The sequence below is a fragment of the Hippichthys cyanospilos genome, chromosome 7 (assembly GCF_059441005.1).
Source record: "Hippichthys cyanospilos isolate Australia breed blue-spotted pipefish chromosome 7, RoL_Hcya_1.0, whole genome shotgun sequence".
In the NCBI taxonomy this organism is placed as follows: Eukaryota; Metazoa; Chordata; class Actinopteri; order Syngnathiformes; family Syngnathidae; genus Hippichthys; species Hippichthys cyanospilos.
The window spans coordinates 7,357,731-7,429,819 of NC_142375.1; the positions used below are offsets into that span (position 1 = coordinate 7,357,731).

At 42.5% G+C, this 72,089-nt stretch overlaps 2 protein-coding genes across 3 annotated transcripts; both read right to left on the bottom strand.

Moving 5' to 3' along the window:
* Positions 1-37,387: 37,387 nt before the first annotated feature.
* LOC148420872 (uncharacterized) lies at positions 37,388-54,836 on the bottom strand. Of its 2 annotated transcripts, XM_088419290.1 has the most exons (21): positions 53,440-54,836; positions 53,200-53,362; positions 52,891-53,083; positions 52,700-52,792; positions 52,466-52,549; positions 51,618-51,671; positions 51,317-51,400; positions 50,474-50,527; positions 50,210-50,293; positions 49,373-49,426; positions 49,110-49,193; positions 48,274-48,327; positions 48,020-48,103; positions 47,270-47,317; positions 47,053-47,190; positions 46,055-46,108; positions 41,498-41,606; positions 39,295-41,295; positions 38,947-39,099; positions 38,789-38,842; positions 37,388-38,303 (listed from the first exon to the last, which is right to left on the bottom strand). In XM_088419290.1, exons 1-21 carry the CDS (start codon positions 53,543-53,545, stop codon positions 38,047-38,049), a joined length of 4,005 nt encoding a protein of 1,334 aa, XP_088275416.1. In that variant the 5' UTR covers positions 53,546-54,836; the 3' UTR covers positions 37,388-38,046. The 2 variants fall into 2 exon arrangements, with proteins under 2 accessions (XP_088275416.1, XP_088275417.1); XM_088419291.1 differs by lacking the exons at positions 47,053-47,190; positions 47,270-47,317.
* Positions 54,837-69,009: 14,173 nt separating this feature from the next.
* LOC148420873 (uncharacterized) lies at positions 69,010-71,411 on the bottom strand. The gene has a single exon (XM_088418515.1). The coding sequence runs from the start codon at positions 71,200-71,202 to the stop codon at positions 69,976-69,978; it is 1,227 nt and encodes a 408-aa protein (XP_088274641.1). The 5' UTR covers positions 71,203-71,411; the 3' UTR covers positions 69,010-69,975.
* Between the last annotated feature and the right edge of the window lie 678 nt (positions 71,412-72,089).

Here is a 72,089-nt window from a genome sequence, read left to right on the forward strand (position 1 = left end):
TCCACTTGCTCAATGCGATGTATGAAGTGAACCATCTGCGTTTGACTCCTCATCCCGACCAAGCTGCCTGTTACATTGCGACAAGTCCGAAAAACAACTAGTGCCTATCAAGCCCACTAAAGCACATATCCCATAGCAGCTTGACCACTCAGCTGCCTGTCAATTCTACTAAACACAGAGGCAGCCAAATGTTGATTCCACCACCTGCAGCCTTTCAATTTCACCAACCCACATTTAGGATCAAATAAGGCAGAAGAGGCAGAAGAGCGAGTTTGTACAAAAGGCTTTGGAGCTCCTCAGCATCCTTCCAGTTATGTATGCATTATAAAAAGTGGTATGTATAAATAAAGACGACACAAAGAGCACATCATTTTCTACCTGTAAAAAGGATGATATCGAATTTGGCCGAGGTAGTTAAAACCACTGTTTCTGCAATGTGCACTTTTTTCCACTGCACTGGGCTCCTTTCCAAAATGTCAGGAACATCAAGCGGTCACAAAAATAATTTCACTTACTGTAAGTTGCCACACTTTAAAGGGACCCGAAAAACATACTTTTAAGGCACACCTTTGCCTCATTGCGCTCAAGGCTACAGCCGACTTGCTAGTTGGAAAGAATCCTAAAACCTTCATGAAGAAAAAAACTCTGGCAAATCACAGGATGACTCAAGTAATTATCCATCTTATCCCTGATCTGAATCTACTTTCTCACATTTACTGAAGTAAAAGAGGTGATCTTTGTCCACCTATGATGCTGCCAGCACTGATAACTTGTAGCATAAATGCTGAGGTTGATGTGTATCTGACATCCTTGAACATTAAAAAAAAAAAAAAACACATTATTAAGAAAACATTCGCCCGTAAGCTTTTCTCTTCAGCAGCCAAGGATCAAACCAGAAGTGAAGCATTGCATCTGCTGAACCTGTGAATATTTTAAAGCCTCCTTAGTTTTAATTCATGAGTCTTTCAAACAGCAGATTTTCTGACTGAGTGAGCGGCTAATATCAGGATGGCGAGAGCGCAGTTTGATCACATCTGATTTATAAGAGAAGCCTATTTGATCGGTGGCCCAAAGTGTACCTCGACCATGGTCTTAATGAAGCCGCACTCCAGGAAACAAGAAAAAACAAAATCAAATCATGTCAAATAGTCACAACCTGTTTTTATGTCATGGTAAAATGGCATTCACATTTCCATCGCTCTGTTTTTAGACATAAATCATATTTATGTTAGTGCCTGAACAGACACTGACAGGCTTTACTGGACCAGTTATTACTCACACTTAAGATGGTTTAAGGCTAAGTGACAGCCAAATAAACCATGAAGTTGCATCTTATTAGAAGAAAATGTACCACTACCAAGCTATCACGTATTTGAAGAGAGAGCAGCATGTTTAATATTTATACATCAATGAGCTACATGAACCACAACATTGAGTTTTTACCCCGTAAACCATTTTGTTTGATATAAAGGGAATGGAAATCCTGACAATGAGTTGCAATCATATAGCTTGCTTTCTTTTAAACTACTTTTTGGGGGTTTTATACTGGTACTTAAGACTCAAATTAACTTCTTAATGCATAATGAGACGTGATAATTTAGTCACACAATCGAAAATGAAGATCTTTGTTTTTCAAAGTTATATTGTTTCTGCTGAATGAGAGTTTGAAGACAGAATCATATAATTCTATTATTTAATAACTAGGGTTCACTTTGCTGGGAGAATATTTGTTTATGGAGATGGACTGATATGCTGAGACATGACAAGTTTTGTCAGTTTAATTAAGCAACTTTCCAAGAATCATTTGCACCGCCAAATGCAATACCATCAAATATAGGAGTGTCTGATGTGGTGAATGAGGAGTATTATGAAGTGTCTTTCATTTATGTATTATATGATTGAGCTGGGGGGAAAAGTTGACCAAGTCGAGTAAATCTACTTTGAAACTAGGTCGACTGAAAATCCACATCGAAGCTCTGCCGGAACCATGTTTTTACAACACTGTTCTCTATTCAGACCTTTCTTGCAGATGCGCGCATTGTTGCAATGGCAGCCACAGAGATATAAATAATATTTAATCATTGCAAAGTGGACTTTGCATACCACGGCTGTACTTCAACCATTGCCACACTTAAAAGAAAGCACCTGTATCCAAAGGCCGTGACAACTCTATTTGTTGTTTGTGTGTGTGCGCGTGTGTGTGTTTTAATCCAAGCACAAGTTTAAAGAAAATAGAAAAAAATCTCTAAAATGCTTTGCTTAGTTAAAATAATCTATTATAAAATCCATGCATCAATTATCTGATGTGCATGGAAAATTAAACAAAGAAGGAAAAGTTCAGCTGCTATTGCTTTTTAGGCTTGGATTTAATTTCAACGAATTGGTTTTGGTGACAGGTACATGGAACTCAGTGGCTTGTGTTAATGGAGTAGTACTAAAATATGTGCTAGTTGTATGCCCATACAATAGTTAGTGTTAAGTGTTTTGTGAGAAAGCTTTGCTTCTGAGTAATTCTCTGCTGCTTTCTGTGAACTTTCATTAGCAAGCAGTTATGTGGCATGCCTTTTTTTTCCTTGAATACATAGTGTAGCATTTTAGCATTAAATTGTTTTTAAACCCTCACCTATCACACAGAGGTGAACTGTGTAGATGCATTTTTACCTGAGTGCTGAAAGGCTACTCATAGCTGCAAAATGTCACTAATGGTGTATGCTTGCTGAGAAAATATCATGCAATGAAAGGTAGAAATGTGTTCATGACATTAAATTTCAATCATCATCAATTAGTCTGTACTAAAGCAGAAAATCACTGAAAAGTGGTGTGTGTTTTGTCACAAATCTCACAGAAGGAAATACAAAAGGGGAAAAAAAAATGTATGTGCATGACAACAAAACTAAAGTGCCACCTTATGTTTTGAAATACTGTGAATGGACACAAACTACAACTACAGTACATAAGGATCTGAGCAGGAAAACTGTCCAAAGTGGGGATGTTGGAACAACAGTCAATCTACATTCTACCAACTAGTTTAGAAATCACAGGACGTGCCATAAAATAACCAAATGATTCCAGTGGTTTCAAGGTACTAGTGACGTGTAATTGTGAAGAAATAAGGATTGGCATCTTTTTTTGGTATTAAACTGGTGTGTTTAATACAGTGTTGAACATTTTGAGCCATCTTTTATTTGACAAAGCATGAAAAGAGTGTGTGAATGTAGTGCAACTTATAGCTAACAAACAAGCTGATCAAGTAGCAATAACTAATCACCATCTTCCTCGGTGGTGAGACAAACGGCAGGAACAACGTTTTGTCTAATTGCTTTCTCCTTGTCTTCCATAAAGCCAAGCATATGCGTCTCATGTCTTCCTACGCCGAGGATAATTTGTTTAGTGTAGCATCTTGGGGTGTCTGTCTGTCTGAGCTGTGTATCATTCTCATTAATGTAATAATTTACAGTGTCCCTTTAAAGTTGACGGAGAATTTTCTTCTGGGTCCCACACCAAGCGCTCAAACTACAACTGGCGGATTCATGAAATTTTTCGAGGAAGCGGGCTTGAATAACGCGACATTGCTGAGTGCACACAGAAAGTGCACTTAATGTGGGAGTGACACTGAGAATGACATTGAGGAAGACTTTTTAATGAAAGAAAGGATGCGTACCAAACATTACGTCTTGGTACTTATATTAGTAACCCCTGAAAAAGCCAATGTGCCTGCCTGCGTAATAATTATTTTGAAGTTGGTCTTATCGCATTTCCGACATGTTTTATTGTCATTGTCTTTGAGCTAGACACCTAAGATGTGGGTTTTTTTTCCTGTTTTCAGTGGAAAATTTCCTCACCTGAAAATTTGGTGCATCCTGAATAAAGAGAAGTAGTAATTTGGTACTTAGTGAGCTGAGGTTTTGTATGGCATCAAAAACGATGGTTCTCCTCCAAGTCTATTAGGCCTTGGTCCAATTTCAAGTTCCACAACATTACTTCAAGTTCCACATTACATCTTTTTTTTTCTTGCTTTCCCAGAATACAACAACCATATGTCAACGATGACCTGATCTTCTCACGGATTACAGGCAGCCCTTGTTACCACCATAGTCCTTAGCCTATTGTGGCTAACTTCCTGGTGCAGCTGCCACCTGCCCAGTCACACAGTGTGTTGGATCAGTCTTACCGTGGTGGCGGTTGTATACGCATGTACTGTATCTCCGTACGGGCCTGTCCCGCTGTCTCCAAAAATTAAGTGCCGATGTGTGTCACATACTCCAAAGCAGTCGACAAGCCGTCACTCACACAGAGATGGACAAGGCAAGAAATAGGTATAGACATCACTCAAACACACGAGGATTCCTTTCACACTTAGTCCGAGGAAAGATCACCACAAATAAGCATCGTATGTCCAGCTGTCAGCAAATCCCCTTCCGTCTTTGCAATGTCTATATCATCTGCTGTCCATTCTTAAGGAAGTAAGAAAACGGTAAAAACTCACACGTCTAAGTTTCCTGAAAATGGCAACACTTTTATAATGTGGACAAAAAATTTGATAATGTATTTGTTGTTTAATGATCATGTGTCTGTCTACATCAATTTCTATTCACTGACTAATTTATTGCTGAGAGTATTCTCTGTTGAAGAAATGGAGGCAAACAAAATAGAGTATTTTACTTGGCTGCAACTCCTTGGGGTAGAGTTGGCCCCACGTTAGATTGTAGTCTAAATCGCAAGATTACATTTGACAGAAAAACCGCTACAAAAACAAAATATTCAAAAATAAATGTTCTGTTAGCGTCATGAAAATCATTTGACAAATGAGCTAGTGGGACTAGTGTTGGTGAGCTCGGGCTACTGCTGCGCAACTTATAAAGTAACATCAGTTGACGTAAAGATGATTTTGCACTATGACGATTGACATTGCAAGCCGTGGATCACATTTGTCTTGGCATCTATCTTTCAATCGGAGCAAATCTTCGTTCGTCACAAATAGGTTTACATTGAGAGGAAGTCACTAGGTTTAATGTTGGATAGGTCCTTGTTTGTAAGAGACTTTTCTGGAATTTTGTGTATCAAAAGTAGACGTATCGATACTTAATGTCTGTGTCATGACTACTAGACTGTTTGTACTGATACTGGTCTAACATTTTGAACATTCCTAATAAAAATATATGTTGCATTGATTTATTATTTTTTAGTATATTTAGGATTGGAGTAATTCAAAAGTAATTAAAAGCCGTTGCAACCTCAGCTAGATCTCCATAATCTGTTACGACAAGCTTCAAAATGAGACTAGAATTGTTCAGAACATTCAAAGAGATTGTTTCATCTCATTAAAATACTATAAATGCACAGTATCCCATCGACAATATATTATTCATTTTTCTGGCTGATGAACAAATTTGAGCCAAAAGCCCATCTCTAATCTATATGATGTATGTGAGAAGACAAAGGAGAGGATTGGAATGGATTAGAGGGCCATGTTTGACCCAGTGAGATGGAGTGGAGAACAATAGGCCTTGTTTGAGGTGATTAGACAGGCTTCAGTTGAAATGGACAGCTTGTGAGCACTTGGGATGAATCTGCATTTTCATTTTGTCCCCTTTGTTTCGATCCATATATATCACATGTTCATAAAAAGTATTAAAAGCCCATTTGGAACAGGAGGAATTGGACATAATTCCTTGTTATAGAGTAGACCTACTTGAAAATCAATTTTATTCAAAAAGGTGATGCAACAAGATTAGATTCTGATGTGTTATCAAAGGGAATGGCATTCTGTAAAGGGTTGATTAAATGTTTAGCCTTTTCGGGGGGAGGTGAGACAAGAAGAATGGATTTAAGATGAGCCCGGGAAGTGTCTCTTGCATTGGAGCAGCCATGCACAAATGTTCCTTTGTCATCATGCAAAAACAAGGCAGAGATGACCTTTTCACCCCTCAGATCTCCTGTCCTCTTTTGGAAAGCTTCACAATTAAATGGTCATTACCTAAGGAATGGCCATTCCAGCATTTTTCAATGTTCAAATATGTTACGTTGTATTATTCTTTTACACATTTGGTTAAAAAAAAAAAAAAAACAACAGCAACAAAAAAACGGATATACACTTCTGCTCTAGTGACGAGCCAACAGTGTGATCTCTTTGAGCATTTGGTTTTTAATGCTTGAATGTGGCCGATAAAATTGTTAGCATCTGCCACTGATTGACAAGCGGCATAGCAGCCTGGTGATAAAATGAGTTAATAACTTCCTTTTTTGTTAATTGCATTAACACTGAACTGAAATAACACTGAAAACAAACTAAACTTTTTAAATACAGGTCAAACCATTGGACAGAACTCAATTGCAGCAAATGGTACATTGAAACATCCGCGGTGATAGTTTGGCTCGTCAAAGTATTCACTTTCAAAGATGATTCTGACTGCAGGGGGAAACTTTAGATTAGATTTAACTGGGAAAGTCCCAGTTTGGAGTCTTGTGTCCTGAATTCTGGTGAATTTTCCTTTACACAGGTCCCATCCCAACCCCATTTTACTTATACTTTATACTCCAGTCAACAGGTAACAAAGTTGTCATAGCAATTCATAGGAAGACCTAATAAAGAACCTTAAATTGCTTCCTATTTATTTACTCGTTCTCGTTTGCATTAGAGTCATAACAAAACTATAACTGCTTCCATGGCTGAGAATCATGGGAACTGTAGTAAGAGCGTACAAACACTGAGCCATTCCGACAGCACGTTTGCAGAACAAATTTTTCAAGACAGATAGCAAGGCCCATCGGAATGCGCTAACACTGAGCTCTCCGAATCAGAGCAGAAAAAAAAGGGGGACATGAGGGAGAGGGAAGAGGGGGGAAAAAAATTGAGATTTCGGCCATGCCCCCAACAAGGGGATAGCACAAGCCTGGAAAAAAAATCCTTGCACATGCACCAATAAAAAGTTGTAGATGGCTGAGAGGGCGGGGGTGGGCAGCCCTAATCCGCTGACAATAGTCAGGTCCCGCCACTTCCACAGCGGCAGTCGTGTACGCGGGTGTGGATGAGGACCGGCAATGACGTTGAAAGTAGTGGGTTGTGCATGTATGATATCTGTGAATGTGTGTGCGTAAGATTGTCCTTGAGCTGCCAGTGTAGTCCAACCAACAGTTTTAAGGCCACCTGATGAAAGGGAGAGGACAGATTGTCGAGAACTTCTTGTCCTCCGTGATATAACATCTCAGTCTTAAATATTCCTGGCCCAGCAGGATAAGAATCATGACTGGTCACTGATAAGGTAAAAAAATTAAAAGCTGTCTCGCTGACCACCCTCACCAACATTTTCAGACAATAGTGGGAATTGTACAGAGGTTACTGGAGGTTACAATGCCGCAGATGTCTGCTCGAAGAGACTTGCTGAGAATTGAGCACTGAAGTGATTGCGAGCACTACAGGCATGCAACATTTCCACTTACATGCTGAGCCATGACTTCTTTATCGGACTGAACTCGCTTTATCTCCATTCAAGTTGGGGCTTACCATGCAAAGATGAAGCACCACAAGATGTCTATGAAATATTGTTATCTTACTCTTTTTTCAGTCTTTGCATTTTATTTAACAGCCTAAACCCAGATAGCACAAGAGAAGCAAAAAATTAAATGTATCAGGTATCTAAGGTAACTAAGGGAATCCCAGATACGTAGCTTTTAGGCGTTTATTTTGTAAAGCTTACAAGTGGCTTTAGAAAATGGCAACACTAGCATACTTCCGCATATATTAAAATAGCTCACTTTCAATTTATATTATATAGAAGAGGAAAAAATGCTTTGGAGACTTTTTGTGATTCAGAGAATATTTTCTATGTGTGGGAAAAGTCAGCCGTGGACATTTTGTAAGTAAAATCAGAGGTCTCTGTGCCACGCATCAGCTTAAAAGAGGGATCATTTTCCACAGACCATAATGCCGCTGAAAAGCATTTTGATGGCAATTGTGAAAAGCTTTTGCTGCATTCCAAGGCTAATGCTGTTTCACAAAAGGTCTAAAAAAAATCCACTTCATTCTCGTAATTTTCTCTTTTAACTGTTGAGTGAAAGGAACATTGTCTTAACATATTTTCTACATTTTGTGATTGTGAGTGTGCCCAATCACGCAATTTAGAGAGGACTTTTGAAGCACGTTTCAAACATAACATGCTGACATTGTCTGAGGAGCCATTTGCCCTCTCACATCATGACTTCGACAACCTCTTTACACAGCTAAAGTAAAACGACTAAGAGGGTCTTAATCAAAAAGCAAGTATTTTTTCTACTACATACTGGGAAGAATAAAGCTGGAACAGGAGAACTAGCATTTTCATTTGATTTTTATAACACTTCTTTTGCCATCCACCACATATTAGAAGTTTCCCACTGGTTCACTTCGTTTAAATTTTATTCATGAAATTTTATTGTGTGTGGACTATGATGTGCTTGAAATTGTGAATTATAGTCTGAATGTCAGGTTAATAGAGGCTAAAAGAAACAAATAGAGAATTCATTCATTGTGTTTCTCCAACTCGTTTATATCCTGGTAGTGTCCTACTTTCAATACCCGAATATGTGTGAAATCTTGGGACTATCAGAAAAATAAAAAGCTCATTTTGAGGCCTCTGGCCAGACACTAAAAATATGGAAATTGTGACTGTTTGCTGGAAAGCGGCCAGTTCGAGAGGCCAACTAGTCACTGAGCACAGCACTGGAAAAAAGAAACACTTTGATATATTTGAAATATTAAAGCATGACAAAATGGCATGAGCAAAACATAGTTTGAGGAAAATTGTGATGGGTATCTTCACATCCTTCATATTACAAGCAACTGTGACACAAATTAAAAAGTTCACTAACTTTGTGGGTTATCTCCCAAGGTTAATTACTCAAGTATGGGTGTGCTATATAAAAAGTTTGCCTTAAGATCACATTAATTTGCTTAAACATGCATATTTAAGTCTTACGAGTAAAACCTTGAAAGTTAGAATGAATAAATATAGCATCTCATTACTAAATTCCATGAAAACAAGAATCTCACAAACAAGACCTTCCATGAAACAAACAAGCACAAATTGGATGACATAAAAGCATGGGAGAGCGCAAATTTGGAAGGATGCCTGATTTCAAAGTAATGTCTCCAACTGCGACATATCCATCATGATGTCCTCTGACAACATAATTATGCACTGTATCTCGCTTCACACAACCCGGCAAACCACATCAGTTGCAGCCCTTGGTCCCGCATCCCAGAAGCAACAGCAGCAGCGCTGCAGGAGCAAAGGGACGGCGGAGGACAAATGTGGAGGGGTGGGGGGTGGCATTGGGGAAATCGCACCCTGAAGCTAAGCAAATGGAAGGCAAAGGCCGTAAATTGGAGAGCAGACGCAGAGGCCGCTGAGCAGGGGCGTCGGCAGAGTGCCAGTGGTCTATCGCTTTGCATCAACGTCACATTAAGGGAGCTGGCACGAAGCGCGGGCACCGAGGGGAAAGGGTGGCAAAAGAGTGTGCGGAGCGTCAACCCTAAAGCCAGAACCAAAGGCCATTTTTGACACTGTAAACTTGATGAAAAATGATTAGGAGGAATCTGCCTGCAACTGATAAGTCAAATGGACTAAATGTGTCCAGCGTCGTTTTGTCAAGGATAATACATACATACATACATACATACATACATACATACATACATACATACATACATACACACACACACACACACACACACACACACACACACACACACACACACACACACACACATACTTGTTTTTGTTACATTGATGGGACACAAGACCAGACCCCCCTTTGTGGGAACCCACCTTTCTGAAGGCTCTACAGCCCTGAAAAAAATCAGGCAACATCCTAAAATCGGGGGAAAAATTATCATCACTTCAAATTCCCATTTAGGCAAAGTTTGAGGAATTGACCTGAATACAGACTGCCATGTGGGGACATGTTTGGTTTTCATCACTTCTGGGGTTAGTATCTATACACACCGTCTGGCTTTTCTGGCTTTGTGGGTTTCCCTTACACACTACCTGGTTTTTCTGCCATCCTGGGTACCACTGACACACGGTTTGGTTTTAGAACCTTCCTGGGTACCCCTCACACACGGTTTGGTTTTAGAACCTTCCTGGGTACCCTTCCATAGTCCTTTACACAAATGTCAGACAACTCGTATTATCACTACTTTGTGGAGCCATTCCACATTTGTCACTCCAAAACAGTAATGTGAAACAACTGGCAGACTCATGTTAGTATTCTGTATATGGAGAATTGTTTTACAGTTTTTTTTCATGAGAATAACCAGTATTATATTGAATCTGCTCAGACTGAAGGCATCACACACTACTGCAAAGCCACTTGACGAATTTGTCAAGGGGACACAGGCATTTATTCTTTTCCCTTCTGAACTTTTAAATTGTTCGATACAGCACAAGTATGTTAGATTTTGTAGGTTTTGAAAACACTGTTTTGTGGTTTTTGAGTGCTAAGTGTTATTTTTCAAGGCACTTATCGCAATCACTGTTCCGTGGGACAGTGTAATGAAGGTCATCATGTGTTTATCGATGTCCAGGATCTCCTCCTTTACCCAATGCCTCTTTGACAGGGTTCCGACCTTTAAAAAAAGAAAAGAAAAACATAACAAATCAAAAACACTTAAAAAAACAATCTTTAGCACAATTCATTCAAGACCGTTTCACAGTGCATTTAGTTCAGCATCCCAACTAACCCATTCATTGATGTGCTGTCGCAGTGCAACTTCATCCTGCCTTTCCACCACATACAGTATACAGTAGCTGTGCACAAAGTGATTGGTGCATTGGTCTGCCCACGTAACATGGTCTACTGTGATGCAATTGTAATATATGCCAGTCAGCCTTGTTACAATGTTTACAAAAATCTCTCTTGCGTTTGTAGCGAAACAACATAAATCACCTTTTCATACTTTTACAACTTCTGGCCCTCATAATACAAAGATTTGAGAAAATAGGTGAAGCCAATTAATATAGGTTATACCAAATGACTCGCTCTTGATTGGATTGCACTCTTCTCAATGACATTTGAGTAATACATTGCCTACTGATACTGAAAATCACCAAAGTTGGAAATGGTGACAAAGATAGCCCTGAAGCAGCCTAAAGTCTCCGTATGAGATAGCATAAGTGATTGGTAGATTCTGAGCCCATTATCAATTAAGAGAAGAGGCTATTTATGATATCAGTTTTGTACGTCAAAGACGAAAAAGACTGTTAGCTGCCATTTATGGGAGCAGTTTGAAATATTTTACGGGGTCCCCACAAACATAGTAAAACAAGCACCAAGAGACCCCACAAAACCAGAAAGATCGGAGTAATTGTCAAAGCAGACACACTGTTTTATAGACATAAGACTGAGTTGACCAAAAGGCTCAACTGGACCCCACAAAACACAACAATCTGAGTAAACCCTATATCAGACTGAAAACTTGATTGACTATCACAAGGGAGCACAACATACTTTGCAAGACTTGTGTAATCTGCAGAAGTCTATGAGACAGAAACGTCAACTGCTTAAGACCAGTCAGGTTGAGCCGATGGGATGCGTACCTTTATCTCTAAGCTTGCAGATCTCTGAAAAGGCTGCTGTGCAGCCCTGGTCATCGCCGGCTCTGCAGATTCGGTCATAGTCGATTGTCCTTCATCCTAAACATGTTGAACATTGATATAATTTATAAAGTAATAGGACATAAATCACCTTTTCATACTTTTATGACTTTTGGCCCTTATACAATAAACATTTTAGAAATTATGCGAATCCACTTCATCGAGTTTATTCCAAATGACTTGCGCTTGACAGTATTGTGCTGTTCTGTATGACATTTGAGCCCTATGTTGCCTACAGAAAACCACCAAGAGTGGAAATGGTGCACACGATAGCCAGACACAGCCTAAAGTCTCCGTATATGACTTCTTGAGTGGCTGGTAGATTCTGAGCCCATTATCAATTACGAGAAGACACAATTTCTTATTGCAGTTTTGTCTGTCATAGATGAAAATCACTGTTAACTACCATTTATGGGAACTATTTAAAATATTTTACGGGGTCCCCACAAACACAGTAAAACAAGCAACATGTGCTGACTGGACCCCACAAAACCAGAATGTTTGTAGTAAGTGTCAAAACAGACACACTGTTTTACAGAGATAAGACTGAGTTGACCAAAATGCTCAACTGGACCCCACAATACACAACAACCTGAGTAAATCCTATATCAGACTGAAAACTTGATGGACTATCACGAGGGAGCACAACATACTTTCCAAGACTTGTGTAATTTGCAGAGGTCTATGAGACAGAAATGCTAACAGCTTAAGGCCAGTCAGGTTGAGCCAATGGGATACGTACCTCTATCTCTGAGTTTGTAGATCGCTGAGAAGGCTGCTGTTCGGGCCTGGTCATAACCGGCTCCGCCCTTTCGGTCAGTCAATTGTGATTGTCCTTCATCCTAAACATGTTGAACATTGATATAATTTACAATGTAATAGGACATAAATCACCTTTTCATACTTTTATGACTTTTGGCCCTTATACAATAACCATTTCAGAAATTATGTGAATCCAATTTAAAGAGCTTATTCCAAAATGACTTGCCCTTGACAGTATTGTGCTGTTCTGAATGACATTTGAGTCCTACGTTGCCTACAGACAACCACCAAGAGTGGAAATGGTGCACAAGATAGGCAGACACAGCCTAAAGTCTCCATATGTGACGCCTTGAGTGGCTGGTAGATTCTGAGCCCATTATCAATTACGAGAAGACACAATTTCTGATTGTAGTTTTGTCCGTCAAAGATGAAAAACACTGTTATCGACCATTTATGGGAACTATTTAAAATATTTTACGGGGTCCCCACAAACACAGTAAAACAAGCAACAAGTGCTGACTGGACCCCACAAAACCAGAAAGATCGGAGTAAGTGTCAAAGCAGACACACTGTTTTACAGACATAAGACTGAGTTGACCAAGTTGCTTTACTGGACCCCACAATACTCAACAATCTGAGTAAACCCTATATCAGACTGAAAGCTTTATTGACTATTACGAGGGAACACAACATACTTTCCAAGACTTGTGTAATCTGCAGAGGTCTATGAGACGGCAACGCCAACAGCTTAAGACCAGTCAGGTTGAGCCAATGGGATACGTACCTCTGCCTCTGAGTTTGTAGATCACTGAGAAGGCTGCTGTGCGGCCCTGGTCATCACTGGCTCTGCAGATTCGGTCACAGTCGATTGTCCTTCATCCTAAAAATGTTGAACATTGATATAAATTATGAAGTAATATTACATAAATCACCTTTTGAAACTTTAATGACTTTTGGCCCTCATACGATATACATTCTACTCAATAGAGCTGACATTTGAGTCCTATGTTGCCAACAGAAAACCACCGAAGTGGGAAACGGTGCACAAGATAGCCTGACGCAGCCTATGTGACGCCTCGAGTGGCTGGTAGAATCTGAGCCCATTATCAATTACGAGAAGACACAATTTCTGATTGTAGTTTTGTCCGTCAAAGATGAAAAACACTGTTAACTACCATTTATAGGAACAATTTAAAATATGTTACGGGGTCCCCACAAACACAGTAAAACAAGCAACAAGTGTGTGTATCACATGGACATAATACTTGACTGCACCCCACAAAACCAGAAAGATCAGAGTAATTGTCAAAGCAGACAAACTGTTTTAAACACATAAGACTGAGTTGACCAGTATGCTTGGCTGGACCCCACAACACAAAACAACAGTTATATATGTAACAGTGGTTATATCAACCCCGGATGACTGCCAGAGGCGGTGATAAAAGCACGGAATAAGCCTTCGCACAAGCGCAAGATGAGAATGTATAACATCAAAAACCTCATGTATAGGACACCAGGGACATATATAAGGCAGCGTCACCCGTTAGTCTGTCCCTCAGAACAGACTCGCGCAAACAACGTGAGGACAAGGAATTCGAATGACAAGTAACTCTAGTGGTCATTCGGGGATCATAGAACCACTATTAAACACGTAACTGTCGTTCTATTTCACCCCAGAGGCAGTGGTAAAAGCTAGGAATGACGAATAACAGCGAAGTCACGAGGAGACCACGCTATTCACCTCAACCTTACATAGATGCCCCCGAGGAGCCCAGGAGCATATACATAGAATGGGGGGCTGCAACATCCACATAGTAGAACCTGGCAAAAGTGTCAGGTGACGACAAGGAAGCAGCAGCACAAACATTCTCAAAGGGAACCCCTTTCAGTCGAGCTCAAGAAGTCGCGACACTCCTAGTAGAATGGGCTGCAGACACTCGAAGGTAAGGGGTGTTCCAAATCCCCGCAAGCATGCGTGATCACGTTAACGGTCCAGTGAGACAAACATAAGGACATAAGGAAGCAGTGCCCGCACAGGGCACTAGAAGACGGCAGAGGTCCCAGCGTCCCCAGGCGGGGGCACGAAACAAATGATACGCAAAAGGTTTGTTGAGATAGGAAGAGGGTTGCACCTTCAGAACAAAAGCGCTTTCTGCTACAGAGTGACCGCACCTCCATCAGGGTGCCTGTTGACGCAGGAAGGGATGACAGGACAGGGCATGCAATTGCAACTCATTTGGCCCAGACAACGACGAGCAAAAACGCAGTCTTCAGAGAAACCCACTTGAAGGCACCTCACACAGGGGTTCAAAAGGAGGCTGGCACAAGAAATTAAGTACTACGCACAGGTTCCAGGCAACGGTGCATGGCACACTGTAGGGTCGGAGACACCGGGCCCCTTTCATGAAGAAGAAACAAGCAAGTGGCGCCGTATCAAGTCGCCATCAACCGCCGCGTAGCGGGCCGCATTGGCAGCGACATACACCTTCAACATGGAAGGTGAGCGACCCTTATCCAAGAGAGACTGCAGAAATTCCAAGACAGCAGGAACAGAGGAAGCCACTGGGTCCGTGGCAAGCGTCATGCACTACGACACAAAGAACTCCCATCTGTTGTTAGACAACAAGCGCGTGGAAGGAGCCCTGCCGTTGACAATAATGCACCTGACTGAATCAGAGCAGCAGCTCAGCAATGGGTCAGGCCCCTCAGAGGCCACACACACACAGGCGAAGTCAATGAGGGTGGGGATGCCACACGGGCTGGAACCTGCCAAGGGTCGGCAAAACACAGGCTGTGGAGCAGAGGGAACCATGTCCGTGTCGGCCAAAACGGCCATCAGCTACAGGGTGTGGCCCTCCTGATGGACCCTCTGAAGCATCGTCCAGATCAGGGGAAAGGGGGGGGGGGGGGCGGGGGGGGGGGGGCGTATGGGAGACAAAACGGCCATGAGTGCGCCAGGGCATCCTGCCCCAGTGGACTGCTGACCTCCATCAGAGAGAACCAAAGGGGACAGTGAGTCCACTCTAGCATGGCAAAGAGGTCGACCTCCACTTGGCCAAAACGAGCTCATATGCAAGCACCATCTCCGGCTGTAGACGCCACTCCCCTGGCGCTGAAACCCCACGAGACGAGTCCGCTACCTGGTTCAGGACACCCGGAAGGTAGGCAGCCTGCAGACTGAGCTGATGGGTGGCAGCAATTAAAGAAGGGCTCCAGCGACCAACAACAGCCTGATGGACCTGGTACCCCCCCGATGATTGATGTGGAAAACTGTCGAGGTATTGTCTGACCGCACAAGGACGTGCCGACCCCGAAGTAATGGCAGGAAGGGGATGAAGGCCAGCTGCATGGCTCGAAGTACCAGGACATTGATGTGGTCTGCGGTGTCCGCCGACGACCAATGCTCCTGAGCGAGCCTGTGCTGCCAAACAGCACCCCAGCCAGAGAGACTGGCATCGCTGGATACCACTTGCCGGCGAGACAGCACCACTCCCATCCGAACGCCAGCAGCCACAAAAGCACATAGGTGCCACAAGGCCAATGCGAGAAGACAGCGACAAGACACCTGTAGGCATCGGTGCCGATGTCTCTTGGCATCCAAGTGAAAGCCACTCAACCATATGTAGGGACTAAGGTATAGGAGCCTCAGAGGAACCACCGCAGTGAGGGTAGTCAACTTGCCTAGCAGGAGTAAAAAAATTCCAAAAGGAAAGCGCGTGTTTAGGCGAAAACCCCCAGGACACGCAAAATATCATTCGCTCGCTGAAGTGAAGGGCGGGGGCCAGCATGGCCATGGAGTCCAGCAACCCCCTAACGAAGGTGTTCTGTTGTGACAGAACCAAAGACGACTTCACCCTAATCCCCAACCGAGAGATGTGACGAAGCAGCACGGTAGTTAGTATCCCTGACCACCTGAGCACGAGACAGCGCGAAGGTCAGTCCAGGTACGGGAGAATTTTCCTACCTTTCGCCTGCAGGGGAGCAAGGGCAGCCTTCACGAAGTGAGTGAACACCCTTGGTGAGAGTGAGTGGCCGAACGGAAGCACCTGGAACTGCCAGTGGGCGCCCCTGAAAGCAAAGCGCAGAAAACGTCTTCTGATGAAGCGCGATGGAGACAGGAAAGTGAGCGTCTGTAAGATCGAATGATGTGAACCATTCGCCAAGACTGACAAACCGCAATACGTCAGACGTTGTAAGCATGCAAAACGGCACTCTCTTGAGGTAACGATTGAGCCCTCTCAAGTCCAAAATCGGGCGAAAACAACTTGTCTTCTATGAGACAAGGAAGGGGAATAAAAACCCCTGATGAGGCTTAGAAAGAAAACAGGCTCCATGGCCCCTTTGGCCAGGGGAGTAGTAAGCTCCCGATCGAGGGCCAAGGCCTTTGCCGGGGTCAGCGATAAAGGTCTCCCGGACCCAACTTTGTATGGAGGGCAGGCGTCAAAACTGCAATTTACATCCCCGGGACAGGGTGGAAAACACTCAGGGGTCTGTCTGCAAAGCAGCCCACAGCCTGAGCTGCTGAGGGGAAATACACCAGACGGCCGGCCCCAACACCTCAGTCCCGTAACCCACGGGTTCGCGGGGCCTTGGGGGAAGGGGGGTGGCTGGGGATCAACCGCCTGGGGTCTACCGTCAGGCCTCCGACGACCAGAGCGAAATCCACCGGTGGGACAAACTCCACTCACAGCAGGCACACGCGCCAAAGAGCGAGTGTCCACAGCAGCATACCATCTGGGGATACGCAAGGAACTGGGAACCCCATACATTTGGCTACGCAATGAAACACGGTAATGAGGCACATAGGCAGGAAACCGAGGAGGACCATAAATGGCCGAAGCTCTGTCGTGGTCAGAGAGCTGCACACGTACCTAACTGACCCTGAGCGACCGTTCCAGTGTCTCCACTGCACCAGAACCGCAAAATGTTCCAGGGATGACAGTAAAGTCCCGCAGAGTACGCTGAGGACTTAGTCAAGGAGGACTGAGTCAACCACAAAAGGCAGTGTGAACGCACCAAGTAGGACATTGCACGCCGGTGGTCCCTTGTCATAAGGGCAAAAGCATGTACACATGCCTCGCCAAATAACAAAACCGACTCAGTATCTCCTTTCCGCGCCACAGCCATGGCAGTGAACAACAGATGCAAGACAGTGTTGCCAATTTCGAGGCGAGCGCACACAAGCATTATAGGCCCTTGCAACGAGGTCATCCTCCATGCGACATTGTATATTAGCACAACTCCGCGTAATCCGAACGAGCTCGTCAGGTGACAAGAGCCAAGGAAGCAACATCTTCCTCCACAACCGGCATGCAGTCTAACCCAATGTTAGCAGCATCCTGCAACGCCGGCAATGTACGCCCCTCAGAGGTAAGGCGGGCAAAGGCACTCATATCGGCCCAACAGGCCTGCGAGAGATCTAAATAATGCCCACTCTGTGGGACAATTAAGGCCACAGATGGGTGGCCACGCCAGAAAAAGGGATTTCTCCAGGGAGACTGGTGACAAGGAATGTCCACCTTAAACTCCGGCAAAGCAGCGCGCAAAAGGGACATAAGTGAATCCGCATCACCAAATACGGTGAGCGACAAGCCCCTCTCAGAAGGAGGCGAACAAACAGCGGAGTCCCTAGAATCGAAGACTCACGGAAGCATGAGTCTGAAGCAGACAGAGATATAGCATCAACATTCTTGTAAAGATCCGGTGCAACAGCGCCTTGATAAGAGGACAGCTCACCAGAAGCCAAGGCACTCGGGCTGGAGGCGCTCCTGCAACAGTGCAGATATCACTTCCAATTGGGAACGCAAATAAGCAATCTCATCCTCAAAGGATAACCTCGCTAAGAGGAAGAAGCAGGCGGAGCTAGATTGGCAGAGCCTCGTCAGCCAAAGGGTGGCAAGGAGACTGCCAACTCAACAGGCGCAGCCACGGACGTAGCCTTGTTTGAAAGAACTGGTCACATCATCCACAGCCAAAGTCACTTGCGGCAAAGAAGCTGTGTCAACATGCGCCTAGTCACAGCAACGTAAACAGCGGCCACCCTGTGAGTCTGCCAGCACAACACGACAGCCACAACTGGAGCACAGCACAGAGCCCTCCATACGACCGTGAAAAGTGCAACAAAAGCTGTCAAGGCAAGAGCTGGTGCAGGACTCAACCGCTGCGAGCCAGACAAGCAAGAGACACGGGGCCGAGAGCAGATTTGCCGCCAATTGGTGAGAGGAACACACCACAAAAACAGCAACCGGTACGTAATGCAGAGTAACCGCGGATGATGGACAATAGCAACCAGCCAAGATCGTGTGCGAAGCGCAAGCGACGCGGCCAGGACAGATAACAGACGCATTCGCGACACCAAAAGCTGGCGGGTGATCAGGCACACAAAGAACCGTGGAAATTTCACAGCCAAGCAAAAACAAAACACAACTTTATGGCGAGCATGCAACGACGCAACTCACCCCGTGAAGCAAAGCCACAGCAAACGTTGCTCAAGTAATAATGGTAGATAAACCATTTCCACTCTTCGAGGATAAACCAACACAACCATCGCATACACCGGAGGGCAAAGAGTAAACAGCAACCCCGACTGACACAGTCAACGGGCGACACACGACGATAGGAAATAAACCACAAAAGGTGCTGTACTCATATGGCATGCAAACCAACGAGCGAGAAGGTTCTGAGAGACGGACTATATATATATATATATATATATATATATATATATATATATATATATATATATATATATATACACATATATGTCCCCGTTGTCATATACATGATGTTTTTGATGGTATGCGTTTTGCGCTTGCGCGAAGGTTTATTCTGTGTTTGTAGCACCGCCTCTGGCATCTGGAGGGGGGGAATAGAACAACCCGAGTGAACCCGATACCAGATTGAAAGCTTTAGTGACTATTACGAGGGAACAAAACATACTTTCCAAGAGTTGTGTAATCTGCAGAGGTCTATGAGACGGCTACGCCAACTGCTTAAGACCAGTCAGGTTGAGCCGATGGGACACGTACCTTTATCTCTAAGTTTGCAGATCTCTGAATAGGCTGCTGTGCAGCCCTGGTCATCGCCGGCTCCGCCGATTCGGTCACAGTCGATTGTCCATCCTAAACATGTTGAAAATTGATATAATTTATAAAGTAATAAGACATAAATCACCTTTTCATATCGAGCTTGTTCCAAACGACTTGCTCTTGACAGTGTTGTGCTGTTCCAAATGATGTTTGAGTCCTACGTCCACTGAAGTGGGAAACGTTGCACAAGATAGCCTGACGCCAGCCTAAAGTCTCCGTATTTGACGCCTTGAGTGGCTGGTAGATTCTGAGCCCATTATCAATTACAAGAAGACACAATGTCTGATTGTAGTTTTGTACATCAAAGATGAAAAACACTGATAACTACCATTTATGGGAACAATTTAAAATATTTTACGGGGTCCCCACAAACACAGTAAAACAAGCAACAAGTGCATGTATCACATGGACATAATACCTGACTGGACCCCACAAAACCAGAAAGATCAGAGTAAGTGTCAAAGCAGACACACTGTTTTACAGGCATAAGACTGAGTTGACCAAAATTCTTAACTGGACCCCACAATACACAACAATCTGAGTAAACCCTATAAATGGTAAATGGACTTTAACTTATATAGCGCTTTTCTACCTTGGGTACTCAAAGCGCTTTACACTAACTAGTCATTAACCCACTGATGATGCAGCATCAGGAGCAACTGAGGGTTCAGTGTTTTGCTCAAGGACACTTCGACGTGGTCTTGGCGGTCGGGGGAATCAAACCCACAGCCTCTTAGCTGGGAGATAACCACTCTACCACCAAGCCATACAGCCCTATATCAGACTGAAAGTTTTTTTGACTATTACGAGGGAACACAACATACTTTCCAAGACTTGAGTAATCTGCAAAAGTCTACTGTATGAGACGGCTACGCCAACAGCTTAAGACCAGTCAGGTTGAGCCGATGGGATACGTACCTCTAGCTCCGAGTTTGTAGATGGCTGAGAAGGCTGCTGTGCAGCCCTGGTCATCACCGGCTCTGCCGATTCGGTCACAGTCGATTGTCCTTCATCCTAAACATGTTGAAAATTGATATAATTTATAAAGTAATAGGACATAAATCTCCTTTTCATATGTTTACGACTTTTGGCCCTTATACAATAAACATTTGAGAAAGTAGTTGAAGCCTCTTGATAGAGCTTATTCCAAATGACTCGCTCTTGACAGTGTTGTGCTGTTCCAAATGATGTTTGAGTCCTACATCCACTGAAGTGGGAAACGTTGCACAAGATAGCCTGACGCCAGCCTAAAGTCTCCGCATGTGACGCCTTGAGTGGCTGGTAGATTCTGAGCCCATTATCAATTACGAGAAGACACATTTTCTGATTGCAGTTTTGTACATCAAAGATGAAAAACACTGATAACTACCATTTATGGGAACAATTTAAAATATTTTACGGGGTCCCCACAAACACAGTAAAACAAGCAACAAGTGCGTGTATCACATGGACATAATACCTGACTGGACCCCACAAAACCAGAAAGACCGGAGTAAGTGTCAAAGCAGACACACTGTTTTACAGGCATAAGACTGAGTTGACCAAAATTCTTAACTGGACCCCACAATACACAACAATCTGAGTAAACCCTATAAATGGTAAATGGACTTTAACTTATATAGCGCTTTTCTACCTTGGGTACTCAAAGCGCTTTACACTAACTAGTCATTAACCCACTGATGATGCAGCATCAGGAGCAACTGAGGGTTCAGTGTTTTGCTAAAGGACACTTCGACGTGGTCTTGGCGGTCGGGGGAATCGAACCCACAGCCTCTTAGCTGGGAGATAACCACTCTACCACCAAGCCATACAGCCCTATATCAGACTGAAAGTTTTTTTGACTATTACGAGGGAACACAACATACTTTCCAAGACTTGAGTAATCTGCAAAAGTCTACTGTATGAGACGGCTACGCCAACAGCTTAAGACAAGTCAGGTTGAGCCGATGGGATACGTACCTCTAGCTCTGAGTTTGTAGATCGCTGAGAAGGCTGCTGTGCGGCCCTGGTCATCCCCGGCTCTGCCAATTCGGTCACAGTCGATTGTCCTCCATCCTAAACATGTTGAAAATTGGTATGTTAAAAGTTATGACATAAATCACCTTTTCATACTTCTATGACTTTTGGCCCTTATACTATAGACATTTGAGAAACTATGTGAATCCAGTAAATACAGGTTATGGTAAAATGGTAAATGGACTTTCACTTATATAGCGCTTTTCTACCTTAGGTACTTAAAGCGCTTTACACTAATTAGTCTTTTACCTACTGATGACGCAATCAGGAGCAACTGGGGGTTCAGTGTCTTGCACAAGGACACTTAGACATGGTCTTGATGGTCGGGGGATTGAACCCACGGCCTTTCGGCTGGGAGACGACCACTCTACCACTAAGCCATGCCGCCCCATGCCCACACCCGTTATGCCAATGACTCGCTCTTGACATTATCCTCCTTTTCTGAATGACATTTGAGTCGTACATTGTCTAAAGAAAACCACATGTTGGGCAATGGTGCGCAAGACTACTTGACACCAATGGTGCGCAAGACTATTTGACACAGACTAAAGCAGGCATGTCCAAAACCAGTCCTCGAGGGACACCTATCCTGCATATTTTTGATGTTTCCGTCATCCAATGCAGCTGATTCGAATGATCAGGTTTGTTGTCAGTCTTTCGCTGAGCTAGCTGATGAGCTGAGCATTTGAATCAGGTGTGTTTGGAGGACAGAAATCTCCAAAACATGCCGGATAGGCAGCCCTCTAGGACTGGGTTTGGACATGCCTGGTCTAAAGTCTCTGCATGAGATGGCTTGAGTGGCTATTATATTCCTAGATCATAATCAACTACGGGAGAGACGATTTTGTGGTTGTCTCATCTGATTTGTGGCCACATGTTTTGAACATTCATGTTCAACTATGAAAGAGCTCGGCAGCAACTTTTCGTGAAGTAGCATGTGAAAAGGAAGTATGTATTTTATTTTGTTGATGTTAAACTATTCAGAAAGATATGAGCGGTTTCATTTGTTATTGCAGCAGTCTATGGGAAAACTGTAGTTTATTGCAGCCTGCTCAATAAAAATAAATCATTTTGAAATTGGAAAGTTAATATTCACAGTAATTTTTTATTTTGAAAATGTTGCTAAAATCTTGTCTAGATCAGGGGTGTCCAAACTCTGTCCTTGAGAGCCGCTGTCCTGTATGTTTTGCAGGTTTTTTTCACTGACACATCGGATTGAAATGATCAGGATCATCATCAGGCTTCTGCTGAGCTTGCTGATGACCTGATCATTTGAATCAGGTGTGTCAGGGAAGAAACCTAGAAAACCTGCATGATACCAGTCCTTGAGGACCTGATTAAGACACCCCTGCTATAGATCATATTGTATTAATGGGAACATTTAAGATATGGAATAAGATGATTGACATATGAATGGATGTTACCTAAATGACAGAAAACAGTATGTATTGCTTAATAATGATATTAGCTCATTTAAAGATGGCACTTGGGGTTGCTCAAGGCTCCGTACTTGGTCCTATATTGGTTATATTATATATGTTAATGACATGTGTGGCATTATGAATAATTTTAAGAAAGTAGTATTTGCCGATGCAACGTCTTGCTATGAATCTTGAAAGACTTCAGACTAATGTGGAAGACGAATTAAATATACTGAAAAACTGGTTTGACACAAACAAATGATCTCTGAACTTAAACAAAACCAAGTTTATAATCTTTGGTTCTAGAAAAATTAAGCAGAAGGGCAAAATCACAAATGGACTCAATTACAACAGAAAAGGTAAACAAAATCTAAGTTGTCTGAGTTTTAATAAACACAACACTAAGTTGAAAACCACATATTGAATATGTTAAAAGGAACATGTCTAAAATTATAGGTGTTCTTTACAAAAGCAACAGTAGTAGCTTGCTGAGTAAGCAAATGTGGATGAGTGAGCCAGGTGGAAAAGCAACATGTCAAAACTACCCTCTAAACTACATACAACAAAATTAGAGCTTTTACTTTCCCAGACAGCAAACAGACATTTACAATATTTTGATTTCGAAAATGACAACACTTGTCAAATAGATATCCCATTCTCAATGATACCTCTTCTGACTTTTACAAAACATCTCCCCTTATTTTTAAGAGCACAAGCTAATTAGTCCTATGATGAAAACCGGACATTTGCACAAATTTTGAAAACAAGCACGGACGCACCGCACCGGGCAAGATGCAAAAAGTGGACAAAACGAGGACGTTCAGTCACAGTCAATTTTATCACATACAGCAGTTTAGCACCACTTGCGCTAGCCGCTGCTAACACCATTGACAACACAGCCAACATCGAACTCCCAAACGTCAACTTTCTCTGTTTAAACGACATCCAAATTACACATCGTCTGTCGAAAACTAACATCTTAGCTGCTTTGCTGTAAACGAATTTACTCGTTACCTTAATCTCGTCCGAATCACGATGGTGTCTACATCTGATAATATGATCACACCCGCTTCATACTGTCTGTGGTTGAAGGCATTTCGCGCGCTCTCTATAGTTTCCGGTCACGTGCAAGAGTGCGGTCACAGCATTCATGCCATGACAGTTGACACATTTACATTTAATCAGACACAGCGCTTGACAATATATAGAGGATCGAAAGTGACTATAATAAATAAATAAACAAAAGGTTGAAAAAATAAGTTTCACTCAATGAAAAAATATTTCACTGAATGTATTGTTGATTATTTAAATTAGTAATGTATATATATATATATATATATATATATATATATATATATATGCAGGTTTCCTGTGGGCATGTAATCAAAGCTAGTAAGTAGGTTTAAAAGACTTGGCTTGAATGAGACATCTGAACCTCTCAGGATTCTGCCTCGATAGCAATATGGCCACGGCACATGTGCAGTTGTGTTGCTCTCATTGTAGCTCTTTCACCCAATTGTAATCCATCCTTTTGAATCATCCATCCATCCATCCATCCATCCATCCATCTTCTACCGGGTCGGGTCGCAGGGGCAGCAGCTTGAGCAAGGAAGCCCTCTCCCCGGCCACTTCATCCAGCGCTTCCGGAAGGATCCCCAGGCGCTCCCAGGCCAGCTGAGTGACATAGTCCCTCCAGCGTGTCCTGGGTCTACCCCGGGGCCTCCTTCCAGTGGGACATGCCCGAAACACCTCACCTCACCTCACCGAGGAGGTGTCCGGGGGGCATCCTAACCAGATGCCCGAACCACCTCAGCTGGCTCCTCTCAATGCGGAGGAGCAGCGGCTCGACGCTGAGCCCCTCCCGGATGACCGAGCTTCTCACCCTATCTCTAAGGGAGAGCCCGGACACCTACGGAGGAAACTCATTTCGGCCGCTTGGATCCGGGATCTTGTTCTTTCGGTCACAAACCACAGCTTGTGGCCATAGGTGAGGGCAGGAACGTAGATCAAGTGGTAAACAGTGGTAAACACTCTCTTCACCACGACAGACCGATGCAGAGCCCGCATGACAGCAGACGCCGCACCGATCCGTCTGTCGATTTCACGCTCCATCCTACCCTCACTCGTGAACAAGACCCCGAGATACTTGAACTCCTTCACTTGGGGCAGGATCTCATCCCCGACCCAGAGAGGGCATTCCACGCTTTTCCGACTGAGGACCATGGTGTCAGATTTGGAGGTGCTGATGTTCATCCCAGCAGCTTCACACTCGGCTGCGAACCGCTCCCGTGAGAGTTGGAGGTCACGGCCCGAAGAAGCCAACAGCACCACATCATCCACAAAAAGCAAAGATGCAATGTTGAGGCTCCCAAACCGGACCCCATCAACACTTCGGCTGCGCCAAGCAATTCTGTCCATAAAGATAATGAACAGAATTGGTGGCAAAGGGCAGCCTTGACGGAGTCCAACCCTCAGTGTAAACGAATTCAACTTACTGCCGGAGCTTGGTCCGCATTTCCGACAGCAAGGCGGACATTGGCAGTAAGTCGGACATCGGTCGTACAGGGACCGAACAACCCGTATCAAGGCGTCCGGTACCCCATACTCCCGAAGCTACCCCCACAGAGATCCCAGAGGGACATGGTTGAACGTCTTCTACAAGTCCACAAAGCACGTAGACTGGTTGAGCGATCTCCCATGCACCCTCGAGGACCCTGCCGAGGGTGTAGAGCTAGTCCACTGTTCCACGGCCAGGACGAAAACCACACTCCTCCTCCTGAATCTGAGACTCAACCTCCCAACGAACCCTCCTCTCCAGCACCCCTGAATAGACCTTACCGGGGAGGCTGAGGAGTGTGATTCCCCTGTAGTTCGAACACACCCTCCGGTCCCCCTTCTTATAAAGGGGGACCACCACCCCAGTTTGCCAATCCAGGGGCACTGTCCCCGACGTCCACGCGATGTTGCAGAGGCGTGTCAGCCAAGACAGCCCTACAACATCCAGAGCCTTCAGGAACTCTGGGCGGATCTCATCCACCCCCGGGGCCTTGCCACCAAGGAGTTTTTTGACCACCTCAGTGAGTTCAGCCCCAGAGATGGGAGAGCGCACCTTGGTGCCCGAAGACTCTGCTTCCTCAGGGAAAGACGTGTCGGTGGGATTTAGGAGGTCTTCGAAGTATTCTGCCCACTGATTCACAACGTCCCGAACAGTGCCCTGTCTCCACTTTACACAGTGTCAATGATGCACTGCTTCCCTCCTCTGAGACGCCGGATGGTGGACCAGAATTACTTTAAAGCCATCCAGAAGTCGCTTTCCATGGCCTCATCGAATTCCTCCCACACTCGAGTTTTTGCCGTGGCGACCGCCGAAGCCGCACTCCGCTTGGCCAGTCGTTACCTGTCAGCTGCCTCTGGAGTCCCACAGGCCAAAAAGGCCTGATAGGACTCCTTCAGCTTGACGGCATCCCTTACCGATGGTGTCCACCAGCGGGTTCGGGATTGCCGCCATGACAGGCACCAACCACCTTACGGCCACAGCTCCTGATCCGCCGCCATGACAATGGAGGCGCGAAACATGGTCCACTCGGACTCAATGTCCCCCGCCTCCCCCGAGACATGGGAGAAATTCTGCCGGAGGTGAGAGTTGAAACTCCTTCTGACAGGGGACTCTGCCAGACGTTCCCAGCAGACCCTCATACGTTTGGGCCTGCCAGGTCTGGCCGGCATCCTCCCCCACCATCGAAGCCAACACCTCACCAGGTGGTGATCAGTTGACAGCTCCGCCCCTCTCTTCACCCGAGTGTCCAAAACATGCGGCCGCAAATCCGATGGTACAACTACAAAGTCGATCATCGAACTGCGGCATAGGGTGTCCTGGTGCCAAGTGCACATATGCACACCCCTATGTTTGAACATGGTGTTCATTATGGACAATCTGTGACGGGCACAGAAGTCCAATAACAACGCACTGCTCAGGTTCAGATCGGGGGGGCCGTTCCTCCCAATCACGCCCCTCCAGGTGTCACTGTCATTGCCCACGTGAGCATTGAAGTCCCCCAGCAGAACAAAGGGGTCTCTGGAGGGAGCACTCTCCAGCACACCCTCCAAGGACTCCAAAAAGGGTGGGTACTCTGAACTGCTGTTTGGTGCATAGGCACAAACAACAGTCAGGACTCATCCCCCCACCCGAAAGCGGATGGAGGCTACCCTCTCGTCCACTGGGGTAAACCGCAATGTACAGGTGCTGAGCTGGGGGGGCAACAAGAATGCCCACACCAGCTCTGCGCCTCTCACCGCGGGCAACTCCAGAGTGGAAGAGAGTCCAACTTCTCCCGAAAGGACTGGTACCAGAGCCCAAGCTGTGTGTGGAGGCGAATCTGCCTATATCTAGTCGAAACTTCTCAGCCTCGCACACCAGCTCAGGCTCCTTCCCCGCCAGAGAGGTGACTTTCCATTTCCCTCACACAGGAGGTGAGCCCATGTGAGGGGGGACCCACGTCATCCCTTCGGGCTGAGCCCGGCCGGGCCCCATGGGTGCAGGCCCGGCCACCAGGCGCTCGCCAACGAGCCCCACTTCCAGGCTTGGCTCCAGAGGTGGGCCCCGGTGACCCGCATCCAGGCGAGGGAAACTTAAATCCATTTATCCTTTTCTTCATATGGGGTTTGTGAGCCGTGTTTAGTCTGGAACCTCACCTAGGACCTGTTTGCCATGGGTGACCCTACAAGGGGCCTGAAGCCCCCGACAACTTAGCTCCTAGGATCACTGGAACTCGCAAACCCCTCCACAGCGTTAAGGTGACGGCTCACCTTGAATCATTTAAATGACAAAAAACCCCCAAACTTTTCTTTTTTTTTTACAGTGTTTAATTCTAGCTCTTTTATGTGAGCGATGCAGGAGTGAATGTCTAATATCCGTAGCATTATATACTAAGCTGCCACTGCATCCCCCACATGTGGGGTGTTTATTGAAACGCTTTGTTTCGCCAAATACCGTATTTTCCGCACTATAAGGCGCACCTAAAAGCCTTAATTTTTTTAAAAAGCTGATGGCGTGGCTTATAATCAGTTGCGCCTTATAGATGGATCAATATTTAGATTGGGATTCGTAGATTGGGAATGAACTGATAAAGTAAGGTTCACCTGTTTCTTTTGTGTTTACAGTTGAACAAGTTTGGTCATATTGACATTGAGTTATTACGCTATTGAGAGTTTGGAGTTATTATTTGAGTTATTATTGTTTTACCTTTGAGTACAGTCGGCCCCCGGTTTACGAACACCCTCTTTTACGAACATTTCGACTTACGAGCGTGGTCCGCGAAGTTTTTTGTCCCCCACTTACGCACAGACCATTCGCCTTACGAGCAATCTGACATGCCGGCCATTGTATTTGTTCATATATTTTCACCTTGCCACATCATCAAAATCAGTAGTTAAAACTTGTCACGGCAACGTGGAACGATATTGCTCTTACAATGTCACAGTCACTGTCTCAGTCACGGTGTCAGTCACGGTCTCACTCACGGAGATGCTATTGGCCGGCGTCACGTCAATCACAGAAATGCCGATATGCTATTGGCCGAACGCCTTTATCTAGCTTGATGGCACAGCTGGTCGGGACGGAAGGAAGGAGAGAAAATCAGTCAAAAACGGAAGGAAGGAATGTTGTGGAGACTTTGCAAACTTTATCTGTTAGACATGGCTTCTAAAATTGTAAGTGGCGGTAAAGGAAGAAGTAAGGGGATGATGACAATAGAAACCAAGCATGAGATAATAAAAAAATACAAAGGAGGCGCGTGCATAGTTAACCTTGCTCGTGAGTATGGCCGTAACCGCTCGGCAATCTTCTAAGGGCAAGACTTTCCTTGCCGGGGGACCGACCTCGCTCGACAACAAAATGGAGAGGCTTCTTCTATTATGGATTAAAGAGAAGGAAATCGCCGGTGATATGTTTTAGTTTGAGAAAAGTTTTTGTTTAAGAAAATAAATAAATTCTGCGGGTTGGCCTCTGCTCACATCCGTCTCCACTCAGCTCAAGTCACGTCGCCCCAGAGGAAGATGTCATTTATCCTTTGTTTATCCATGCTTGTTATATTAACTGTACAGTAGATTATGGTACTAATTTTAAATATGTGTGTAAATTCGTGATGGTTTTAACTATGAATTCGCCACGCGTCGCCAGTCAATGTGTGCATACAATTGACCTCGCTTTGCTACATTAACGAAAGCGACCTCACTTTGCTACATTAACGAAAGCATTTGCTCATGCATGACACGGTAACGCTGATATGCTATTGCTCTTACAATGTCACAGTCTCTGTTTCAGTCACGGTGTCAGTCACGGTCTCACTCACGGAGATGCTATTGGCCGGCATCACGTCAATCACAGAAATGCCGATATGCTATTGGCTGAACGCCTTTATCTAGCTTGATGGCACAGCTGGTCGGGACGGAAGGAAGGAGAGAAAATGAGTCAAAAACGGAAGGAAGGAATGTTGTTAAGACTTTGCAAACTTTATCTGTGAGACACGGCTTCTAAAATTGCTAGTGGCGGTAAAGGAAGAAGTAAAAGGATGATGACAATAGAAACCAAGCAGGAGATAATAAAAAAAAAAAATACGAAGGAGGCGCACGCATGGCTTGTGAGTATGGCCGTAACCGCTTGGCACTCTTCTAAGGGCAAGACTTTCGTTGCCGGGGGACAGACCTCGATCGACAACAAAATGGAGAGGCTTCTTCTATTATGGATTAAAGAGAAGGAAATCGCTGGTGATATGTTCTAGTTTTGAGAAAAGTTCCCGTTTAAGAAAATAAATAAATAAATTCTGCGGGTTGGTCTCTGCTCCCCTCCGCCTCCACCCAGCTCAAGTCACGTTGCCCCAAAGGTAAATGTCATTTTTCCTTTGTATATTTATGTTATTTAATTTAACTGTACAGTAGGTTATGTTACTCGTTTTTAATATGTGTATAAAGTCGTGATGTTTTTACCTAAGGTTTTTGCACGCGTTGCACACATTCACGAATTAACATAGGTTTGGATTGCCCGTCATACGAGCAGTTCGAGTTACGAGCGTAGCCGCTGAACGGATTAAGTTCGTAACAAGGGGGCCCACTGTATTTCTATATTGTGATTGAATTTTTTTTTAGATGTCATTAATTGAGTGTGCGCCTTATACTCCGGTGCGCCTTATAGTGCAGAAAATACGGTAGTTTATTTTTATCCTCGTATACTCGACCACTACACTGACATGATTTACTGGACTAAATAACAACAACAATAAACACTTACTTGTCTGTAAGGTTGCGACTGTTGGAGCTTGACACCTGTGACATAAAACATACTGTATAGTCAAAATAGGTTTGAGAGAATGACTGCTCCTTTAAGTGCAAGTTACAACAGATCACGCTACAAGCTCTGGCCCTTGACAGTCAGTCTTTTGTGTTTTTCAGGTTCCTCTCCCCATTCCTACCTGATTCAAATGATTAGCTCTTCAAGCTAGGCCTGCAGAAGATTATTATTGTAATTATTTGAATCAATATGTTTGGAAGGGAACTATCGAAAACGTACAGGATACCAACTGAGGACTGAACTTTGACATCCATGCAATAGATAATGTTTTTTTTAAAAAAAAAAAACATTATTTGACTGATTTCAGTGTGTGGCATTGTAATACAACATACCTGTGTTGTGGCATTGTAATACAACATACCTGTGTTGTTTCTATTCATTGGTTTATTTTCCTGGACCTAATTCAAAAAAGAAAACATGTTTTATTTGAAGGGTCTCCTACATTTATTGATAATACTTTTTGTTCAAAATAGATCAGATGACTTATTAAAGAAGATACTCACATACTGGATTTTACTTAAAAAAAACACCTTACAATACAGCCCAATTGATAAATCTACACGTGCTTTTCTACAAATTTCAATCTAAGGTCACCCATATCAATACTTTTTTCATCTTTTGCATTAACCCTTTCACTCCCATTCTGACAATCCATCCCGCAACTTTTCAAAAAAGTGGCAGTGGGTATAGGAATGGTAGCTGATACACGGGGCAGGAACACGCGGACAGCAGGCGGACCGGATCAAGCTAACGAGAGGGGCTGACGCAAGGAAGATCAGAACTGAAAGGCAAAACAAACCCAAAACTAAACCCAAAACCAAACCCCACAACTAAACTTGCCTCAACAAAAGAAAACCCAGGCAGAACGTGACGGTATATTTATGTTACCCTAGATTACACTGATTACAAAGTATTGTAGGTGTTAGGTGATAATTTTCCCTTCTCTGGCATGTCCCCGGGGACGACCCAGGACACGCTGGAGGGACTATGTCGCTTGGCTGGCCTGGGAGCGCCTGGGTATTCTTTTAGAGGAGCTAGCTGGATGAAGTGGCCGGAGAGAGGGAAGTCTGGGCTTCCTGTCTTAAGCTGCTGCCCCCGCGACCCAACCCTGGAACACAACAGTAGAAGATGGATGGATGGATGGATGGATGGATAGATGGATGGATGGATGGATGGATAGTATCGTGTTGTGTATGGTATCGTCTATGGGATATATAGTCCCAGTGGTATTTCTTGGTGTAAACGGAAGTGTTTTTTTGTTTTTTTTTATTAATTTTGCAAACTATCCTAGAGTCTAGGATAACTTGTCTAGGACCTAGACCTATGGCATATATTACTTGTTTATAAGTTAAAAAAAAAAAAGAATCGGTCGTGAAAGGGTTAAAAAAAGGCCTGTGCTAGGGGTGATTTTAGCTGTGTCATGGGGCTGTTATGGCCTCACATATTATGAAACGCTATCCTAATCATGGAATCAGTATCTCTATTCTCCGATCATGGCAGAGAAAAAGAGTATGCACTTATCGATTGCAAAGTCTTTTATGACTCAGTAAATTATACCCTTATAATAATTATATGAGCAAAATTTGAAAAACTTACCTCCATTAATCCTACACCGGACTTCATGCGTCTTTGAAGGTATTTCTGGTGATGCTGAAATGTTGAATTCTCCATCGAAATCTTTCCATTTGATTTTCTTCATTGAGAAGTCAATCAGTCATGAAGAAGTGTCGTGGGGTAGGGGAATCAAAAGCAACAGTTTGCAGAGGTGGGATGGCCCCTCCCCTTGCCAATTTCGTATCGCTCCAACTTATTCAGTATTGTGCACTTGTCACTTTGCAAAATCAGCTGCTTTTAAGCACACTGTGGTCAATTTGCATCAACATTTACAGCACAAAAGTTATGATCGTTAAAACACAAGTACACCCCTCCCAAAAAAAGTAAATATTCTTAAAGCACCATAATGCTCAAGCTACTGTGTGACATGGAATTTAAATGAAACATAATGACTGTGTTTTGTTACTGATATAAATTGTTTCAAGGTTGGGTTCATAGATTGTTGGACGGCAGCCAAGGGCCCACCGATCCCTGACTAAAGAAGCTAGCTCCTGGGACAAGAAATGTCACTTCTCTGACAGGGAAGGAGTCTGGGCTAGTCTACGAGTCTGAGAAGTCCCTAGATACAGTCTAGATAAAGTCAGACGTGCCTCCACACACAGCTTGGGCTCTGGTACTAGTTTTCTCAAGAGGGTTTGGATTCTATTCACTGGAGTTGGCCATAGGGAGAGGCACAGAGCAGGAGTGGGCATACTTATTGCCCCACGGCTCTGCACCTGTACATTGGTTTCTACCCCGGAAGACGAGAGGGTAGCCTCCTTCGGGTGGGGGATGCATTCTGACTGTTGTTTATGCCTGTGCACCAAACAGCAGCTTAACTTGAGCTACCCACCCTTTCTGGAGTCCTTGAAGGGTGTGCTGGGTAGCGCATTCTCTGGGGACTCACTTGTTCTGCATGGGCACTTCAATGTTCACGTGGGCAATGACAGAGAGACCTGGAGAGATGTGATTGAGAAGAATGCGCCCCCTATCTGAAAACGAGCAGTGTTTCGTTATTGGACTACTGTGTGGATTGTCCATAATGAACACAATGTTCAAGCATAAGGGTGTCCATCTGTGCACTTGCCACCAGGACACCCTTTGCCATAGTTTGATGATCAACTTTGTGGTCGTATCATCAGAAATCCCACCGCAAAATTGGTCATTCAAGTGAAGACCATACCACCGCCTGGTGGTGTGTTGGCTCCGTTGGTGGGGAAACATGTTGATCAGACCTTGCAGACGCAAACGTATCGCAAGGGTTTGCTGGGAACGTCTGGCAGAACCCCCTGTCAGAAGGTGTTTCAACTCTCACCTTCAGCAGAATTTCTCCCACGTCCCGGGGGAGGTGGGGACATTGAGTCCAAGTGGACCATGTTCCGTGCTTCCATTGTCGCGGCGGCTGATCTGAGTTGTGGCTGTGAGGTGATTGCTGCCTATCGTAACGGCAATCCGTGAACCCGCTGGTAGACACAAGCAGTAAGGGGTGCTGTCAAGCTAAAGAAGGAGTCCTATCGGGTCTTTTTGGCCTGTGGGACTCCAGGGGCAGCTGACAGATACCAGTTGGCCAAGCAGAGTGTGGCTTTGGCAGTCGCAGATGAAAAACAACTTCTGGATGGCTTTGAGGAACTTCTGGTCCACCATCCGGCGTCTCAGGAGGAGGAAGCAGTGCACCATTAACACTGTATACAATGGAGATGGTGCGCTGCTGACTTCAACTCGGGACATCATGAGCCGATGGGCAGATTGAAGACCTTCTCATTTTCACTAACCTGTCTTCCTTTGAGAAAGCAGAGTATGGAATCTCCAATGTGGGCTCTCCTATCTCTGAGGCTGAAGTCACCGAGGTGGTCAAAAATATCCGGACACCCTGGTATGGGCTGTTCAGTCCCTGTACGAGAGTTCGGACCGCATTTCTGGCAGTAAGTCGGACCCGTGTCTGGTGAGGGTTGGACTCCTCCAAGGCGGCAGGATTGTTACGGATCACTGTTCATTACTTTTATGGAGAGAATCTCTAGGTGCAGCTGAAGCGTTGAGGGGTTCTGGTTTGGTGGTCTCAGAATTTCATCTCTGCTTTTTGATGTGGTTCTGTCGACTTCCTCAGACTGCGACATCCAACTCTCACTGGAGCGGTTCGCAGCTGAGTGTGAAGCGGTTGGGATGAAGAACAGCATCGTCAAGTATGAGACCATGGTCCTCTATTGGAAAAGAGTGGAGTGCCCTTTCCGGGTCGGGGATGTGGTCCTGTCCCAAGTGGAGGAGTTTAAATATCTTGGGGTCTTGTTCACGAGTGAGTGTATGATGAAACGGCATATCAACAGATGGATTACACTGTCTGATGTGGTAAAGAAAGAGCTGAGCCAAAAGGGAAAGTGAACCACCCCTACACTAGTAGAAGATGTATGGTTGGATAGTTGTTTCAAAATCTAAAGCGCTATATAAATAAAGCACATTTACATTTATGAAATAATCTGTATTGAATGAATATAGTCCAATCTCAAATACAGTAAGCATAATATTTTAAGATTCAAGAGATTTATTGTCAAATATATGGTTGTACCATACAATGAAATTCTTATTCTGTTCACTTCCCCGGGCAACAGACTACATTCCATAAGTGAGCAATAAATAAAAAGCAATAAACAACAAACAGAGACAATGGTGCTAATAATGTAGCGCAGAATATTTAATGATAAATAAAAGTTAAAAAAACATAACCTTGCATGTATTATATGGGTTTTCTCTGGGTACTCTGGCTTCCTCCAATTATTAGACATACACACCATACACAAGTGTCAAAGGTCACCAGCACCTCCTGTAAAAGGCCTTAAACTGAGTTTGTGACCATTTTAACCCACAAATCATTGTGACACATTCATCTAAGAAGTTGAAATTTTATATTCTGCATGTAAAGAGTAGACAGAAGGTTTGTGGCGATTATGACACATACACGCCATACACAAGTGTCAAGGTTCACGTGCATCTCCTGTAAAAGGCCTTACACTGAGACTGTGACCACTTTCACGCACAAATCTTTGCAACACATTCATCTAGGAAGTTGAAATTTTCTATTCTGCATGTGAGGAGAGGCCTCAAAATAGGACATGGGATGCGCACGATTAGGTTTGAGAAAGGCAAGGAGAAGTCCCACGACTCACTAATGGTTCCTGCTGTCTGTTTCACCACCTAGCAAGAGGGTGATCAGCTATTTCTTCTCAATTAGCTTGTTTGTTAGCCATGGCAAACGCGCATGCTCTTTTCGTACTTGTCAAATAAAGACTAAAAAGATGACTGAAAATCTTTAAACCTGTATCAAACGCACCGGTTTTGTCTGCTAGCTAAGGACATTAGCAGTAAATTTTGCACCACATAAGTGTACGTTAAGGCAGTGGTTCTCAAAATGGGGTCCGCGGACCCCGTAGACCCGTGGGATGACTACAGGATGCCCATGAAACAAATTTGGTAATTAATTAAACAATATACATTTGCCAGGCTTGGTTTTTGTCATGGTTGAAATTTAGGGAGAGTACGCAAATGCGCCAAGTGAAGCATGTGATGTTACGCATCAGTGATTTCTGTCGCGCATGCGCACCGGCGTACCACTTATGTGCATGCCTGTGTATATTCTATGATGTAGGCCTTTACCAACAGAGACACCACTGGACCTGCTGCTCACAATTATATCAAATGTTTCAGGGTTCCAGATTAGCTTGAAATAGTGGCATTTTGCCCCCCAAATATTACAAAAAATAAACAGTACATTTTTCATCCACTTGTGCAGATATGAAGAGTATATTTATTGATTATTGAGTACAGGGCCATCATGCAAAAAAAATACAATAAATGTTGGATCCTGCATGACTCTAACAATGAATACTCATCAATTTAACATCAATACAATGAAACGTGAGAAAAATCTGAACACTTGCTTTGCAAATCATTTCACCATGTGCTCCCCTAAGGTTTGTTTCAGTGCTCCTAAAATTTTAAGCTACTGGCTACTGTTTTCCTTGTAACAATACTGTATGTCAGAAGTATTGTATTAAGAATCAAAATCCATTGGCACATACTAATCAGCTTTATAGGGAGTTGTTATCACATTGAGCATTTATGTTCAGCAGTAAATAGTTCATGTTCTCAGATATATAGTAGATAACCTTTATCTTTGTAATAAAATCAAGTTAAATCCTTTCTGAGAGCACCAAAACTATGGTTTTGATGAGGTCAAAGTTCACATTTTAATCATAAGAATCAAGTATGACTTCACCGCATTCATTTAGGTAGGTTTAACCTGGCAAAATTCTTGCAGAAACTCCCCCATGGCGTCTTGTCGGTGTCCCCACAATGTACAAAAACTGTTTTTGTGTGTGCTGCCGCCATCTTGCTCAAGGTGACCCCACAATGTACAAAAACGGTTTTTGTGTGTGTTGCCGCCATCTTGCTCAAGGTGACCCCACAATGTATGAAAACCACATTTTTAGTGTATAAAAGTGTGCGTGAGCTCGAGAGTGTGTGTGGGGTGCAGTACCATTTTCCACCAGCAGTATGCCCTACTGAGCACACACACTTACACACAAAAAAATCGGTTTTTGAGCATTGTGGGGATATCCTTCAAAATTGGCCAGGGCACTTATTAGACCTTTTTATCTTTGAATTAGTGGTTAGAATTGTGGGGACCCGGTTTTGGGTCCCCACAAATTTTTGGGTCCCCACACTGTGATTGTGCTGTCAGGTGCAGGTTCCCACATTGTAGCAAATACAAACGCACACACACACACACACACACACACACACACACACACACACACACACACACACATACATACATACATACACACACACACACACACACACACACACACACACACACACACACACACACACACACACACACACACACACACATACGTGTTTATAGGGTATAAATTGACAAGTGTCACAAACCGGCTCGATGGTGGTTTAAGTTGACACACCTTTTAAAAGGGCCTAGAACAATAGAAGTAAGGTCAAATCACTACCAAAAAATTGAGAAAATTTTAGAACACTTTAGCTCTTAGAAAAGAGGTTCAGAACCTGAGATCACAAGACCTGACTAGATGGTGGTTTCGGATGACACTTGAATTGTGGTATGCATGGACAAAACCAGGATTATGATGACTTTAAATGGACAACGAGGGCACACCCTCACCACCCAAAATTAACATAAACACACCAACCAGACACCAATGACGACACTTGAATTGTGGTATACATGGACACAACAAGAATATGTTGACTTTAAATGGACAACGAGGGCACACCCTCAACACCTAAAATTAACATAAAAACACTAACCAGACACTTCTATACAATAAGTGCACAGAAGCAAACGTGAGTATTGGCTGTAGATGAGTGATGATTTCAACCTTGTAAGTGCTCATTCACAACTAATTAATAGACCACAAGACAGTAAAGAGTATCAACAATGTTGAGACCTTAAAACGGCAATGTTGTCATAACTACAATTTACCAAATTAAGAAGCAACTGCATGAAGGGTGTAGACAATTGTCTTTATTAACAATGGTTCCTTTAACCCAGGCTCTTTCAATGAAAAGACCAAGTAGCCTGCCATTATGAAATTAACAGCATTATATAAAATTATAACGATTCCTGATTATCAAACTGTAAACAATGTCTGTCAAAAATACTGAATCAGACATTCTCAGTTAACAATAACAAGAGACCCAACGGAGTCTATCAAGATCAAGAAAAAAAATCCACTAACTCAAATCACTTTTGGTTATGTGTGAGTTTTATAGTGGAGCTGTTTATTAATATTAAACAAATGCAAAACTATTGTGGAACTCCAAACTTAAACATGGAAATGTGGATAGCATCTGAACAACTTTAATCCAAGTGCAATAATGTAAACTAAAGAGTTGATACACCTATTTAGCATTTTCTTAGCATTTTTTAGCATTTCCTGTCCAATTAATACATTTAAAAACACATTTTCCAACTGTTTTTTGGGGGATTCTCTATGTGACGTTCCCAAGATGAGCCGGGATTTGTCGCTATGTGAGCCTTGAGTATAGGTGATGAAATTTTCAGTTGAGTAGTAAAATATATTTGTAAAAGTATTAAGAGTACATGAAATTGATTGATTATCGAAAAAAAAACCTTTTTATTGCTGAAAATGGCTATGGGTTTACAGCTTTTTCTGAGCCTGCTGCCTCTTGATTGTGATGATTCGGTTCCTTACAAAGTCTCTTATATTTTGTACCGTACGTTGTGACAACACAGAGTCTTCTGCCTCCTTGCACTGCCTGCATTCAACTTTAGAGGCAAGTTTTCCTTTCCTAATGTGGCCTCCAAAATGTCGCATCACTGCAGCGATTTCTGGTTTGGTCCACATTCTCTTTGGCTGTCTTCTAGCGTCATAATCTTGACCAGCATCATCTTTTCCTGAGAGAAATGCATGGTCAAAAACAGAACAAAAGTTATACACAAGTACTTGAACAATCAGAAGTAAGTCTGACTAATGTGTGAAAATTAAAAAGGCTGCAAAACAAATACGTGAAACCGCTGCTCTTCACAGTTTTTGGTAAGGGACTAATGCAGGCTTTCGAATGGCTGCAGGTTGGAAAAGAGGACTAAAGTTCTCTTTACAATGCCCGATTGCTCCATTCTGAGTCTCTGTCACAACAGCATATGGGACGTTGAAAAGCCCGGCTCTCAAGCACGCCTACAAGACACGTCGTGATTGGCTCCCGGCGTGATCATGGGAGTTGGGGTATATTACAACTCCTGCCCTGTCCTCCTTCTATCGACCAATGAGGGCAGCAGTCACGAATCATGTATCTTGGAGGCGTGCTTGAGAGCCGTGCTTCCCAAAGGAGAACCCATGGGAAGAGGGTTTTAACATTCAAAGATCTTAAATTTTGCCTTACCGCTAGATGTAGGGACTATGTCTTCTCCTGTAGACATCACATGTGATTGTGTATCTAATAAAAAAAAACAAAAATTACTTGTGAAAAATGCCTTGTCAAGAAGACTATTCTTGTCCCATCTAATGAAAGAAAAAAAATCAAGAAAACTGAGAACACACCCTTGAATCCAGACTCCTGTTCATGTTTCAGGATCGTACAGACTGATGCTGGATCCAGGTCTTCGCCATGTTCAGGCAATGGTTGTTTGATCCCTTTGGTGATGCCCTTAGGCTCACTGTCATTATCTTCAGTCTCACTAAATGACAAGCTTTCTAGACAAAAAAAGGTTGTCATAATGAAAGAACAGTGAGCCATCAGACCCTTAACTGAAGAAACTGGTCTGTATTAGTACAGAATGATCTTAGCTCACATGACCAATGAACCATTGACACAAGCGCGAAAGGATGTATGTGTATGTATGCGTGTGTGGTGAGGGTGGGGGGCTTCTAAAGAAAACATTAGCTTACCTTCGATTTCAATTTCATCCAGAGATTTTCCTTGTAGCCCGGAAAGATCACCTTTCTCTATGGAAAGTAGCAGTTTGGATATCTTTGCCAATTGTGTGGTTGGGACTGGCAACCTGTAGAAATCCCGATGGACCCGAATATCATGTCCCAGAAAATCTGCAACCTGGTCGAGTTCATTTTTTTTCAAATTCAGGATTTGTGATAGTGTGGCGACATGTTTTCGAAGGTGAGTTGACCTGAGGAACTCTGGCTGTTTTGCTCCACACAAGCTTGCATAAACACGCAAGCAATCATGTCCCCTGTAGTGGGTCAGGGTTTTAGGCCTTCCAAATAAAAAAACATTGTCATGCGGGACACTGCATTCCTTCCTTTTGCTACTCAGCAGTGATAGAGCTTCAACCGTAGACGGCGCAAGAAGAACCACAACCTTTCTCTCTCTTTTCCCAACAATTTCTACTCTGGTGAAATAGTTGCACAACCTCTGCTCCAGCTTAGACAGGCCCATGGCTACATCTTTATGCAGCTGTGTTCTGTCCCTCTCGTCAAAACCTTTGACGAGCATTTTTGAGACTTCTCCAGCGCGTCTACGATTGAATACAATAATTTGTGCTAAAGTAACTTTAGCAAGCTCAGCGTAGTTCTTTGGTGTTGCTTGCTCCTTCAAGTTAGTAACTGCACTGTGTGCCGTCTTCTGGAGGTACTGGTGAAGTACCTGGACATCCTCTGTGAAAGGCAGTGTTGTTGGTTTATTATACTTGGCACTGCTCAGGGTGTGCAGAGCTTTGTGGGAAACCAGCTCACACCACTGAGATCTGTACAGTTTCATGAAAGTTTCTGTTGACTTCACCAATGTGTCATCTTCTGCCATTAGGGCACGAGAATGAATGTGGTCGCAAATTTTCTTGAGCGATTGTCCCAATTTCAAAGCTAGGCTGGGTGTTTCATAGGAGAGGCTTTCGTCATTAAACCCAGCAACTTTCTTCACAGCTTGAATAACTGTCAGGAAGTTTGAGGGCTTTATGGCTTCTTCCATGCTGTTGATAGAGAAGTCAGCACGCAGACAAATCAGCAGTCGTCCCACTTCCCGGAGCTTTTGACGAATGTATTCATGCTTTGTTGAGTCTTGTCCATGTTTGCTGTACAAGGACTGGGCCAACTGAACAATGGATAGGTCATTTCGCACAGCCAGGCCAATATCATCCGTGTTCATTCGAGTCAGAATCTTCCAAATTCCACTTGAGAAGTGTTGGCTGAATACAGTCTGTTGGGCTGTAGCCAAACACAGAACTCTGGCTCGTCCTTCTTGTTTATCCAAATTCTCACTTTCTGGCCTAAAAGGACATCTTCGGACATGTCTCCACAGTTCTTTGCGTACAAATAATCCCTGACAGTGCATACAGTGCAAGAATTTTTGAGTCACAGCAGGAGCTTTAGGCCTCCTTTTTACTTTTAATTGTCCTTTTTCACCTCTGAGGATCCCAGTGTTATGTTGAAAATTGCCCCGGTTTCGCATTTTAAGAAATAGCGCTTTGCGTTCCTGTGAGTGTTCAGGGAGATAAAATGCATATGAAACTTCAGGGTGAGACATGTGTACTTTCAGGTGGCGAGTCAGTCTACTTTGTGGTTTACCACATACAAAACAGTAGTTTCTGTTGCTCAACTCAAGAGGTGGAGTTTGTTTATCTGTATTTGTCACATGCCTATTTGATGAGTCTTCATTAGAAACCTCTGAATCTGGTGTTTCACTGGGAGAGACTTCTGCGGGCTTGGCAGGAAGGGGCAAACATTTTGTCATGCTGGCTTTGTTTGTTACATATGTGTCTAATCTGTTGGATGAACTACTACTGGGCAATGATGGTATTCTTTCCAAAATCATGCTTGAATCTGAATCAGATTCTGAATCTGGGACATATTCACTTTGGCTGTTCTCATCGGAGTCTAATATTCTATCCCCATCGTTCTTCCGTCTGTAGCAGGATAGATGCCAGACTCTTGAACAAACTGTAACAGAGTTTGAAAATGTTAGGCCAATATACAGTCAGAGTTGCAACACAATTTTACAATCAATTATATAGTTACACCATGAGGACCATAGTCAGAAACAAGGGTGCTGTGGATATTTGGTTACAAGGCTGTTTGGTTTCTGACTATAATGGCTCACTGTGGACACTTTGGAAAAAGCAATGCGTTCAATTTACTTTACCTTTGCATTTGTATCCAGTCCATGTCAAAGAAGATATAGGTCCCAAGCATATAACACACTTGTCAAAGGCAGACAGTATTATTGTCTCAAGAAGATGTTCACAACATTCCTGAGGACAAAAGAAAAAATCTCTGTAGAGCATGTTGGCAGAACATTTCAAAACCATATGGGATTGCACACTAAAAAAAAAAAGTACAACAAAGATGCATAGATCAAATGTGGCTGCAATTACAAAGTATTACCCAAGTTTTTGTGTGCACCAAAATACTGCTGTTGACATGATAAATTGTAAAACAGGACAATTAACGGCTCTCATACCGCCTCAACACCGCGCCCTTACCACCCATCCATTCATTTTCAAGCGCTTCATTCTACAGTACGGTTGGGTTGTGAGGGTACCAGCTTGAGCAGGGAAGCCCAGATTTTCCTCTCCCTGGTCATTTCGTCAAGCTCCCCTGGGAGGATCCCTAGGCGTTCTCAGGCCAGCCCAAACACATAATCTCTCTGACATGTCCTGGGTCATCCCAGGCCCTTTTCCCATGCACGGAACACTTTACCAGGGAGGCGTCCACCTCAACTAGCTACTCTCAATGCCGAGGAGCAACGGCTTGACACTGAGACCCTCCAGTATGACAATGCTTCTCACCCTATCTCTTAGGGTAAGATCATCATGTGAAGGAAACTCAATTCAATCACTTGTGTCCGGGATCTCATTCTTTCACCCATGACACATAGATGAGGGCAGGAATGTAGATCGACTGGTTAATGGAGAGCTTGGTCCTTTCCCTCCTACCAACACTTTCAAAAATTATCCCAAGATACTTAAACTCCGACACTTGGGGCAGGACGTTATCTACTCCCGACTGGGAAAGTGTACTCCACCTTTTTTCCAACAAAGACCATGATTCTGATCATCATCGACCCAAGACTTCACACTCGTCCCTCTCTGGGCCGTCACTTTAACGTGGTGGAGGGGTTTGCACGCCCCAATGATCCGAGGAGCTAAGTTGTCTGGGGCTTAATGCCCCTAGAAAGGTCACCCAGGGCAAACAAGTCCTAAGTAAGGAACCAGACTAAGCATGAACCATTTTCCTCTAATGATGGATAAAATACATGGAGTCGAGGTGCCCACATTCAGACGCCGGTCACTGTGGCCCCCCTCCGAAGCAAAGCCTGAAGGTGGGGCTAGCTGGCGAGTACCTGGTAGCCAAGCCCACACCCATGGGGCTCAGCACCTGTGGGATGGGCCGTAGGTCGGGTGGAGTGTGAGCTGGGCGGCGGCCAAAGACAGGAAACTTGGCGCTCCAACTCCAGCTGCAGAAGCTAGCTCTTGGGACATGGAATGTCACCTCTATGGCAGTGGGGATGGGGTGCTGCTGACCTCAACTTGGGACGCCGTGAACCAGTGGACAGAATACTCTGAAGACATCGTAAAACCCATCGACACGCCTTCTTCTGAGTAAGCAGAGTCCGGAAGCTCTGAGGCGGGCTTCTGGGGCTGAAGTCACCATCGTGGTCAAAAAAACTCCTTGGTGGCAAGGCCTTGGGGGTGGATGAGATCCGCCCGGCATTTCTAAAGGCTCTGGATGTAGTAGAGCTGTCCTGGCAGACACGCTTCTGCAACATCGCATAGTCATCCGGGACAACACCTCTGGATTAGTAGATTGGGGTGGTGGTTCCGCTTTTTAATAAGGGGGACTGGAGGGTGTGTTCCACCTATAGAGGAATCACACTCCTCAGCCTCCTCGGTAAATTCTATTCAGGGGTCGAATCTCGATTTCAGGAGGAGCAGGGTGGTTTTTGTCCTGGCCGTGGAAAAGTGGACCAAATCTACACCCTCGGCAGGATCCTCAATAGTACAAGTAATTTCGCCCATCCAGTCTACATGTGTGTTGTAGACTTGCAGAAGGTGTTGAATCGTGTCCCTTGGGAAATTCTGTGGGAGTCGCTTTGGAAGTACGGTGTACCCAAAGCCTTGATACTGCCAGTTTTGTCCCTTTAACACCACATTTCTGGCAGTTAGTTGAATCCGTTTCCAGTGGTGGTTGGACTCCGCCAAGGCTGCCCATTTTCACCATTTCTTTTCATTACCTTTATTCACAGAATCTGTAGGCGCAGCCAAAGCATTGAGGAGGGGTCTGGTTTCAGAGTTTCATTTCTGCTATTTGCGGATGATGTGGTGTTGTTGGCTTTTTCAGACCGTGACCTCCAACTCTCATTGGAGCAGTTCGCAGCTGAGTGTGAAGCAGAAGGATGAAGATCAGCATCTCCAAATTAGAGATCATGGTCCTCAGTCGGAAAAGGGTGGTGTGCCCTCTCGGGGTCAGAGATGAGGTCCTGCCCCAAGTGGAGGAGTTCAAGTATCTTGGGGTCTTCATGAGTGAGGGTAAAATGGAATGGAAGATCGACAGGCGGATCGATTCAACATCTGCTGTGTTCCAAACCCTGGTAAAGAGAGAGCTGAACCAAAAAGGCAAAGCAATCTACGTTCCTGCCCTCACAAGCTGTCTTTTATGACCAAAAGAATGAGATCTCAGAGACACGCAGCCGAAATGAGATTCCTCTGCAAGCTGTCTGGGCTCTCCCCTAGAGCCAGGGTGAGTAGCTCGGTCATCCGGGAAGGACCCAGTGTCGAGCTGCTGCTCCTCTCCGTTGAGAGGAGCCAGTAGAGGTGTAGTAGTGCGGGCATCTTGTTATCATGCCTCCCAGACATCTCCCTGGTGAGGTGTTACGGACATGTCCAACCAGGAGGAGACCCCAGGGACGACCCAGGACACGCTGGAGGGACTATGCCTCTTTCTTGGTGCGGGAACACATGGGGATTCGCCTAGAGGAGCTGGACGAAATGGCCGGAGAGAGGGAAGTCCGGGCTTCACTGCTGAGGGTGCTGCCCCCGCAATCTGAACCACGATAAGCTAGAGATGATGGATGGATAGGTTTCATATTCAAATCGCTCTGTAAGTTGGAGGTCCTTGCCTGAAGACGCCAACAACACCACATCATCACTAGTAGCAGAGAACAGAGAAGCAATACTGAGACCCCCATTACTTCTGATGCAACGATAAATTCTGTCCATAAAAGTAATGAACGGACTCCGTGACAAAGGGCAGCCTTGGCAGTGTCCACCTCTCACTGGAAACGAATTCAACTTCCCGCTGGAAATACAGACTAAACTCTGACATGGATGGTACAGGGCCCGAACAGTCCGTATCAGAGGGCTAGGTACCCCCCCCTCCTGAAACAGCCCCCACAGAATTCAATGAGAGACACTGTCTAAGGCCTTCACTCTTTCTCAAAGTCCAAAAAGCACACACAGACTGGTTGGGCGAACTCCCATAAATGCTTGAGGATCCTGCGAAGGGTGTAGTGCTGGTCCATTGTGCCTCGACCGGGACAAAAACCACACTGCTCTTCCTGAATCTGAGGTTCTACTTCCTGACGCACCCTTCTTTCCAGCACCCCCAATATATCTTATAGAGAAGGCTTAAGAGTGTGATCTCTCTATAATTGGAACACACCCTCTGGTCCCGCTTCTTAAAAAGGGGAATCATCACACCGGTCTGCCAATCTAGAGGCGCTGTCCCCGATGTCCGAGTGATGTTGCAGAGGCATGTCGACCAGGACAGCACCACAACATCCAGAGCCTTTAAGAACTCAGGCAGTTCTCATCCACCCCTGGGGGCCTTCCACCAAGGACTTTTTTTTTTGACCACCTTGGCAGCTTCAGCCACAGAGATGGGAGAGCCCACGTGCTTCCAGACTCTGCTTCCTCTGAGGAAGACATGTCGGAGGAATTGAGGAGGTCTTCGAAGTATTCTGCCCACAGGTCAGCAGCGCGCTATATCCTTTGTAAATAATATTTATGGTGCACTGCTTACCCCTCCTGAGACACCAGATAGTGGACCAGAATTTTCTCAAAGTAATCAGGATCTCATTTTCCATGGCCTCACCGAACTTCTCTCATGCCCGGGTTTTTGCCTCGCCAAATACCCAAGCTGCACTCCGCTTGGCCGGTCAGTATTTGTCAGCTGCCTATGGATTCCTACAAGCCAAAAAGACCCAATAGAACTCCCGATATAGAACTTCAGCTTGAAGGCATTCCTTACCCTTGTCAACCAAAGGTTACATGGATTTACATCACGACAGGCGCCTACTACCTTACAAAACTTCAATCAGGCGCCTCGATAATGGAGACGCGGAACATGGTCCCCCTCCCCTGAAACGTGGGACAAATTCTCCCAGAGTTGGGAGTTGAAACGCCTTCTGAGGTGGGACTCTACCAGATATTCCCAGCAGACCCGCACAATACGTTTGGGTCTGTCAGATCTGACCGGCATCCCCCCCATTTCCACCGGGTATGTCACACCGGGACGAGCCCCCGGGGATTACCCAGGGCACGCTGGAGAGACTATGTTTCTCGGTTGGCCTAGGAACGCCTGGAGATAGCCATGGAGGAGCTGGACGATGTGGAAGTCTAGGCCCCTGGTACCAGACCCCAGATAAGCGGAAGATAATGGACGGACAGATGGATGAATTCAATTTACCAACTGAATATACCTGTTCAATGCCTTCAAACTCTGAGCTTAGGGATGGCAGCGCTACATCAGGCTGCTGTAAAGAGAAATGAAGAAAAAATTAACCTCAGATGACCAAACCGTTGTAGGCACAACACATTACATCACAGTGGTGATTCTTAGTGATACAGGATCAAGAATCATTGCGTTTTACTTGGTCATTTCACAAACAATCGTCTAACAACTACTGACAGAGTGTCCGTTTCTTCTGATCCATGTATAGTGTTAGGTTGAATTCGTATTCCTGTTTGTACTGTCATTTAATACAATTCTAAAGCAACTGAAAGTAAGAGCATACTGCTGACAGGAGAAAAAGGGACAGTCTGTTTATATACAAGTAGTATTACTTCCCCACAATACTATCCTAAAGAGCATATATATTTTTAAATGGTTACATTGATAGTAACATTTGAATTCCTGCACACAATTGTATTTGACAATGCCATATTAATGATTCATTATCAAGCCTACAAAATTTGTCATTACTCCACCATTATCAAATTACATAAATGAAACATTATTTATGTAATTAATATTCCCTCAGTTCCCTTCTTAGCGTAATATTGTCTCACTTTTCGTTTCAATTGGAAAAGACCCAATAGTTTTCTTGACACTGCGCATTTAACATAAGAAAATCTGCTGCACTATTTAAAATGTGTAGCAGGTTAAGGTTTTGAAAATCTCAAAGACAACCACACATGACATGATGTGTTGGTATACGATGTGAAACTAATGTACACTATTATGGCTAGCCTACTTTGCGGTAGGTTAGCCATAGCAATAATTATATTAATTAGTAAGTAAGGAATCTGTTGAAACCTTCCCATTTATTCATGGGGAATTTGAATGTTTTGAGAAATTTGGCTACATTTGCAAGCAAATTAGTGTTCTAAGAATAATGTTCTCATATACACTTTTATAGTGATTTATTGGCATACGGCCAAAATAGCATTTTAATTTTGCTTAGAATTAAAAACTCACCGAATCATTAATTCTCTTAACCAGATTCAAAATCATTTGCTTCCCTCCCTCAAGCAGTTTTTTCTTGGCCTTATCAAATGCTTCCTCACGCTGAGCATGATGCTTCCGTAGGTTTTGAAGTCGGCGACTTGCTCTTAACTGTCAAAACACATGACACAAATCGGTCGTGTCGAAGAACAATCTATTCAAATGAAGCAGAAAAACCTAAGTGTTTTACCTGCTCTTTTGTAGCCACCTGGTGAAAGGGGACAAGTCCAGTGCTAATCTGGAACAAATATATTTAGTTTTGAACGACTGAATAATTTAACTAAAATTATGATAGAACTCCTTACACTGTAAATGAAAGTACGATTAATTAATAAAAAAGTTTAAATGTGTATTCCTGTTTATGTTGTCATTTAATGCAATTCTAAAGCAATTGAACGTGAACGCATTCTGATGACGTTGTTTGAAAAGGGGCAGTATGTTTTAGCAGGGATTAACGTGAGTATAAGAGCAATGTAGAAGACTTATTGAACTAACACAGTTTGATAGCGTGAAATTATTGAAGACTGTCAGATAGGTGATAATATGTGACTGTGAGACTTGTAGATAAAGCCAGGTGAAATGTCACTTTAAACCATAATCCTGCAAGCACACACACATACACATGGAGGTGAGTTTGACTCCTAAACCTCCACACTGAATAGTTTCGGTGGGAATGTCTGCACATGCCTGTGTCAGTGTAAGCCATATACGAAGATGAACACACACACACACGCAGCCGTTGGTGTGACTTAAAAATGTAATAATGACTGTATAATACACTATAAATCCAGTGGATCTGGCTCGAGTCTATTAATATTAATAAGCCTCGAAATAGTTTTAGTACTGGTGACTTGACACAGAACTTAGAATATACTGTAGTTGTTGAACTCAACCGGAAGTTGGATTCGTAATGATGCTTATTGGCGCTGAGATGATTTACCTTTTCAGAATTGGTCAGTGGCTGCAGTACTGGACCAAGTTCAGTCTTGCTCGAGGTCATTAAGTCCCTTTTCTCCATCGTACACTGAAATACAGGGTCAAAACACACAGATATGCACAGGAACAATCAAACTCCATGGAATTGTTTAATTACAAATTGAATAAAGTTGCAAGAATATGCCTGAAAGGTAAACTTTTGACAGTTTTTCACTCCCAGTGATGCTGTTAAATTTATATTCAACAAAATGTGTGTACCGGTTCAAAGTCTTCAACATTTGAGGGCTGGGGAGACATCTCCACATCAGGATGCTGTAAATAGACAGGAAAGAAAATTCAAACTTTGATGCTCATACCTTCAGAGGCACAACGCATTACATCACAGGGAGGTGATTTTGAGTGATACAGGATCAAGAATCATTGAGTTTTACCTGGTCATTTCACAAACAATAGTGCACCAAGTACTGATAGAGTGTCAGTTTGTTCTGATCTATGGAGACTGTTAAATTGAATTTGTATTCTGTTCATTCTGTCATTTAATGCAATTCTAAAGCAATTGAAAGTAAGCACATACTGATGACATTGTAGGAAATGAGACAGTATGTTTTAGCAGGGATTAACGTGTGTATAAGAGCAATGTAGAAGACTTAATAAACTAACACAGTTTGAAAGCGTGAACTTATTGAAGACTATCAGATATGAGATAATATGTGACTGTGAGACTTGTAGATAAAGTGAGGTGAAATGTCACTTTAAACCATAATCCTACAAGCACACACACGGAGATGAGTTTGACTCCTAAATCTCTAGACTGAATAGTTTGGGTGGGAATGTCAGCATATGCCTGTGTCAGTGTAAGCCATATTCTAAGATGAACATACACACACGGACGTTGGTGAGACTTAAAAATGTAATAATGACTGCATAATAACACTATAAATCCAGTGGATCTGGCTCGAGTCTATTAATATTAATAAGCCTCTAAATAGTTTTAGTACTTGTGACTTGACACAGAATGTAGAAAATACTGAAGTTGTTGAACTAACCGGGAAGTTGGATTCTTAATGATGCTTATTGGGGCTGAGATGATTTACCTTTTCAGAATTGGTCTGTGGCTGTAGTACTGCATGAGGTTCAGTCTTGCTCAAGGTCATAAAGTCCCTTCTCTCCATCGCACACTGAAATACAGGAAGATACAGGGTCAAAACACACAGAAATGCACAAGAACAATCAGATTCCAGGGAATTGTTTGATTACAAATTGAATAAAGTTGCAAGAATATGCCTGAAAGGTACACTTTTGGCAGTTCTTCACTCCCAGCGACGCCGTTAATTTTATATTAACAAAATGGATGTACCGGTTCAAAGTCTTCAACATTTGAGGGCTGGGGAGACATCTCCACATCAGGATGCTGTAAATAGAAAGGAAAGAAAACTCAAACTTCGATGACCATACCTTCAGAGGCACAATGCATTACATCACAGGGGTGATTTTGACTGATACAGGATCAAGAATCATTGAGTTTTACTTGGTCATTTCACAAACAATAGTGCACCAAGTACTGATAGTGTCAGTTTATTCTGATCCACGGAGACTGTTAAATTGAATTTAAATTCTGTTCATTCTGTCATGTAATGCAATTCTAAAGCAAATGAAACTAAGCGCATACTGATGCCATTGTAGAAAAAGGGACAGTATGTTTTAGCAGGGATTAACACGTGTATATGAGAGCAATGTAGAAGTTAATAAACTAACAGTTTGATAGCGTGAACTTATTGAAGACTATCAGAAAGGTGATAAAATGTGACTGTGAGACTTGTAGATAAAGCGAGGTGAAACGTCACTTTAAACCATAATCCTACAAGCACACACACATACACACGGAGGTGAGTTTGACTCCTAAACCTCTACACTGAATAGTTTTGGTGGGAATGTCAGCATATGCCTGTGTCAGTGTAAGCCATATTCTAAGATGAACACACACACACGGACGTTGATGAGACTTAATAATGTAATAATGACTGCATAATACACTATAAATCCAGTGGATCTGGCTCAAGTCTATTAATATTAATAAGCCTCTAAATAGTTTTAGTACTGGTGACTTGACACAGAACCTAGAAAATACTGAAGTTGTTGAACTAACTGGGAAGTTGGATTCTTAATGATGCTTATTGGTGCTGAGATGATTTACCTTTTCAGAATTGGTCTGCGGCTGTAGTACTGGATGAGGTTCAGTCTTGTTCGAGGTCATTAAGTCCCTTCTCTCCATCGCACACTGAAATACAAGAAAATACAGGGTCAAAACACACAGATATGCACAGGAGCAATCAGACTCCAGGGAATTGTTTGATTACAAATTGAATAAAGTTGCAAGAATATGCCTGAAAGGTAAACTTTTGACAGTTTTTCACTCCCAGTGATGCCGCTAAATTTATATTCAACAAAATGGATGTACCGGTTCAAAGTCTTCAACATTTGAGGGCTGGAGAGACATTTCCACATCAGGATGCTGTAAATAGAAAGGAAAGAAAACTCAAACTTCGATGACCCTACCTTCAGAGGCACATCGTATGACATCACAGGGGTGATTTTGAGTGATACAGGATCAAGAATCATTGAGTTTTACTTAGTCATTTCACAAACAGTAGTGCACAGAGTACTGATAGAGTGTCAGTTTATCCTGATCTCCGGAGACTGTTAAATTGAATTTGTATTCTGTTCATTCTGTCATTTAATGCAATTCTTAAGCAATTGAAAGTAAGCGCATACTGATGACATTTTACGAAAAGGGACAGTATGTTTTAGCGGGGAGTAATGTGTGTATAAGGGCAATGTAGAAGTTAATAAACAAACACAGTTTGATAGCATGAACTTATTGAAGACTATCTGATAGGTGATAATATGTGACTGTGAGACTTGTAGATAAAGTGAGGTGAAATGTCACTTTAAACCATATGCCTACAAGCTCACACACATACATACGGAGGTGAGTTTGACTCCTAAACCTCCATACTGAATTGTTTCGGTGGGAATGTCTGCATATGCCTGTGTCAGTGTAAGCCATATACGAAGATGAACACACACACACACACAGCCGTTGGTGTGACTTAAAAATGTAATAATGACTGTATAATAAACTACAAATCCAGTGGATCTGGCTCAAGTCTATTAATATTAATAAGCCTCTAAATAGTTTTAGTACTGGTGACTTGACACAGAACTTAGAAAATACTGTAGTTGTTGAACTCAACCGGAAGTTGGATTCTTAATGATGCTTATTGGTGCTGAGATGATTTACCTTTTCAGAATTGGTCAGTGGCTGCAGTACTGGACCAGGTTCAGTCTTGCTCAAAGTCATTATGTTGCTTCTCTCCATCACACACTGAAATACACGAAAATACAGGGTCAAAACACACAGATATGCACAGGAACAGTCAGACTCCAGGGAATTGTTTGATTACAAATTGAATAAAGTTGCAGGGATATGCCTGAAAGGTAAACCTTTGCCAGTTTTTCACTCCAGTGATGGTGTTAAATTTATATTATGTTATTATTATGTTTATATTTTGATGTTACATATCATATGTATACAGATGTACCTGTTCAAAGTCTTCAAGGTTTGAGGGCTGGAGAGACATCTCCATATCAGGATACTGTAAACAGAAAGGAAAGAAAACTTAAACTTCGATGACCATAGATCGTGTTAGGCTGAATTTTTATGACTGTTTGTTATGTCATTTAATACAATTCTAAAGCAATTGAAAGTAAGTGCATACTGATGACAAAGGAGAAAAAGGGACAGTCATTTTTGGCGGGGATTAACATGTGTATACGAGAGCAATGTGAGTTGTTAATAAACAAAGTTCGATAAAGTGAAGTTATTGAAGACTAACAGATAGGTGATTATATGTGACTGTGAGACTTGTAGATAGAGCGAGGTGAAATGTCAATTTAAATCATATGCCTACAGTATGTGAACACACACATACACATGTAGTTTTACTCCTCAACCTCTACACTAAATAGTTTTGGTGCGAATGGCAGCATATGCCAGTGTAAGCCATATTCTAAACTGGAAACACACACACACATATATATATATATATATATATATATATATATATATATATATATATATATATATATATATATATATATATATATATATACACACTATATATATATATATATTATATATATATACACACACTAATATATATATATATATATATATATATATATATATATATGGACGTTGGTGTGACTTAAGAATGCAATAATGACTAAAAAAAACACTGTAAATCGCACTCTAGTCTATTAATATTAATAAGCCTCAAAATAGTTTTAGTACTGGTGATTTGACAAAGAACATGGAAAATACTGTAGTTGCTGAACTCCATCGGAAGTTGGATTCTAGATGATACTTAGTGGTGCTAAGGTGATTTACCTTTTCACAACTGGTTAGAGGCTGTTGTATTGAACCAGGTTTAGTCTGGCTCAAGGTCATAAGGTCCCTTTTCTCCATCACACACTGACATACAGAAAAATAAAGGGTCAAAACACACACATACTTAGTGGACTTCTTAATTTCTACTGTTATTTTCAGATGCATGCTAACCTTATACTGTGAACCTTTTCAAGCCAAAAAGTGTATTAGCTGTGAAAAGAATGCATAATTTACCTCCTGAAATGATTTCAGAGCATTTAAGGGGGCTGCAGTTGTATTTTCCCCTGTCATGAATTTGTTTTGGGACTTTTTACATAGGCCAGATTCCTGAGATTGAAACGGCATACAGTCAGCACTGTTTTTTCTGATTGCTTTTTTTTTTTCTATTAACAATAACCAATCTCATCACATGCTGTTATGATCACCTTGTCTCTCCATGGCCATTCAGAGTCTCCGTAATCATATGTGATCTCCTCTCCTGGGTAAATGTCCTGTGTTGCAAACAAACACAAGTGGGGCTTTCCTTGCACATTTAAAGACTTCATTTTGGCATTTGGGTTGATGTGGTCATCATTGACCAGTCTTCCCAGCGATCCATCCTCTTTTGCTGCATCAACACTTGAAAAAGAAAACACATTATTAAAGTATATGCTTGGAAGTGTAGACTATCATGATTTACGATCCTATTAAATAAATTAAAAAAAAATCTGGTTAAACATGGACTTGATAAACACCACCAAGCTCTTCCATTGAAGCGAAACTCAAACATGAAGGCTTTCATGTTGTTATGGTACACCCTCTGTCTTCTCTCACATTCTTGTATGTTGATAAGTTCACCACGATATTCTAGCAAGAAGTCTCCTTTTTCAAAAGAAGCGCAAGCAAAGACTCCTCGCCCTAGAATTGAAAAAACAACATTAATGATGTAAGGTGAAAGAATCAATTGTCAAATGTCATTGTGAGATTTAGCTTACCTTTGAATGCATTGATGTATTTCACATCCATTCCAAGCTTGTCTTTTCCAGAATCAATGTAAAGTCTTGCTTCATTTTTTGGATCCAGACACCTTCGCCTTGGCATTTTTTTTTTTCTGATTTTGAATCAAGAGCTCCTTCATTCAAATAAAGCCAACGAAAAAAAAGGGTTTTAAAGGCACTACACAAAAGGCACTCATTATTCAATGAATTCATCAGTACGTGACAAAATTAGGAGTGAATCTGTCACAATGCAGAATCCCATCAATGTGCAGTATGCATGTCCGCCATTTCTTCCAAATAAGATACAATTATTATGGTAGAGCAACTGTCTGATCCAGGCAGAATTTACTATAGCTCTCCAAGTAAAATATGGACTTTTTCCCCCAAAAATGAAGGTCAAAAGTATGGGTGTGTCTTCTCAACAGTAACCTCAAAATTATATATATTTTTTTCGACAGAAATAAAGTTAGATTGATATGTCCGCCACATAAGTAGAATTTTTACGCTCAGATGTGCATTTATATATCAACCTTATTCTTGCTTACATATATCACCGTAACGGGACAAGGATGAGGAAGTCCGTTAGCTCTTGCAGCTAACTAGCTGCAAATAGTTTGTGTAAACAAACGCGGAAAAGTATTCCGTTAATTACCTGGTCCATTCAATTAAATGTACAGGTCTAGGATCGAACGAACGAGGCCAAGCAAGCAAAAACATTTAACACATATAAACCTAGAGATCCACCTGTTACAGCCCCCTTTGCATATAAACTAATGCACAAAACGTCCCGTGTTATCAATCATAAAAACGTCTTTAAAAAAAAAAAAGGCTTAACAGGCCCTCTCATGAAAAAATAACCTCGTAAAACCTAAGCTGACCGTACTCACGTATAACTAGAAGTATTTACAGTGATTATTTATTGAATACTTACCTAAAAGGCCAGTCCAATGTCCCTTTCGCGGCAAATTGAAGTCTTTCCCGGGAAATTTGGTGCTAGGCCACGCCAACTTCTACGTCACGTCTCCGCCTCCAGCGTGTGTGTTTTTTGTGTGTGTGTATGAAAGTGCAATAATAAAAAACGACCAGCAGGGTGTCATACACACACACAGAAGTCATGCAAGGTGTAATACATTGACAGCTCCAAAAATCATATTTATAAGTTATTTAGAAAATAAATACAGCATAATTATTGTCCCAGCTGAGTAGTAGGCTCACATTTTCCTCTTTTTTTTCAAAAAAACGTTCTTTTATGCCCTAAAAAATTAAAATATAAGTCTTGAATTAGACTGACACTTGGTTTGTCAATTTATTCACAAGTGTCCACTTTTCCCAGGTGAAAAGTCTGGTATTTTGGCGGTCTATACCATATATACAAACGCACACACACACACACACACACACACACACACAGACATGAAACACATGAGCACAGCCCGTGTAAAGGTAAAAGATGTGTGTTGCCACAATGATTCAAAGCTAGTTCCTTCTAATTAGTTCGAGGAGATGAGAGGGGAGGGCAAGAACAGGTAGCTGCTTCTCGTCTAATTCCAAATCCCTGGTAGACAGGCAGGAACGAGAATTTTCTCATCCTCCACAGAAAAGAGACCCGCCTCCTCTAAAACATTCACAATCAGCTTAGGGGTGATTGTGCTTGTCAGAAACTTTCTTGTGTTCACCCAGACCGAGCTCTTCTGTTGAGGGGCTTGGGGTATCATTTCTTCAAGTGTGAAGAGTGTTTGAAGTGATGAATGAAGATAAAGTTGCGGTGAAAAATATCGCAAGAAGGATAAAGGAGTGGTCTCGGAACATGAAACAAGCAAACGGTTGAAAATGTGGAATCTGCAATGACTTTGTCTCATTTCTAAGGTTTTGTGGTACAGATGGAAATTAATGATTTGTGCTGTAAGATACTGGGACATTGTGTAGCTACTGCAAAAAAAAAAAAAAGAAGAAGAAAAAACAGATTGGACATAGTGATTGTACTTATCAACACGAGGCAGTACGGAAAACTAACTTGGCTAGATTCCAATGTGTTTGCTATGTTACACACAAAAGTAAACCTTCATCATTGTGTGTGTGAGACTTTATCTTCTAAAGGGCAATACTAACATTATCGCCATAACAGCCCAGACTAAAACAGTCTCATAAGTGGTAATTCACCTACAATTGCAGTTGTCTATAATATCAGCAAAGGAGATAACAGTGAGGAATACATCACCTCCCGTTTTCCATGAATACACTAAAAGCCCATTGGCTCAGCTTTATTTCTTCAAACAAGCGTTATTGAGGGAAGTGCTGTGGTGAAGGATAGGAGAAGTATTATAGCTACTAGCTCTGGGGATGACTGTGCATTACAGAACTTCCAGTGCTCGACACATGGGGCACAAAAGTCCCGTATTGCCCAGTTTCACCGGTGCAAAGTCTGGGACAAAACCAAAAGAAACAAAGGTAGATGTAAACGGTAGATTTAGTTTTTGACCACAGATATGAACGTCAACTAAGCAAACTGTAAGCAAATGGACACAATAAGCACACACATATATTGATCTATCTCAAGATATGTTCTCCGATCACTATAGAGGAGGCTTTGGCAATTCATTTTGCAAAGATGCCACATGAAAAACTGGTACACATGCAACATGCTAATCCCACCTATTGTCTTGTTTTGATGCTACGTGCATTGCTATGTAGTGGAACCAAATTATCCGTCTGAAACTGTTGTCACACCCTGAAACGTAATCATTAGTGTTGCTGCTCACATTAGGACCACTGCCTTTTTTTCTAAGTCACTTTTTTGGAAAAGTCACTTTTTTGGAGTGGTCAGAAAAGTCCGTAAATATAGCATAAGGACAACCTGTAGCTCTTGCTTGTTACCTCACTAGTACTAGCAAACACACATGCACATATAATGAAAGCACAACTTTTTTTTGTTTAAAAACAAAAGCACTGCATGTTTTTTGTTTTACTATGGCTTCTTGGATGTGGCCCCAAGGCTCTAATGTGAACAAGTCTGCTCTAAATTGTAAATTAGTCATCATATAGATCACATGTGTCAAAGTCCCAGCCCATGGGTCAGATTCGGCACACAAGAAGGTTTTCCATAGCCCTTTTAATTGATTTATATTTAGAACCTGTCTGTTGGGATGGACCACCTGGCCGGACTGTTGGGGTGTTCCTGCCCGATGACTTTGCCTGCTGTCAAGAAATCTTTGCAATGGACGTTTCCTGCCTAATATGGCACAATGTGTTTAGCTGTATTTGTATTTGTTTGTATTTGGTACACGCAGCACCCGCTTCAACCTGTTGAGCCTGGAATGTAGCTCCTCCCACCTGTGGTCCCCTCTGAAGGTTTCAGATTTTCCCCAAATTGGGGTTTTTGAGTTTTTTCTTCCCCTTCTGGGAGCTTTCATCAGGGGATGCTGTTGTGTACTTATGATGAAAAGAAGTCGCTGTATGGCTTCTTTTTTGCAAAAGAAGTCTTGGTATGACTTCTTTTCAACTTTTGAAGTTGAATCATGGTAAGTTAAAGCAAATTTTCACCATACAATTGCAATTAATAATAGCCTATAGATAGTTGTGGTAAATTTGTATCAAGATTAAGCATGCAAAAGCTCATGTTAAACACTATGTTATACACAATAACGATGATGTAGCCTAGCTGCTAAAGTTAGCCCCACCGAAGCCATCTATTTTTGAAAAGTCTGTCCCTAATTAGTCGACTTAACTTGAATGTGAATATTAACATGTGCATTCTGAAATGCACTCAAGAGTTTTTTCTAAAGCATAAACAATGTATCACTATGCTGTGAAGCTAAGTAATAAAGGGATTAAAACATATAAAAAAAGATTATGTATTTTGTCATGTCTTTAAAAATATACAATACAACACAGATCAAATGATTTGTACTGTTTTTAGGCTTCAGCCAACCTTCCACTGGATGTGTAATGAGCGAAATGAGCTACATTTAGAATGGCAAGTCCATATTGCCAGTTATTTTGGTGAGAGTCATGTAAAAGTAATGCATCGTGTGATGCATTACATTTCAAATACAGTAAAAATGTAATGTAACTCATTATTTTGAAATGACACTGATAAGTTATAAATAATGCATTACAGTTTTGAAGTAATTTGCCCAACACCCATCAATTTAAAACAGCAGTGCATATTCCCATTCTGGGAATGAGATGAGAACACTGACACTTCTGACATTGGGTACACATGGTAGGCTAAGGCCAAAGGTGATTCTGTATTCGTGAATCTTCCATAAAGCGATCAATTCAACCAGTTTAATATATTCTTTAAAATGTAATTATTTTGTTATTTGTAAAATAGACTTATGTAATCAACAACCTTCAAAAAGCTTGATTATTTAGTCACTAAATGAACATGTTGGGGAAATGGACCCAGTTTGTTTTGAGGAAGCCTGCAATTTGTCATTTTGATTTTGTAAACTTCAGTATGGCCAAAACCTAACAAATATTTGCTTATGTATTTGTTGTTCATTTGAATATGTTGATGAACAAAAAGGGCACTTATGTTTGCTTTCAATGATTTTTGTTTGTTTGTTTTGCTTCCACAAACATTTGCAATGGGGTCCTTGGGAAATTTGATTTCTAAAAAGGGGTCCCTGACGCCAAAAAGTTTGAGAACCCCTGCACTTGAGTATGCTCGATCATTTTCACATTTTTAATGAACATTTGATCAGTCCGGCTCTTGGCTTGGAGTTAATGTTTTTCATTTAGCACTCCTGCCCATTTGGCTTTGACACCCCTGATATAGACTACAGTATTAAGAAACTATGCATTTAAATTTGACAGAAAAACAGTTTCTGTAATTTAGCATTGTATCTATTGAAAATGCAGCAGCAATTTACAAACGTGAAACTAGGTGTCAAAAAACGGATGCCAGTGATTGTTGATCAGTTATGTGCCACAGTGGGAGTGAGATTAATGTCATTCTTGCAAAAACAGAAGGTGCAGAAACAAATGATATCAGGAAGAGAAAAATAGCATTCTTTACTCTCAATACAACATATAAATCATGGGTGTACTAATTGATTCTTTTGTATTCCCACCTGTCAGCTGAGTCTCATCCATTCCACTATTGCTTATCTTCACTTACGATTGATTAAAAAGGTTGCCGTTGAATGAAAAAAGAAAAAAAAAACTTTTTACACAAATAAGTCCTTGTTCTAGTTATTTTGTGCGATAAAATGAAATAATAATGGATTTTTGTTTGTGAGGTACAATGGTAAATGGACTGCAGTAAATAATTCAATTTGCAGTCTCGTACAACTGGTTGCAATTGCATACTGAAGGTTACTTTTGAATTAATTGGAAAATAAATCATGCCTTTGGCCTAAACAATACTTATTCAAATCTTCTATGTGTATATTAACTTGTTTTTCCTTGGGCTCATAATAACGCAAACCTTGCAACGTGCGTCAGTAGCGGATTATTCCAAAGTGTCGTTTTGTCAGAACTATTCTTACCCGAAGAACTATACAACAGAGTCTAAAAAGCCATTTGACATACATAACAAACTAAACGATTCAACCAGCGTTATCAAAGACACACGTGATGATTCTTCTTGATTTGAGATCTTGCCCTTGGCGAGTTTACAAACACATTTTTTTAATAAAAAATCATTTACAGCCTTCTTCTTGTCCCCCCCCCCCCCCCTTTCCCGAGCCGAGCCCTGCCCTCCCGGCTTTTTACATCTTCCTGCTCTCGGAATGGATGGATGCAAACAGAGCATTAGCGTTGATGAATGGATCGACTGGCCAAACACAATCTGGCCCACATCAGTCGACAATTTAATATGAACTCACCCATGGTGCACTTACTCATACCAGGTATGGTACTAAATCTCACTTTGAATTGATAACGCAGTCCATGATGGATACAGATTTGACTGAAAAAGTGTGTGGTTGCAGATGTGAGTTGGTAGGAGGAGTAAAAGTATGGGCATGATGGATATGACAGACAATGGACAGACGGGTGAGCTGTGAGAGGCAGAACTGATAATGATAGTATTTATCTGGGTTAGGTGTCACGGCTCCTTATGCAGCAATATAAACAGATAAAAGGCTATAATGTCTTTCACTGCCTTCCATCACTTGTGACACCTCACTTTTTCGCTTGAAAGAGGAGGGATAAAAACACATTCAAATGCAGAAGCCTGCGGAAATCTTCCAGGGAAAGTCTCAGTACTCAGAAGTTGAGAGGCTGTTCAAACCTGCTATTAACATGCATCTCCACATTCATCTTGCATTACAGATCTTATCAGACTTTGCTGCATTCCTCTGTGCGTCAATAAACATAGTGGGAGGCAGCAGATGCAATGCTTTGGAGTTACAATGAGAATAAATCACAGCACCGAGTGTTTCATCTTTGACGTATCACCACGAATATTGGAAGAAAGCTCTTTAAAATGTTAGATTTGCAAAGCGACTTCGGCTAGAGCGTTTCTGATCTGTTTCCGCTCATTTACAGTAATTCCTGGAGCAAGGGGACTTACAACAAAATGTCTGTAACAAAAGCAGAGACATCGACAAATGATAAAAGCATGAACATAAATGAGCCCATTGTGTACAGAGTGACATATTGTATTTCTTCCTAAAAGCAGACCTTGCAGATGTCTATGACGTAACATGTCTAATAGCTTGTAGCTTGAGGTGTGAGTGGGGATACATTCAAGCACCACTTGTACATTCTAATGAGATCCAATAATTTTTGTTTTGAGGTAACATACTTTGGCTCCAATAAATGAATTCATAATCAAATTTGAACTGCTTTGTATCAAAATTAGACATAATAAATATAATTTCATAATTGGGTTTTCATAACATATTCCTTTAATGTTTCTATTCAAGCACTTCAGCAGTATAAATACGTGATAGTACTGATGATTTTATTGAAGATATAAACACATTGCAAGATTTAACAAAACAGAAAGAAGAAAAAAGAATGCTTAAATGAAAAAAGGAATCATCAATGGAAATGACAGTTCTGTGCGGAGTACAAAGACGTTCAAAAAGAGTTTGGGTCGTACGTGGCTTAAAAGTCCATTCATGTCTGTGAGGGAATAATTCGTCTTGATGGCTTTGTGTAGGGCAGTGCTTCTTAATTAACGACGCAAGGCGATTCCAGTGTTGGGCGTGGATGGCTCCAAAGAAAAGGCTTAGTTTTTGCCATCTGAAGTGGAATTGCACTAAAATAAGGCATTCATTTTTTTCCAGGCACTAGTTTTTTTTTTTTTTCTGTTTTAGACTAAACTGTAAACTGTGTAAACAGTGTACTTTGGTCATGTAAAAAACAGGATACAGCTTTAGGTGTGCTTATATAATTTTTATAGATCATTATTTTATGAATAGTCGGCACAGTGAGTGGGGTGGAGCGCAAAAGATTTTCTCATTCCTGCGGGGCTTTCCCAAATATAACTGAGAAGCACTGCTGTAGGGGGGATACTGAGGAGACAATGTTGAGTATGACCATCTTATATTGTTATGACCCGTGGCTCATATGTAGTTTTTGTATGTGTTCTGCTGTGTTCTCTCCTTTGTTTGTGCGTGTGAGTGTGTGTGTGTGTGTGTGCGTGTGTGTGCGTGTGTGTGTGTGTGTGTGTGTGTGAGTGCCTTTTGGAGTGTGTCATCAATTGTGTGCAGGTGGTGTCATCCCATTGGCTGGCTCTCCTGATTTGCCGCCCTATTTAAACAGCCCACGGACAAAACTCTCTCTATCTCCGGTCATCCCACCGCCAGAAAACGCCACCTCAGGAACTGTTAGAAATAGTGTTAGCTGTGTTTGTTAGCTGTGTTCGTTAGCTGTGTTTGTAAGAATCTGTAGATCCAGCAGTAGTAGGAGGGAGACGCCGTTTTTTTGTTTAACCCTTTTTCTCCTGTTTTTGCGTTAGGGAGATAGTGAGCCAATTGTCATTCGTTTCCTTTTTGTTTGGCTAGTTAGTTAGGGATTCAGAAGATCTTTTATTTATTATTTTGTTTGCTCTCCCTCCGAGACAATAAAAGCTGCTGTTATTGTTCAACACGTTTAGTTTTACAGGCCTTTTCTGGTGGTGAGGGTACGGACGGGGGGAGCACACACATGTTATATCCCAGTTCCCCTAGGCTGGATGTAACAATATGGCTGTCATTGGTCATGTACAAATGAAAATCTGACTGCACCACGTTTCAAAATGAAAATCACTATAGTTACAATGTGACAGCACTTGTCAAATGATGGGGATAAACGGTGTTATTTCATGATTTTATAGCCATGTAACATTGTTGCATTGTTTGAACAACATGTCACGTGTATGTATGTTGCAGCGTTCACACATAACATGTGCACCCGACGGTGTTGCAGTGTGTTGATTAATCTAAGGACCACATGCACAATGGTGGCCCCAAATTAGTGGGGGTTCTGTTATGTAAACTGTTTAGAAACCTCACAATTCTTTGCCTTTCAACTTGTTCATATAGCCATAATACAATAAATGACACAACACATGAACATTTAAATAACACCAAGCTGCACTGTCCAGAGAAAATCACTTTTTGGTTAAGAGGCAAAGCTCACTAGCTGAGTACACACTGTGACGGTAGAATTTTTGTTCACAGGAACACATTGCAACCAGCCCTCAGAAGCAATTGTGGCAGCTGACATCACTTGGAATTGAGGTGGCCCTGACCTATTTATGCTGCACAAAAGTGCACTGACAGAATTGAACTGGATCTCAATTTGCAGTTCCTGAGGCCACTGGTACACCGCTTATGATCGTTACATTTACCATATGTATTCACACTTCATCACCTAACTGATGCCATTTTTTAAAATCAAGAAATTATCATGAATCTGGTTACTTAAATGGACAAAGCTCCAAAGAAAAATAGAAGTTATAAATCCGAGAGGCACATTCTTGAATAGATAAACAGTTTCTCACTCTCTTTTTTTTTTTTTTTCAAGTTCCTGAAGACTTTGGGCTTGCTGCCTTGACTTTGGCTCCCAACTTTTCATCTCTCTGCTATTCCTGCCATCAGAAGATCTCCAAGTGTCCTGCTATGAGCAAAAGCAATCTAACTTCCATTGTTCCTTGTTTCATGGCTCTTGGCAACCAGAATGTTGTGGTGGTCCATCATTGGTCTTCGGTCTGTTGTTGCAAAGGTATGAGCTGAACAGATTAGAGTTGGAACAATTTCATCAAAGTATGTGGATATTATGTGTAAACCACAAAATAGTATTTTGGGGCTGTTAACCAGAAACGCCACCCCATTTTTTTTACATTTCTTACATTTGAGATGAAGATGGAAAAAAGGTATATGAAATCAGCTAAAAATATGCCTCTCTTACATACTGTATGCAAGAGCAGTGTACATTGGAAAAGGGGACTTGCATCTTGATTTTTAACACACTTCCTGTTAATCTCAGTGGAATTTTTGGGGGTGGGTTATAAATGTATCATGTATTGTTGTAACATGGAATTCTGGACAAATAATCTCAACCAAGTTTAGCTGAGATGCATCCATTGATAGCTCATTAGTACAAATACCCTGTGGTGCATACTTAATTGTGCTGGAAATATAATAATATTAGGAAGAAGGTATAATAGTACGAGTAATATGGGCTGCATGCTTTTAATGTAGTATGCTGTGGTATGCATACTTGGTCAGTTTTGAGGGATAACTTCTATCCCATGCTGTCAATATTATGTGGGAAACTGCTTTTCACATGCCAATTTACATCAAACGTGAAAGTGCTCTATGCATAGAGTCTATCGAGTTGAGCTTCTCAGATCTCTGCGAACATCCATCCCTTTTCTACAGTCACTTATCCCGACTAGGGTAGCTGGCTTGCTGGTACCTATCCCAGATGGCTTCGGGCAGTAGGCAGGGGACAATCTGAAGTGGTTGCCAGCCAATTGCAGGGCACAGCGAGATGAACAACAATTCACACACCCAGTCACACCTAAAGACTATTTAGAGTGTCCAATTCACCTGGCATGCATGTTTTTGGAATATGGGAGGAAACCGGAGTGCCAGGGAGAACTTGCAAACTCCGCACAGAACACCGGACCCAGCTGGAAATAAACTCGCGACTTTGAACTGTGAGGCGAACATGCTAACCACCCTAACACAGAGCCACCCTCTCTGCTAATTCAAATCATTCCCTTGTACCAGATCTCTAAACAAACATCTTGTCCAGTAGGTGACAGAAAATCAATAAATTTTAATGGGAGGAACTAAGTAGTTGAATTGCAAATGAGTAGGCGTTACTTGAAATGTAAGGCATACAATATGGCAATACCACGAACATGCGATAATGTAATGTAGGGAAATTGTTTTGTCACAGTTCCATTTTAACTTCTTGGGTTGGCTCAGATGTATGTACCTTTATGCTAGGAAAAATTGTATGACTGAGCCCCCAACCTTCTGCACCCATGGTGAAGGTCCCTTGAAAATCAGGGAACAGAGCCCCACTTCCCCCTGACGTTGTGAGAGCCGCTACATTCTTGTGATGAAAATATTCAGGTTTTCCGTCAACTGGGTAAATGAAAAGACTTGATGGCAATACAAGTGCAGCCTAAGACATGATTTATCTTATAGACAATTTTAGTATCTTACTGACGTTGTATACTGATTGACAGTCCAGGCCTGTGCTTGATATTACTGTTGAGGTAAGCACATTTTTTATGTGACAGAGATTTGATCAATATCAATGAAATCCCTTAAGGCTAAGGAGAAACTTTAGAAGTATATGAGCATATGATGAGAACGAGCATTACTGTATAACACTTTGTCAATTGTGCAACATGTAAAATGATTGGGTTATGTATTAAATATTCAAGCAACTACTATTACCATTTTAAAGCCAATATGGTCCTATTTTGAACAATGCTGATAGTCTGATAACTCATTCCTGCATAAACAACTTTTCTAGGATTGAAAAGCTTGCTGGAGAATCAAAAGTTGTGTAAAGACTACTTTTTAAAGAAATGGTCAAGGTAGGGATGGAAAAACAGTGCAGACTTTAATAGGAGCAACTACTTAAAAAAAATCCTAATTGTAGGTCAACAAAGTCAACAGTTTTACAGAATACCACAGAACCACAGACTTTGATAAAGGAAATCTATTTTTCAGAACACAACATCGCCTTCCTCAGGTTCTCTTAACACAATACTGTATGAGAAAAATTTTAATATACGAGCGATAACTCACATGCTCCAAGAGAAAACTTGAAATTCCTCAAAACACGCCATACTACTGCACCAGTATCTTGCTCTCCCATTGGTCCGAATCCCTCTCATTTTTTGTTCTGCTCTCCAATTGGCTGTGCTGTACAGTACAGCTCGCTAGTGTACAACTTCCTCCTTTTCGTTCAGTAAGGCCGCTGTCATTATTCACAATCTTGTGAGTGCATGATCCAAAAATACAACACCTAAAAAAAAACAAAAAAAAAAAACTAACCTAACCTATCTACGACACTGGAAGGAGTGTAACCAAATTAATATAATATGACAAGATGATAACAGATTTTATATATATATATATATATATATATATATATATATAAAATTTGTGTGTTAATTCATCCTGCCATATCTCCCTGCATTTGGGTTTTGCTACCACCATCTTTGCTACCACAAAAACACCTTCAAGTTCTGAATGGCCAAGCCATATTTTTACATTTTGGGAAATTATGCACAAAGAGCCCATTGTTGAGATTTTTCCACAATATTTCCTTTTACAGTCTCAACCACACCCACACACAATTCTGTACAGTGTTGGAAGCTCTAATATGGCCGCTTTAAGAACATGTCATTGCAAGCTAAACTGCCAATTACACTCTCTCTCCCTCTGTCACTGGTTTGTCTTTGGACATCTTCTCTTCTCATAGTGTGAACAGTCTTCTGAAGCACATGCTTCGCCACTCATCTGTTTCTCTCTCTCTGTCATTTCCCCCACTCTGTAATGTTATTACAGGTAGTAAGAGTCCTGCTAGGAGTAGGGGAGCGAGTCAGAGAGAGCAGAGATAAGGGGTAGTGGAAGGGAAGACGAATATGGGGAGAAAGTTAAGAGGTAATGTAATCTTGCAGGGGGAAGTGTGGTAATACATCACCTGCCACAGTTAATAAAACGCCATGATACATTGGCTTCAGACAGAAAGGTTAACTGGTGTTTCATATAAATGTATTTCAACAAGCACGTGTGGAGATGAAGCCCAAGCGTGCATATATGCATGTTATTTGCTCACAACATCAAGAACATTTACACCTTTTGGGTTAAGTAGAACCACAAGAGCAGTACAAAAAAGACTATCAAGGACAGTTAAAACAGACTCTCAAATACTGAATGCAGGTAGGCAAGATTCATCATTATTAACGTCGAGCAAATACTTTACATATATTCATGTTACGTCTTCACCAACTGCTCGAAAACAGGCTGTGCGTTTGAATTGAACTCAATGGAGTTTGTGTGGTAGGACACAGTTGCATGTTGGGCAGCGCTGAGGACGCCGTTGTAGTAATGGGGATGAAAAGGGAAATTATGCTCATTTTTGCCTAATCGCCAAAGATAAATAAATTGAACTTTGTCACGTTTCACACAGCAACAGCCAATCAGCTTCTACAACATTCAACGTCTCACACACAGGAGGAAAGAATATATCATGTGACTGATCTGCTCTTACCGCAGTCCTGTCAGCTATCTGAGGACAACTAACAGTCCTGACCGACTCTCCAATTAAAGGGTTAAGACGTCCCGTTAGTCCAGCACAGCTCTAACGCTGCATCGCCAGGCGACGGACATCTGCGTAAGCCGGTGTCGAGGAGGATACGTTCTGGTGCTCACAGCCTTTAAGTTTTTAAGCGTCTACCCATCTTACTTTAATCCGCCGACTCGTCGAGTAACCGTTGAGACGAGAAGGTAGAAAAAATACGCAAATTATATATGGCTGCTCCTCACTCTAAAAGATCATTTGCACTTGTTAAGACCAGAATAGGGTTTAGCAGTCTTATACGACCACTCGGGTACGTTTGTTTTAACTTCAACCAACTCTGAGTAACTAAACTTTAATCAAGAATGGCACTGCCGATGTAAAGGCAATATAATTATTTCACTTACAAAAGACTAGGAGGTTCTCTAATTTTGGTCTATAAAAATGACAGAGATAGAATAAAGAATGAAATTTTGAAGTATTTATTTAGCGAAAGCAAAGCGAATAATTATTCACAGTATCAAAAAGTACATGGCTGGGCCTACCATGCCCTCTTAATACATAATACACAAAAACACATTCAATACATTTTGTCTTTCAGCTAATAAATGATTAAGATAAAACTTCGTCCAAGGCTATGAAAAACCATGCACAAAAACAAGTATAATGAAATAAAGATTTTAAAACATAATGAAAGGAGTGGAAAGTTTCTAAAAAGTCTAATACCAATTTTGAAAGAGGATCAAAGTGATCAGTTTCAATCCTCCTACATTGCGAATTAATGACATTATTAGTTGGGCTATCGGATGGATTTAGAATTTAGAATGACTTCCTTACCGGTTTGCTGCTTGAAATCCTCCGAAGGCTAACAACGTCGCAAGAATTTAAAAAGTGTCCAATTCTGAGAGTGACAGAGTCCTACTCCGACTTGGTGGTTTACACCCGAAGCCTGGAGAGGATCCTCACGCTTTTGGCAGGCAAAGGCAAAAAGGAAGCTACGAGTCTTGGGTGTTGGCCTTTTTATAGGACCTCAATCCCATGACTCGATGTACGCGTAATGGAACATACTTTGAACGATCTTAACCTTAAATGGAGGACTTTGAACGATCTTAGCCTTAATGAACGATCTTAGCCTTAAATGGAGGAAGTGAAAGTGTCACTGTGACACTTTGAGCACTTTTAATCGAACGATCGGACATGACTAATATCAACTCAAGGCCAGGCAGCAGCCTTTCCACCAAGAATAAGCATACATGGGCATTTGTTCCTCTTTTGGTATGCTGACCTGGCAGCTCAGTGTCTGTGCTGGCCGTTTAGTAACTTTCCACTTGAACACACGAACATTCCGATATGATTCAGCTGTATCTTGATCAAAGATACAGTTTAAAATGGTAATAACAAGTTGCATATTTCAAATCAGGCTAAAAAAGGCAATAACATATCATATGTGCACATTTACAGAATAAACATGAACATAGGTCTTAACATTTGTGATCAATTGACACTTTTTCCAATGGCAGTTACAGAGTAATATTGAGCATGACTTATTGCTAAAAGCTTGCTTTGATCTTATGGCCTCACAATGTGTCTACATTGTGAGTTGACTTCATGGACTTCTTTAATGTTGGTTGTCTTCAGAGATGATTTGGTGTCTGCTGTTTATGATATATTTATTTATAATATATTTATATTATATTCATTTATTTGTTTTATTCCAGTCGAGGTCAATTCTGACTGGTATCTTAAGCCAATAATTTACATGATAATTTTACATCAATTTGGCTCAATGTTACATCAACATGGCGCATTATTCCATCACATCGCTGCACTACCTGCGTTCACCACTATGTGTCGCCATTGCCCTCATCACATGACACCCCCTCCTTGGATTCAGTACCAGGCAGCCTTGGCATGGCCATCCCGGAGAACCCTCAGAAGTCGTAGTCCAACTGATGTTCCCGCCTAATCTCGTCGAGCAGATCCTCAACCCCAGTGTTGGATGACTGCGAAAAGTCAGTCATCATAGCCAATGTGGATACATGCAATGCAGCATGCAGAGATAGCAGGGGCGAGTCGGCTCGAGGAGAGGCATCAGTGGGGGGAGCCAGGTCATCATCATCCACAACGTCCTCCTCCGAATCCCCATGGGTATCCCCATCATTAAGGTCTCCGCAATCGCACACCATGGGCGAGCGAACCTGGGGTGACAGGGTCGGAGGGGAGGTTGCTCCTGACCACATAGGCGAGACCGGTACAATTACCGGGCTCTTAGGTTGCACTGGGATGCTCAAGGGGACCTCAGTGGTAACAGCGGGAGCCGACTCAGGGACCCCGGCGTCAGCCACCGGAGGACTCGGCTTGGGCATCCTTCTAGGGCTTGTAGCGACACAAAGACCACTGTTGAGGTGAGAGGTAATACAGCGACTGGAATCAGGAAAACGCCAAGTTAAATGAGTCAAAGAATGAACATAACCGAGCGCAGTACTTCCATCCCGGACAAGAGATGGAGGCAAACGTGAACTGCCTCGGGTCATCTTAACCAGTTTGGCTCCGAAAATTAGCCCTGTAAATCCTTCCAGGGACAGCCGAAGCTCTGAAAGCAGACATGCATCATTTCTGATATAGACACCATCAGGCAGGAACCAGTTTGGCCCTGAACAGTAGGGTGGAGGGAAGCAACAGGAACCCATGAAGGACTTCCCCACGACCCAGGCGAAGCACACTCGTTCGGTCCCGCACAGGAGACAGGAAGGGAGGCTCACCTATAATTTTCATAACCACAAGATCAAAAAACCGAATTGCTCCTATTCGGCAGGAGCTTCCTTAATTTTTTTGTACATTTTTTGATTGCCCTTTTTTGCCGCTCGCTTCGACCGAGATACAGAAGAACTGTATTACTCGGGAGCTCCAGGTCGTCCAGCAATCACTGGTGATATAATCTCCAGAGACTGGTGAGGACTAGGGAGCGCGATTCTAGCAACATAAGAAGTAGAATTGGAAAGGTTGTGTCCGGTATAATTTGGTATAGCCGGTGGAGTATCAGTGTAAGGGTGCTGTTGTGGTATGGGTGCATGTGGTGGATCAGTGTGAGTGCGTCTTGGTGATGTGGGTGTTTGGGGTGTGTATGTATGAAGTCTAGGCAAATTATCATCATGATTGGCATTCCGAGGTGGAAGGGTAAAAAATGCAGAATAAGTAAAGAACCAGGCAATTAAAACCAATTGACTAACTATACCAAGCCATAGTAACAGGGAGATTATTCCCCATACTATGCCCCATAGTACTAGCTTGACTGTGCGTATAACCCAGACTTGGCTGGAGCTGGTGCGGCACTTAAGCCGTGTCACCAGGCCCATAACATACAAAGCCAGAGCCATGGCTAGCACACCTTCAAGAATAGTAGCCCCGTAGACTAGAGGGAAGAAAAAGGCAGACACAACGTCTAACACCAGCCAGCAGAGCAGCAGGACAGTTTCCGCTATCCCCACAGCTGTGTTGAGGTTGATTTTCACTCGCCCATGCATGTACACAAGAAAAAGGCCCATGCCATACGTGTAAGTACGGAACAGCAGCCTTAATACCAAAACTTTGGATATAGAAACAATTAGAATTAAAGGTCGAGTAAATTGTCGCCAATCCCAATAGCCAGTGCAGCTATATCCTATCCAAATAGCAAAAATTATCCAAAATTCAATTTCATTACTTACTTCAGTGACGGTGCCAGGTCGTCCGTAAGTAGTATCATTAAGATTGTTTGCCATGGTTCAGCAAGGTTACCTTTCCACCTTTGAGTGCTCAGCTTGGACCCGAGAGACCAAGTGACTAGCGTGCCGCTGAGCCGCGGCTCTTATAGGCAGTTTGGCTCCACCCCTCGGGCGCGGTTTCATTTCGTGGGCTGGCTTTTGCATCATTGGAGGTTGTCCTGGGTCGTCCCCTCGGTGAGATGAATCGCTGGACTCCGCCCTTGGTGATGAGGTAGATACATCCTGCAACGGCGATGATTCCGATCGCCAGCAGAATCCATCTCCACAGTCCCCCAATTGCTTCAGCCATCCAATCTCCAACAGCAGACATCCCTTCCCCCACAATCTCAACGCTGGTTCTAATGGCTGCCTTGGTGGTTTTGACAAAGGCCAGGCCAACCACTTCGTACCATGCGCAATCATGGAGGTCAGTGCCGCTGCCACACTGCAGCCAGTGTTCAGCGGGGGAGTGACAAGTCCCGTTGTTGTAGATCTTATTCGGGCCCACCCAGTCGTAGCCAATCACTTCCTGTCCCCAGCACAGGCTCCTTCTGAGCGCGTGTCCTTCAATGATTTGGCGAAGGGGATGAGGTTGATTAGGCCGGTACCTTGTGGGTGCAGTCCGATGTTTTGCGATGAACAGTTGGTAGTCTTTCATCCATTTCTGGCAGAAAGTCTCATTTCCGTGTCGATTGCGTTTCCATGTCCCGTCGGACTGCTTTGTCCAAAAGGCTCCTTCATCGTCAGTAGAACCGTCATCAGGAAAGTTCTCTTGACAATAATCTTTCCACTGGGGCCAAGTGTTGCAAGGTCGTCGGGCCAAAGTAACTGAACATTGAGTCTTTTCTTTGTTACAAATCATCCTCCAAGGTCTAGGAGTGGCATACAAGTACGGAGTGTACGAGGGCCAAATGTCCTGTTCTTTGGAGTAGACAGTTGCAACATACTGATACTTGACCCAGTAGTTGGTCGACACATTTAGGCAAGGCATTACATATTGTTTCATTTCAGTTTTCCAAAAACCCCACCATGTTCTTGTGAGATCTCTGGTGTGGAATTCTTTCCATTGCTGTAAGATTCCCTTCACAGTTTTGTTGGTTTTTAGGCCAGAACAATTATATAACCATTGCACCGAAATTAGCTTTTGAACTTCGTATAGGGGGCACCTTGGTGAGTTCCCTACAGACCATTGTTGTTGGTGCAGAGCGTCGTAGATTCTATCTGCTACGCATTTATCAATTTTGTCAAAATCATTTTGTGGTACAGACATCAGATCATCTGGGTTTGGGAGTCGCTGAACCCACATGTTCTGAGGCGTTTTGAAAAAATGGTGAGAGCCTTGGGTGGTTCTATATTCATACCAGAGGTCAAGTCTTTTCTCCCATAGCCAGGGGAGAGACACATTCAACCAATGTTCATAATCTACTTTAGTTATTGGTTGGATGGGGGAGTCTACCCAGAGGTTTGCTACCTCAAATTCAGGGTTAGAAATGCTTGTGGCTACTAAAACCTGGAATTGTTCAGTACATTTACTGCCAACATTCCAATAACACTTTGAAAGTTTTTGTGCCAAAAGACATACATTTGTTACCTGATGCTTTGTTATGTCAAGTTTGTGTTTAGCTAGAACTTTTATAGATCTCCCCAATCTTTTCTTATTTCTAGCTCTAAACGGCGCATGACGGTTAGCGGGGACTGGTGCCGGAGTGGTTAACAATTTTTCAGGCACACAATTTAATTTCAAACAACTCCAACAAGGTTCCCACTTAGGGCGGAAATCAATACAAGTGTTATTAGGTTTTGGAGCGTCTCTTACCCAATTGGTCCCCTCGATCCATTCTCCGTCATCACGCCCGGGAAGGGGAGAGCAATATGACGAATAGTGCCATTTTCCTGTTTCATTCCCTATTTTAATCCAATTTCTTCTAACTAACCTAGTTTCTTTCTTTATCAACAAAATGATTTCAGCTAGAGTGTCCAATTTTCCAGCAAGCATCCACACATCATGGACTGTGAATTCAAAGTCTTCTTTGTGGTCTCGAAACGTTGTTGCATTCTTCAGGAGTTCAATCCCTGTCTTGACTCTGGGTTTCAAATCGTCTTTAACTTTTCTGATAAGTCCTTCGAGCCCCCCAGAATCAATCAGTGGGTATGGGTAGGTCCATTGTATCTTGATTTTCTTGCTTCTGGTTT

Excerpts from the sequence above, each read along its gene's own strand:
- LOC148420873 (XM_088418515.1), bottom strand. The coding sequence starts at position 71,202 with ATGTGGGTTCAGCGACTCCCAAACCCAGATGATCTGATGTCTGTACCA.
- LOC148420872 (XM_088419290.1), bottom strand. The coding sequence starts at position 53,545 with ATGCCAAGGCGAAGGTGTCTGGATCCAAAAAATGAAGCAAGACTTTAC. Across the intron at positions 50,294-50,473 it reads ATGTTGAAGACTTTGAACCG|TGTGCGATGGAGAGAAGGGA; the intron begins GTACATCCATTT and ends CTTGTATTTCAG. Across the intron at positions 48,104-48,273 it reads ATGTTGAAGACTTTGAACCG|TGTACGATGGAGAAAAGGGA; the intron begins GTACACACATTT and ends CCTGTATTTCAG.